The 71,629-nt window shown below is 46.5% G+C and overlaps 2 protein-coding genes across 2 annotated transcripts; both read left to right on the top strand.

Moving 5' to 3' along the window:
* The first annotated feature begins 2,478 nt into the window (after positions 1-2,478).
* On the top strand, positions 2,479-13,795 carry Avpr1b (arginine vasopressin receptor 1B). Its single transcript, XM_038349309.1, has 2 exons — positions 2,479-3,933; positions 11,698-13,795. The coding sequence occupies exons 1-2, from the start codon at positions 2,994-2,996 to the stop codon at positions 12,030-12,032; spliced, it is 1,275 nt and encodes a 424-aa protein (XP_038205237.1). The 5' UTR covers positions 2,479-2,993; the 3' UTR covers positions 12,033-13,795.
* A 24,050-nt stretch (positions 13,796-37,845) lies between these two features.
* On the top strand, positions 37,846-67,937 carry Ctse (cathepsin E). Its single transcript, XM_038349776.1, has 10 exons — positions 37,846-37,940; positions 51,544-51,732; positions 52,295-52,451; positions 53,034-53,151; positions 54,034-54,152; positions 61,605-61,804; positions 63,677-63,799; positions 65,196-65,337; positions 65,435-65,533; positions 67,773-67,937. Exons 2-10 carry the CDS (start codon positions 51,665-51,667, stop codon positions 67,935-67,937), a joined length of 1,191 nt encoding a protein of 396 aa, XP_038205704.1. The 5' UTR covers positions 37,846-37,940; positions 51,544-51,664.
* The last annotated feature ends 3,692 nt before the right edge of the window (positions 67,938-71,629 follow it).

The raw sequence follows: 71,629 nt of genomic DNA, 5'->3' as shown, positions 1-71,629 counted from the left end.
CAAACATGAGGGTGTGGCTTGTCTCTTTAAAAAGTCATCCGGAGCTGGGAGTGACGGTGCACGCTTTTAGTCCCAGCACTCAGGAGGCAGAGGCAGGAGGATTTCTGTGAGTTTGAGGCCAGCCTGGTCTACAGAGCGAGTTCCAGAACAGTCAGAGCTACATAGTGAGACCCTGTCTCAAAAAACCAGAACAAACAACATCAAGATCAATCACTGTATTCACTGTATGACCCAACAATATTAGCTATTCACCTGAGAGAAAGCTTGACGAATTAACACAGCAAATAAGAAAAATGTCTTTGGATGACTTCAATTATGAAAACCCAGTTCTAAAAAAATAAAAAACAGTTTAAAGTCAGTTAACTAGATTTATACCACCTATCAGCATAGGCAACCTCAGAAACAATAGAATTTAAAACTCAAGGTCCAGAGCCAGTGGCGGTAAAACACACCTCTAGTCCCAGCACCTGGGCAGTAGAGGCAGAGGCAGCAAGAGTTTGAGGTAGGGCCCCTGAGAAAGCTTGGTGGGTAAAGAAACCTATTGCCAGGATTGATGACCTAAGGGGCTCTCAAGGTAGAAGAAGAAAACTGGCTCTCTGAAGTTATTCTCTGAATTCCACATGTATGTACACACACACACACACACACACACACACACACACACACAGAGAGAGAGAGAGAGAGAGAGAGAGAGAGAGAGACCTAAACAGTTCAAAGTTATCTTTAACTATATAGGGAATTTCAAGTCTCAAAAACCTTGTCTCAAAGCAAAAAATATTCCACCCCCAAGAGAAACAAAACCAAGAAAGCAAGTTCAAAGATGGCACGCATGGTTTGCTGTCGTTTTTCTAGTATTTTAAAAGCAGATATCAATTTGGAAGACTCTACTCAAAGCGGTGTAGACATGAATGATTGGAGGCACTTTGTGGGACTCATGCCTGTAGTCCCAGCTTTGGGAAGCTGGGGCAGGCTGATTCTGAGTGGCAGGGCAGTCTTTTCTACACAGTGAAGTCCTGATTTGAAAAGGAAAGTGAATCTTTGGGAGCAAGAAGCCATGCCATGTGCAGAAAGAGCACACATTTGGAAACCTGGGTATACTCTCTGGACAGGATTAGATTTTTTTTAACGAAGAGTACTAGAGTGTATTTGCACAGAGGTAGGAATGATCGGGCAGAGAGAATGAAAATAATGGGCTCACAAAGAGCAAAATTCTGGAAAACGTGGAAGGTTGGGCAGCAAAGCACAAGATGAAGAATTTGTGAGATGTACAGCAGGTTTAACAACCTAGGAAAGATACAAACTGGATGTGTGGGTGGGTGGTTTAGTCAAGGAACTTGAATCAGCTTTGACTAAAAAAGCAAGTTAAGCGGACCTGCAATCAGAGCCTGCTCTTCCTGGGACTTGGATCATACATCGCAGCTCCTCATGAAATCTAACCTACCTAGTGAGTCCCAACAGTGTAAAATTTCAGAAGATAAAGTGAATTTCCCAACCTACACAGTTTGGTGCCTGCTCCACCGAGCTGTAGACTTTTTCGGGGCCAGATGGTATTTGTTTGCGATCAGTAGCCGCCTCTCAGACAGCTCACATCACATCGGTGTTGTTGAAGATAATGTATTCGCTTCTGCTGTGGTGCACGCTGGTCTGTTCTGGTTCTGCGCTGTTGATGACCATAACCTTCTAAGTAAGTGACAGAATTTCTAAGTCGTTATGCTTCTACCTCACAGGGTGGTTAACGGCACGCTTAGCTCGTGAAATGTATCCTCAGAGAGGCCAAGAGGTTCATATTTACCCTGGAGATGCAAACTCTACTTGGAATTTCTCCTGTCATCTGCTCTGATGGCGCCAGGGCTCCCAGGTCTAGCTCCTTCCCCCCCCCCCCCCCCCCCCCCCCCCCCCCATCCCCACCCCACAACCCTCTCAATCACAAATGTCTTCACTTTTTTTTTTCTTCAAAGCGCCAAGTGTCCATCCTAAGACAAATGGCTGTCACATCTGGTTCCCCAACTGTCAGTTTCTTTAGGACATGTTTCTTAGTAATCCCTGAAGATTTGTTTGGAGCCACCTATGTTTCTCTCTCTCTCTCTCTCTCTCTCTCTCTCTCTCTCTCTCTCTCTCTCACACACACACACACACACACACACACACACATGTACAAGCATACACACCCATCTCGAGCGTGCAGCTGTCTGGATAGAGTCGAGGGGCCAAGATGCCAACGTAGATGGGTTTCTTTGCTGCTCAACGGATCCCGGCAGCAGGTGAGAGCTGGCTTCTCCCTTCTACGCCCTGTTCCCTGATCCTCCTCCGCCAATCCCACCCAGCTCCTCAGCCCCTCCCCTCAGTACCCCTGTCTGAAGGGTGCCACTGAGTCTCACTCCACCCTCCTCTGCAGGAGCCAACCGGCAAGCGGCAGTTCTGGACTAAAAATCCAAACACATAAAAAACCGCTCTGGACTGCGGTGTCTGCTGGGCTCCGGTGCGGGTCAGAGCGCCGACTGCGCGCAGCTTAGCTGGGGTTTCCAGTTCCTACAGGCAACGCCCATGGTCCTGGACTGCGCTTTCGAGGACATCCACTCTCTCCACTTTCAGAAAAGTTTGGACAAAGTGAATTTGGGTTGGATTTGGGAGATGGCAGCGGCGCCCTCTGCTTCCTTCCTCTGGGCCACCTTTCAGAAGCCCCCACCTCCAACCCCCTCGATCCTTGCGGCACTGACACCCAGCTCCCAGACCCTCCTTTTCTTTCCGTGATTCCCTGACCTCGGTGGGGGTTGGGTATGTCAGTTCTGTTCCCCGCTGGTTTCATTCTCCTCCCTATTCCTATCTACTGAACTGTTTCACCCTTTTCTGAGCCTTCACCCCACCATTCTCCCCTCCTTTTCTTGCCACCTCTACAGCTTCTCTCCTACTCCATTTTATCTATCCAACTTCTTACTGCACCCACATGGTCCCTCCCTCCACCTTCCTAATCTTCTCTCCCTCAAATCCTGACCATGGATTCTGAATCTTCTTGGACTGCCACTCCCTCCCCCGGGGGCACTCTGTCTGTCCCCAATGCTACCATACCCTGGCTGGGCAGGGATGAAGAGCTAGCCAAAGTGGAGATTGGTATCCTAGCTACTGTCCTGGTTCTGGCCACTGGAGGCAACCTGGCTGTACTGCTGACGCTGGGCTGCCAGGGCCGCAAGCGTTCCCGCATGCACCTGTTTGTGCTGCATTTGGCCCTGACTGACCTGGGCGTGGCACTTTTCCAGGTACTGCCTCAGTTGCTCTGGGATATCACCTACCGCTTCCAGGGCTCTGACCTCCTCTGCCGGGCGGTCAAGTATCTGCAGGTGCTCAGCATGTTTGCTTCCACTTATATGCTGCTGGCCATGACGCTGGACCGGTACCTGGCTGTCTGTCACCCCCTTCGCAGCCTCCAGCAACCCAGCCATTCCACCTACCCTCTCATTGCTGCCCCCTGGCTGCTGGCTGCCATCCTCAGCCTCCCTCAAATTTTCATTTTTTCTCTGCGAGAGGTGATCCAGGGCTCAGGGGTGTTGGACTGCTGGGCAGATTTCTACTTTTCTTGGGGGCCACGGGCCTACATCACCTGGACCACCATGGCCATCTTTGTGCTACCTGTGGCCATGCTCACAGCCTGTTATAGCCTCATTTGCTGTGAGATCTACAAGAACCTTAAAGTGAAGACACTGGCTGGCAGGGAGGAAAGAAAGGGCTGGAGGACTTGGGACAAGTCCTCATCTTCTGCCCCTGCTGCGGCCACTAGAAGGCTGCCGTCCCGGGTCAGCAGCGTCAGCACCATCTCCAGGGCAAAGATCCGAACTGTGAAGATGACCTTTGTCATTGTGCTAGCCTACATCGCTTGCTGGGCGCCCTTCTTCAGTGTCCAGATGTGGTCTGTGTGGGATGAGGATGCCCCTAATGAAGGCAAGTATGCGGCTTATGTAAGGTGGTGAGGGAGGGCAATGGGGTTAGGATAAGGACCACAGTCCCTCCCAGGGCCAGGCAGGACACAAATGAATGGAGTAACTAAGAAAGTTGATGCTTGTTTGTCTTAGAGTATGATCTGCAGCTATAACAAATGCCTTCCTAACATTTACAGCAAAGAGGCTTATTTCTCACTGTCCTAGAAGCTGGGAAGATTGGGAGGGTTCTTCTTATAAGTGGGGACTCTGACAATTTCCGGGGAGGTGAAGGACACCTCCTGAAAGTGACCAATCTGGTTTTTCTCGTGGACATACTCTTATGGTAACATTTTTTTCTTGAAAACCCATTAGTCTATTAATCCACAAGCCCCTATAGTCTAATCCATTCCCAAAGGTCTCACCTCAAAATAGTATTGGCATGTGATTTTGAGGGCTCTGTTTCTAAGACATGAATTCTGGGGGCAGAGCTTCATACCAGTTCTACTACCTCATGTGGTCCCATCCAACCCACCAAGGCTATGTGAGTGGGTATCAATTATGTGGAATTTCTTGATTTTTAAATTTTGGTTACTTATTTAACAATTTAAAAATATGATGTGATGCTAGTGAAAGACAACCTTTGTTCCGGAACAAGGCAGAAATCAGTGTGGCCTCTGTGGGGAGGAGATGTTTTTAGATTTGCTCAGCCAACTTCTGGTCGCTACATGGCCTTTAGGGTCAGAGACTTACCAGACTTGAAAGGAAGTTTCAAATAATCTGGTCCAGGATGGCAATGTATGGGACTGTCTTCTCTCTTAGTGCACTTCCCTTCTGTGTCTGGACATAGCCCTGTGGCCTTTCTCGGTAGCCACTTCCAAAGAGTTTGGGCTGGCATACAATAGGCAGAGGATTTCAACTTCAACTCCTTCATTATGTCACTGAGGAAAGGGAGGCTCAAAGGAAGAGTCTGTGACTTGGCAAAGTAAAGGGGAGAAGCCCAGTTTTCCAGCTCTTTGTCTTTTTCTTTTAACCCATTGCTTGCCTACAACCCTGGTTCTTCACTTGGCTCTACATGTGAACCTGCATGGTGTTATGGAGTAGCTTTCTCTACAGAAGAGAGGTTTTTTTTCCTTACCTGAAAAACAAAATGAGACTCTCCAAGAAGACAGCTCTGCATGGTGACAGGAATGATGTACACAGCAACCTCCTGAGCTTCAAATTCTGCAGGTGGCTCAGGGTGACCTTGGCACTCACTGTGTAACCCAGGTTGAACTTTTGATCTTCCTGCCCCTATCTCCTGAGTGTTGGGATTGCAGATTGTAATGCCATGCTTGGTTCTGTCTCCCTTCTTGACTGTCCCCTGGACATTAGTCTGGACACAAAGGTGTTTACAAGTCTTTCTGTAAGCAACGAGCATATTAAACCCAACTTGTTATGAAGGCTCCTCCTGTTCTAGCCAAGGATAGACTAGTAGAAGGGGCTTCTTGGTAGCAAGTATGTGAACCTGCGTGGTGTCTCGGAGTGGCTTTCTCTACAGTACATCTGAACAGCCCAGAACTCAGAGAAGCCTTAAAGACACTGGTCTAAAATGCCACTGCTAGTAGGTGATGGAGCCAGGACTTGATTCAGGGGTTCTATGGGCCAGCTTCATCTGTTACATGACTTTTCTCCCAACAATTACAGTCTGGCCACTGACAACAAGGCTGGAGTAGTTATTTGCCCTTATTTGAAGGATGTGTGGGAGGATGAATTCTGTTTTCTCCATTAGGTAGTGTGGTTTTTTTTTCCTGTTTGCCTGCAGGACCCATCATTATTGTGATCCTGTCCCCAATACACTGTGTGCACAGAGAGTGATTTCCCGTGGCCGAGGGCCTCTTGGAACCAGTGCAGGGACAAAGCAGGGTCTTACAATGCACTCTCAGAGACACAAGAGCTCCATGGGCCTGAGAGTTGTGTGTACAGTACACCCCTTCCCCCATGTTCCCCTATGTTCCCTAATGTCTTCTTGCCCCTGTGGGCTAAATTCTGCCTGGACTGGGTGTGGGGGATCTTCCCACAAGGGCTGAGAAGCAGAGCTTCCATGGAGTCTGATGGTTCTCCCTGGCGCCTTCCCAGCCCCTACACTGTGCCCAGCTCAGCTGGACCAGACCAAAACCTGCTTCCTAATGCATGGAATATGTGCACCTAAGCCAAAGGCTTTGGCTTCTGTCCCTAGGACTGTGTCTTTTGTTAAATGTTCCCACCCTACACCCTCTCTATTTTTGTCTCAGGAGGGGCCCTACCTTGAGCACACCTGAGGGAGTTATTCCTGATTGTCAGAAGCTTTTGTTATGGCCGGCAGGGTAAACACGTGAGCTAGACCATGGAGGTTGGTCAGTGGTGGAAGCTCTGGTGGGGTCCGGGATCTCCACTTTAGAGACAGAAGGATGCAGCAACGGTTGGTGTCGACTGTGCCAGAAGAACTGGAGAGTCTGCTTGTGAGCTTCCTCCCAGGCCTGGCCTTGCTTTCAGAGATTCTTCAACCTCTGTGAAGAAGCTGCTAGAGGGCCAGCTTTGCCGCTGCACAGATGTGTATGGCAGGAGGCCAGGGCCTTCGGATCCGCATTCCTGCTCGTGAGAAGTGTTTCATTAAATCTCTAGGAAGACATTTGTATGTGGAAGGGATCTTAGTAGAATTTTTCACTTGTCCGTTTTGCCTGACTAAGAAACGTTTTCCCCCATGAGAGAGTAGATTCCGAGAGGCCATCTGAGAACAAGACCCAGATGCAAGCAGATGCTCTGTGCCTAGCAGCTGTCCCTGCTGGACTTGGAGATGGTGGTTGCCTAAGACCATCAGAAAACACAGATATTTTCATTACAAATAGCAACAGCAACATAACAGGAATGAAGCAACAATAAAAGTAAGTTTACAGTCGGGGGTCACCACGACATGAGGAACTGTATTAAAAGGTCCAAGCATCAGGAAGGTTGAGAACTGCTAAACTAGATGAAGACTGTTTGCCTGACAGGCAGATAAAGATGGCTGAAGTTACCCAGGGGAGAGCTGTCTTTGGAATGAAACGTTTTACCTTACCATTTCTGTGGGTCAGGAATTTACACGCCATTTTGTTGGGTCCTATGACTCAGAGTCTCTCACAGGGAAGCAGTCATGGTGCCAGCCAGGCCTAGCGTTATCTGAAGGCTCACCCGGGAGAAAATCCCCTTTCAAGTGTGCTGGTGTGTGGGCTGGCTGGCAGGCCTCAATGCATAGGCTAGCCGCATGGCATTGGTTCCTTGCTGTGAAGGCCTCTCCACAGGCCTGCTCTTAGCATGGTTTCTCCACATAGTGAAGTTTTAGAGGTTTTATCCCAAGGTCTACTGGTCTATTGCTTTGGACCCCGGAGGCAAAGGAGAATAAATATGGTGACCAGAGCATATGGCAAGAATGCTCTCTAGGAAATAGAAAGACCAAAACCACTCTTTGTTGTTATTGTTGTTGTTTTGGTTTTTCAAGACAGGGTTTCTTTGTGTAGCAGCCCTGGCGGTCCTGGAACTCACTCTGTAGACCAGGCTGGCCTCACACTCAGAGATCCACCTGTCCCTGCCTCCCAAGTGCTTGGGGTCAAAGGCGTGTGCCACCATACTCGGCTTCAAACTTACTCCTAATACTTTCCTACTATCGCTGCTCAGCATGCATCATATGAGTTTGGATTTTATTGGATTGGAGTGTTTGGTTTTTAAAATTTTTTGTTTGAGTTTATATTAAACATAATCAGGGTTGGGCTGGAGAGATGGCTCAGCGGTTAAGAGCACTGATTGCTCTCCAGAGGTCCTGAGTTCAATTCCCAGCAACCACATGGTGGCTCGAAACCATCTGTAGTGAGATCTGGTGCCCTCTTCTGGCCAGCAAGCATACAGACAGCCAGAACACTGTATACATAATAAATAAATAAATCTTTAAAAAAAAATCAGGATTGGGTATAGGTGGAGACTGCTTGTTCATTTCCGGCTGCCCAGACCCAAATAATCATGCAGAAACTATATTAATTACAACACTGCTTGGCCTATTAGCTTGGGCTTCTTATTAACTAACTCTTACATCTTAAATTAACCTATTTCTGTTAATCTGTGTAGCACCACAAGGCTGTGACCTACTGGAATAGTTCAGGCATTCCGGCATCTTTCTCCTTCCGTAGCTACACGGCGTCTCTTTGACTCCACCTACTCTCTCTCTATATCTCTATTTGGATTTCCCTCCTGGCTTTATTCTGCCCTGCCATAGGCCAAAGTAGCTTCTTTATTAACCAATGTAATAAAACATAGTCACAGCATACAGAAGGGGATCCCACATCAGTTGGGGAGGTGGCTCAGTGTTTGCATGCAAACCTGAGGATCTGAATTCGGGTCTCCAGCATCCATGTAAAAAGCCTAGTGTGGTAGGGGGATCTAGTGCTGGAACAGGAAGTGCCTGAAGGCTTGCGTTCAAGTCTAAGCTGTCCAAGTCTAGACAATAAGCAGGCTCTGACTCAATCAGATGTCCTGTCTCAAAAAATAAAAAATAGTAAGGTAGATAGTGATAGAGGCAGACACCTCACATGAACCTCTGACCTTCCCACATGCATATACAAACATGTACACCTGTATACACATATACACAAACATATATACCACACATACATTCATCAAAAATACATTAAAATAATTATGTTGTTGAATAAATTTTGACCTGGGATTATTAGAATAGAATTTGCAATAAAATCTGGAATGGCCCTATATATTCTTCTGTCATTTTATGCCACCATACTCTTACAAAGTGACAGTCTCAGCATTGACTATTATAAATTTGAAATATAATCAACTCTGGAAAACATTGAAAATGCTTTGTGTTCTTCAATATCAAATACTTGGCTAGGATCTGCTTATATGAAAATTAACAAGCACATCCGTCCTGTTGTGCATGAAAACTCGGTTTAATCTTTAATAAATGTAGAGCAAAAATGTTTCAAAATAAGTTTCTTGAACCACAGAGAGAAGGAGCTTTCTTAGGGAAGAGAGACCCAGAAAATTTGCACTGTAATTTCAGTGACAGACATTTTGAAGAGCAAAGAATATGGGGAAACCAGACTCCCCTACCGCCTCTCCCCCCGCAAAAAAGTCCACAGCAGTTACAGAGAGAAGAGAGATGCTGGGAAGACCCCCCTCTTCTTGGCAGCCATAAGTAACATTTAGTGACCCCTCCTGTTTCCGTGGCTTGGTGGCCTAAGATACTCTGTGAACTACATGATGAGGAAATTCAAAGCAGGGGCCAGGAGTTTATACCCTGAACCCAGTCAGCAGAATACCACCAGGCTGTAAGAAGCAAACTAAATCAAAAGCACGCAGTGTTCACGGTCAGTGATGTGGAAACCTAGCCAGAGCTAGAATCTGCAGAGGACATAAACCTTGGCTCCAAGCAGCACTTCAAGCATTGGGAATGGGACCCATTCAAGCCTGGTATGGGACCAGTGTTGGCGATTGTGCTCCTGAAGCGACTCCCCCAAGGATGACCAGCATCTGAGATGCAGCCAGTGAAGAGTCGCATACTGGCCAAACGAGAGTCAGTAGCCTGATCATCCAAAGAGCTCCCAAAGCTGAGAACAGCATCCAAAGCACAGAGCTCGACTCTGAAGTATCCCTGAAAAATCCCCCAGCATCTTACAATTTGTAAGGGGGCTCCAGGCTTCTGGGAGTCAGGGAAGGATTGCCAAGAGGCTTGAGACAGGAACGCGAGCGAAGAGGCCAGCCCGCATTTGTACTCTGCGCCCCCACCCAGCTCGCTCCCTTTCACATCCCGTATTTAATACCCAGTGCCAGCTTTCCAGGCCAGCTGCACCCTGCACTGCTCTTGTTCTCTCCCTACCCGCTCCTCTTTCTGTAAGCACACAGGCTGGCCAGGGTGGGAGGGCTTCTGTGTCTCCGTCCTCTGAGAGCTGGGGTGGTTCCAGGTTAGCCGCATTTCCTTACCTTTCTCTTTCCGCTCCAACTTTAGCCCAAACGACCCACCCCACCCGGACCCCACACCTTTGTCCCTCCTGCCCCCTCCTATCTACATTTCCCTCCTCTACTTTCTTCATCCACCCAGCACTCTCCTTACCGTCTTTCTTTCCTACCCATACCCTCACTAATAAATTCATGCTTACAGTACTATCAATTCTTCTTTATTATCTAAAATTATTGGTACCTAGGAAGTGATTGTTGTTTAACTACGACTATATTTTCATAGTGGGCCTATTCCTTGAGAGCGATTGTCTTTACACCATTCCACTCTCAGTGGGAGATGGCTCCTGGTGCCCTAAAGTCTAATAGAGGAAAACGATGCCTCAACCCCACTATCACGCATCTTCTCTGAACACTGTAAAGACTTCTACTGAAAGAATAAGAGTGAATTTTTAAAATCCAGCCAACGACCTAACCCCAGATGCTCAAGTCCCAACCCCAATGCATAAGAAACATGAAAAGCCAAGGAAGAATGACTCCACTGAGACCGAATTAGACAAAAATCCCATGCAAAGAATTTGAAGGAATAATTTTAATCCTAGAGAGCACAAACTCCCAAGTGAGTTTCAAGAGAACACAAAGAGCTGAAGGAAATCAATACAAGATGTGAAAGAGACCAAAATATTGAAAAAAAAATAAATTGAATATTGGAAATTAAATACTAGTAAGTCAACAGAAAAGTCTGTGGAAGGCCTCAGCCAAAGGGCAGATCATGAGAAGAACAAAGTATCAGAGTTTGGAGACCAGATGGAGGAGCTGGAACAACCAATGGCAAAGGTAAATCAGTAAGGAAGTATGAGCAAAACATTTGAGACCTAAGGGATCCCCTGACCTAATCTACAAACCATGGGCATAAAAGGAAGAGAGAAAAAGTCATGCTAAAAGGCATAGAAAACATTTCCAATAAAGCCAAAGCTTCAAAACTCACCTATCTGAGGGAGTTGCCCACCCAGGTAAAGGAAGAATTTAAGACACCAAATAAGACCAGAAAAGATCCTCTCCACATTGTATTATAGAGTACCTAGGAAGCAGCAAGAGAAAAACACCAAGTCACACAGAAAGACAAGCCCGTCAGAGCAACGGGAGGGCTTGTAGCAATAAGTTTCAAGCTCCGAAAGACAACAGTCATCTCAGCTACAGCCACCATCCTCGGAGCAGAAAGAAAACTTTTCATGATGAAAACAGACTGAAGGGACCCATGCCCTCCAGGCTACAGGAGACGCTGAAGGAATCCTTCACATCAAAGAGAAAAATACAATGACTGTGATTTAGATCAGTAAATGTTCCGTTTGTCTACCTGTACACCCAAGGAAGCATACATTTTTCTTGGGAGAGAAGGGACCACAGAGAAAGTTTCATAAGGCCGCGTTAAGTTTGTGGCTGAACCAGGCTACAGAGTGAGCCCGGATCAAAAGAAAAGGAAGGAGAGAAGGCTCAAATTAGAGATTTGTGGTCCAGAGTTTAAAGCAAAACCTTGACCTTCTGTTTGGACCTGTCCTACCTAGGCAGTGTTTACTCTTCTAAATTGAACTTGAACTAAACCTTATCACTACGGTTACAAATCAATCGAAACTGGGCCAGTGAGTCTGGGACTCAGGAGTTAAAGTTCAAGCCTGAACGGTGCTCTCTGGCTATAGAACCCCAAGTGAACCTTTTCCCCGTCTGGGACTCCATGCCTTCATCCACTCAGTGGAGACCCAGCTTCTGTCCTGCACCCCCCCCCGACCCTTGAGCTGTCATTCTAAGTCATTTTGTGCTTCTCTCTCTGCAGATTCCACCAACGTGGCTTTCACCATCTCCATGCTTCTGGGCAACCTCAGCAGCTGCTGTAACCCCTGGATCTACATGGGCTTCAACAGCCACCTGCTGCCACGTTCCCTGAGTCACCGTGTCTGCTGCAGGGGTTCCCAGCCCCGGGTGCACAGACAACTCTCCAACAGCAGCCTTGCTAGCCGCCGCACAACACTGCTGACCCACTCTGGTGGTCCCTCTACCCTCCGTCTCAGCCTTAACCTCAGCCTCCAGGCAAAGCCCAGGTCTGCCGAGTCACCAAAGGGTTTAGAGCAGAGGGATGGAGAAGCCATCGTGGAGACCAGCATCTTTTAGAGAGGACTCCCTGGAACCCGGCTCTGCACGTCTCAGGCATTGGGAATAAAGAAGAAAAGGGTTGGTGGTGGTGCTGAGCGGAGCCTAGTTTGAAGCAGGCTAAAGAGACTAGAATGGCTGTCACCTCCCTAGGTATCATGGCAGCCTCTAGTGAGCACTCACTCTCTCTCAGTTTTAGATTGCTGGAAACCAGGCTGGTCAAATTCCCCGGTTCTTTCACATTCATAAGGGCACCCACAAACATGCCCAACTGGCGGATATAGAGCTCTAGATGGCGCTATCAGCTCAGAGGCTCGCCTCATGACTTGGCTAACTGTCCCCATTCTAACCTGACTGGTACACCTCAGTGCCACCAGGAGAGGAGAGAAGAGATTATTAGAAGAAGAACAGGTGTGTGGGACTTCCAGCTATACCCATCTGTCTACAGAAATGAGGCAGTCTGATGGTGACGTGGGACCTTGTACCTGATGGTGATGATTTGGGACTGATACCAAGCAGGAACGAAGTAAATGGTAGCTCTTCTCCTGCCACTAGATGTGTGGCCTGGGGACACGTCATGGGTTCTCAGTAGTCTGGCCCACTGGTGCTGAGACAGGGAGAAAGAGGAGAGGGAGGGAGGGATAAAAATGGTCACAATAAAATCAGGAGAAGGAATAAGGCTGAGAGGCCACAGGCCTAGGATCTTCCTCCTCGTCTCCTCCTCCAGACTGTGGAATAGACTTCCTTTCTGAAACAGCTGACATGGTCCTGGCTCTAGAGATCACTGAGGTGCTAAGAGAAGTTGGAATCAAGGTTTAAGGCTCTGCTCTGCCCTGGGAAGCCCCCTGGACTTCCAGGTCTCAGCTTCCTCACCTATAGTGAGATGGCCTCTAGGGTCTTTCTCAGCTCTAGTCATCTATGACTTCGCAAGACCGGAATTGGGTAATAGCACAAACCCACAAAGGCCATTCTAGCCAGCAGGCTCTAGAATTGCTCCATTTTCATAACAATTGCGTATTCGCCTTTACTTCAGTTCTGGTAGGTCCCGCCACACCAGAGCGGGTCCCTTTGACCTCAGTTCTGTATTGCTGAATCCTCCTGAGATGGAAGAAGAGACAGCAAAGAAAGGTGAAACCTTGGGCCTGGCCCCACTTTTTCTGATTATTTCCAGGGGAGCTAAAATCTTAGAGGAACTTCCCTGCCTTCATTCTGGGTCTCAGGGACAGCCAAGATTATATAAAAAGCACCAGTCCGCATCAGGCCAGGGGGTCCTGGTCCTGGCCCAGCAGTGACTACAGTCAGTAGCAGGCTGAGCCTGGCTTGCTCAGCCAGGAGAGCCAGACGAAGTGGGAATACATGCCGTCAATCACAATAAATCTACAAGCTTTTGAGGAAAACTCTAAGGGACAGGCTTGCTCCCCCATGTCTCGGGAATCTTTGAAGAGTGACTGTGGCTCTGTAAAGACGCTACTCCTGTGACAACTTGACACAAACTATGCTCATCTTGGAGGAGGGAACCTCAGCTGAGGACTTGCCTTCAGCAGCCTGGTCTGTGGGCATTTTTTTGGCTGATGATTGACGTGGGAGGGCCTAGCTATTGTGGATGGTGCCACCCTTGGGAAAGTGGTCATGGGCTGTACAAGAAGAAAGACTGAGCTGAAGACATACATACAAGTAACATCATACAGACTGAGCAGTTTATATTGATTTATTTAGGGAATATATATGTATGTGCATTTATATATGTAACAATAATTAATGAAAAAAGAGGACATGAATTTGAAAGAGAGAAGGGATGGGTATATGAGAGAGTCTGGAGGGAGGAAAGGGAAGGGGGAAATGATATAGTTATAATCTTAAAAAAATAAAAGAAATTACTTTAAAAATTAAAAATAAGAGAGAAAACAAACCAGCAAGTGGCCTCCTCCATGACCTCTGCTTGAGTTCCTGCCTCTAGGCTCCTGCCTTGAGTTCCTGCCCTGTCTCCTCTCTCCCCCCCCCAACCCCCGTGCTAGTGAATCAGTGACCTGGGAGCTGTAAGCTGAAATAAACATTTTCCTCCCTGAGTTGCTTTTGGTCATGGTGTGTATCAGAGCCATTCCACCCTAAGAAGCCTCCTATGGATGCTATTACTGAGCAGAGCATCCAACCCTCTGGTACAGAAAACTGGAGAGCAGCATCACACATTGGGGGGAGGTGTTAAAGGTGTGCAAGGTAGGGAGTCACCCACGTTCTCTCTGTCCTGAGGCTTCTTTTGCCTGAGGGAGCCCCAGACTTCTAACTCTGCCCATCTATCCTGTGGATCTGGGCTTGGGACGCACACCACATCCAGCCAGTCAGAGCAATTGAAGACATTCCTTTCCCTGCTTATGTAATCTCTGCACCTCACTACCCAACACCCCATCTTCTGGCTGCAGTCCCTGGCTCCGCTGCCTGTAGCAGAACAGATACTAACACATTCCTTCGCCGTGTGACAGGGACTCAGAAGGAACCCCAGTGTGCATCCCAAAAATCTGGGTTTGTGTCTTGCTCTCTTTCTGCCTGTATGAACTCAGCAAGTCACCAATTTCTTCCTACAGTATTGCCTTTATTTATGAACTAGAAATGACAATGCCACTTTGTTGGGAGAGTTTTTAAAGAAGTCTCCTAATGTCACAGTAGGAAGTGACGGTCTGTCTTAGGCTGCAGCTAGATGGTGGCTTCCAAGGCCTTGGACCTGGAGAGCCTATAATTCGGTAAGAAGGAAAAGGACCCAGGACTAAGGTTGGCTAATACCCCATTTTACATACTCTTTGTCTCCAGTAGTCCCTGTGGCCTTCTCCTGTACTTTCTCTGTGAATTGCACAAGGAAAATTTACTTGTGGGTGTCTTTGGGGTTCCAGCAGTTTCTCCCATAGGAAGACTGCCTGCATCTTTTCCAGAAAGCAGGTTCTACAACAAGATCAATGTGAAGTGACCACGCACTGGGCCTGGGATCTTGGGAGCCCACTGATTGATGCTCCTGGAATGAAGGTGAATCTGGCCTAAGGCCATGAGTGACAGCCTGTGTATCCTCTGTGGGGAGTTCTCATAGACACTGTGCATCAGTGAGGAAGCCTAGGGTGAGATACAAGCTGGAGGACCGTGCAGGGAGGGAGCCTGAATCCTTCTGACCCCTAACACTGGAATAAAATGAGTAACACTGCTTCTACATTGGACACGCAGATATACAGTTCACGTCACCCTGTGCACCGTGGATCCCAAAACTTCAATCGCTTAAAATCTACAGAGGAAATCTGGGCCTGCGTCCACAGGCTGTAACCCCAGCTCTACAGGAGTCTGGAAGATTGTAAATTCAAGAACTGCCTGGGCTACAGAGCAAATGCAGGGCCAGGCTGGATGTTTTAGCAAGACCCCGCTCTGAAACCAAAGTAAAAAATAGCTGAGGCATAGCTCAGTGGCAGAGCAATCCTTTAGCAAGCCACAGGTCCTGGGGTTAACCTTCTGACCCTAGTATTGCAAAAATAAACAAAACCCAAAACTTACATAGCACTGCACATGGTGGCACGCATCTGTTATCCCAGCACTCAGGAGGCAGAGGCAGGAGGATCTCTGAGTTCAAGGCCAGCCTGGTTTACTGAGTGAGTTCCAGGACAGCCAGGGGTATATAGAGAAACCCTGTCTCGAAAAACCAACCATCCAGCCAACTTGGAAACAGCCATATGGGAACAGGACACCAGGGCAGGGCAGAGATGATATTGGTGTGACCAGTTAATTATAGGAATTCCTCAGGATGGAATTTTAAGTTATTTGGGTTTTTTTTGTTATTTGTTTTTGTTTTCTGTTTTTTGTTTTTTGAGACAGGGTTTCTCTGCAGCTTTAGAGCCTGTCCTGAGCTAGCTCTTGTAGACCAGGCCAGTCTCGAACTCACAGAGATCCGCCTGCCTCTACCTCCAGAGTGCTGGGATTAAAGGCGTGCGCCACCACCGCCCGGCTTTAAGTTATTTGGTACCGGCAACTGATTTCCCAGGTGGCTATGCTTCTGTTTTGTATGTAAACAGGTCTGATCTAAAGTGGCCAAGATGTAGCAGTTTTCTCTGGGTCCAGACTTCCGAAGTCCAGGTTGAAATTAACCAATACAACTTGTTAATATCCAGAAAAAATCCCGTGCATTTTTATTCTTTTAAATAGTGATAATGAACTTTACAAGGTAAAATTAAAACCTGATTTATTGAGCAAGCAGCATGGGAGTTGGGGTGGTGGGTGGAGAGGAAACTGCGTCTGCAACCATGGGATGGCAGTGTGGTGCTGAAGGAGCAGGTCCTGTGGCCCTGGGTTGGACTGGGCACCCTTGCCTTAACAATCAGGTTGAAGCCCCTTCTCTAGGCAAACATAACTGAGATCCAGTGAATACACGCGCACGCGCGCATGCACGCACGCTCACACACACACACACACACACACACACACACACACACACCTCTCACCTTATCCGTGTCCAGACAGCCTGAGGCAACAATGAGCCCCAGGAGCAGGCTGGAAGAGCCAACCTTGAGAGTGTTGGCCCCTCATTTGCCCAGGCTCTCTTGAGACACCAGATTCTGGGCTTCCTTCTATCTAAGGTCCTGGAGGGTGCATCTGACAGAGCCATCCGTAGGGCTGTTTGAAGGAGTTAGATACCTCAAAACAAGAACAAAACCAAAAGCATACAAGAAAAAAAAACCCAAAAACAACAAAAAAGGAAAGAAATTGAAAAAACAGTGTCTTTTTTCCTGCTGAGCTCTGATCTTGCTGAGCCCAGAAATCTGTTTGGATGCCTGCTCCTTGAGAGCAAGAATCTCGAGGCAGGGTCCTCTTGGTTGTGGTCCATATTTCCAGCTTGTAGCCACACAATCATCGACTGGCTGCTAAAGCAAATCAATGTCTCTTCACCTTATTACGACACAAGTTGGGGGAACTCTTATCCAGTGTCTCCCCCAATGGAGGATCCAAGAGGAACAGCGTGAGGGTTCCCTGAGGCAATATTCCTTGAGCAGGAGACTACACGCCCCTCCTCGAAGGGTGGTTACTTCTGCAGATGTGGGCAGCCAATCTTCTCAGTTCATGGAACCGTTGCAAACAAAAGCTCCTTGATTGCCGGTGGAGCAGCCTGTGACAGAAGGTGTGACTGAGGGCTACGGCCCTTCTCTGTCATCTACAACCTCACTTCCCTCTGTTTGAGCTACAGCCAACTGGAGCTGAAAACATGAACCAAAATATCCTGGAAAGAAACAAGACAGTTAAAACTGCACACCATTTTCAACGATGTGATGTGATCTTGTACTGTTCTGCTCCCTCCTGCCTCCAACATGAATCATCTCTTTGTCCACAAATCCCTGGCCAATCCCATGTGTTAGCCATCCATCAATCACTTAGGAGCTACTCTGGTTCTAACATTGACTATCGCAGGGTCTCACGCACCAAAGAAGAGATGCCAGCTTTATTATTCTTGTTTTATTTCATCACTGGTATCATCCATCATTGGCACCTTTAACCTGCTGAGTCATCTCACCTGCCCCATTTTGTTTTTTAATATTTTTGTGTGTGAATATACATGTATACATGTTCATGTGTGTGCATTTTTGTGGGTGTGTTGTATGTGTGCATACGTGCATGTGGAGGCTTGAGGGCAACATTGGGTGTTTTTTCTTGATTGCTCTCTAATGTCGATGTCTATATGAGTTTGTGTGGTACGTGTCCACCCATATGCAGGTACACATGAACATGTATTGTGCATGTAGAGGCCCGAGGTTGAAGTTGGGTGTCTTTTTTAATCACTGTCCACCTTATTTTGGAGAACAGGGTCTCTGGCTGACCCTGGAGTTCACCAGTTGGCTAGGATGGTTGGTCCGTGTGCCTGTACTCTGCATCCCACCGACCACTAGCACAGCAGACACATTGCCTGGCCAGCTTTTACAGGCCACATACACTGGGTATCTGAGCTCAGGGTCCTTGTGTGTGGCAAGCCCTTTACTAACTGAGCCATCTCCCTAGCCCCTCCATCCTTTATTATTACTGTCGACACGGACTTTCTTGCTCCCTGAACTGGAGCTCACTGATTGGTTAGACTGATGCCAGCAGCCCCACCCAGGGTCCTTTCCCAGGAGTTCCGCGGTTACAGGCATTCAACTACATGCTGGAATTTGCTTGTATATTCTTAACAGCTGAGGGCACCTCCCCACCCCAAATTTTCCATTTTTTTCTTCTAATGGACTTGAGGATTGAACTCAGAGCTTCACACTTAGACAGGCACCTGACTGCTGGGCTATAGCCCCAGCTTAACTTAATCAAACTTTAAACTACGTGCTTAGATTTTCTAGTGCTGTTGGCCTTTCCCCTGGTTAGAGCATTTATGTATGTTATTTACGCTTTTGTTTTTTGATATTAAGACAGGGTCTCACTGTTTGCCCACGATGGTCTTCACTTGTATCTCAACCTTAGCCCCATCAATGGACATGGCTGGCATTGGTCAGAACCTCTAAGGCAGGGGTTCTCACCTTCCTAGTTCTGTGACCCTTTAACACAGTTCCTCATATTGTGAGGACCCCAACCATAAAATTTATCTCATTAATACTTCATATCATAATTTTGCTAGTGTTTATGAAATCATATGTAATATTTTTGTAGACAGGAGTTTACCAAAGGAGTCAAGTCCCACAGGTTTAAACACTGCTGATCCAAAGTCATTGTAGATAATAAAGAAATCAGCCGGCTGTGAACAGTCTGGGGTGGGACTGTATCTAGGACCTTACAGTTAAATATTACATAACCATCAATCTCAAATAAGCCATTTTACTCAAAGTCAAGAAAAATATATTTTGTATTTATTGGGTCCAAATAAAACAAAAGAAATGGATATTAAATTTTATATTGAGTTAAATTTTGTAAAATTTTCCCCTGAACAACCAATTTATAATATTGGCGGCAGCAACTAGGATTCAAGTGGTCATTTTCTGTTATAAAAATCAACAAATTCAAACAATAAAACAAGAAGCCAGGCCTGGTGCACACACCTTTAATCCCAGAGCTCGGGAGGCAGAGGCAGGTGGATCTCTAGTAATTGAGGGCAAGCTAGGTCTACAAAGCCAGTTCAAGGACAGCTAGGACTACATGGAGAAACCTTGTCTTGAGAAACCAAAACCTGTTCAAGGTCAGCTGACGAAAGGCTTTCTAAAGGACTATTTGAAAATCTGGGAGCAAGGGCAGGCTTACTCAGTGAGATACATCTACTGAGATATATCTACTGAGAGAGACGCAACACACCCCTCAGGGCCTAAGGGACACGCAGGTCCAGAAAAGCACTAAAAATGAGAGGGAACTAGCTTTTCCCAACTCCAGGCACCTAGCCAGGACTCCTCTGGGTCCTGACCTCACTTGGATTGAATCTGATATATCTATCCTCACCTCCACCTGCTCAACCCTTAGCCAAGCCCTTGCTGATAAATAGAATAAAGGTCTTGGCCATTGTCTCATTGCCTTGACCCTGCTCTCAGGCGTAACTGCCCTCCCCTTTAACCATACCTTTAATGGGCCTCTTGAAGCTCAAATTCCACCCTAAGTTCTTGCCTACCCCACAAAAGGACAGAAGTTTCCACATATCTTGTTTCTTAGGAGTTGCCAGGGGTGTGAAATATATCAAAGTGGGTCTTTGCCTGTCAACCAATTACAGGACAATGAATTATGTGACTATGAAGGAAGCCACCAGTTTATGCCAACATCAGATCCAAAAGGCCACAGATCCCGTTCTTCTGGGCTGTGATGAATCCTGCTCTCTCCACTCAAGAGGTTGTATGAAGTCTAGATGTTTAATATTATTTGCTGGGATTTCATGTAGGGTGTGTATGCGCGCGCGTGCGTGCGTGCGTGCGTGCGTGTGTGTGTGTGTGTGTGTGTGTGTGTGTGTGTGTGTGTAGGTGAGAGAACAATTTCCAGAAGTTTGTTCTCTCTTCCACCATGTGGGTCCCAGGGATTGAGCTCAGGTCCATCAAGTTTGGTAGCAAACACCTTTACATGTTGAGCCATCTAACTAGATTTTAAATTCTAGATTTTAAAAATAAGAATTTTTCTGCTTATTTTATGTGTGAGGGTGTTTTTGCTGCATTTACATCTGATGCATGACTATAACGGGCTTCAGTGGCGACCTTACCTAAGGTGCTGTTAGGGATGCCCTGTGCATTCCTGGTTTTGCTCACACAAGCCTGCTGGGGTGGCTTAACTTTCAATTGTTTTGCATCAGGGACCCTGATCATCATCAAATGGAGAGTAAGATCACCAGGAGGAGGGGTTCCCTGGCAGGTAGGAGGTGGGCCGTCCAAGCTAATGTGTTTGTGTTGCTGTCATGTAGGGAGATAGTGGAAACAGTTCCTCTTTGCCAAATTAGGCAGAGATGGTGAGAGTGGACAGAGACTGAGACAGGTGGCAGGAGAGAAAAACAAAGAATCCCCAAAAAGAGATAGAGAGAAAGGGTGGTGGGGCGGCAGAGCTTCCAACAATGGGGAAGATCTGCATCTTCATCCAGAGACAGTCTAAACCAGTGAAAAGCAGACAGGAGTGGGCAATGGCCCGACACCCCTGTTATCCCAACTAAAGAGGCCGAGTCAGTAGGACCATGAATTTGAGATTAGATATCAACTTGGCCTACCAATGAGACCTTGTCTAAAGAAGGAGAAGAAGGGGGTAGGGTGTGGTGGGGAGAGGAAAGATGAGGAGGGGGGGGGGAGGAAAGGAGTGAAGGTGAGATACAGTAGCACACCAGGTTTGGATGCTGGACAGGGAAGTCACCAGAATAACAGCAGGCAAGTAGGAGACAGCCAGCCCCAAAGCAAATAGCACTGGCTTACAAACCTCACAACGGGTTCCAGCTAAGGTTATCAAATAGTGCTGGGTAGGTCACATTTTTTTTTTGAATCCTGGTTTTTTATTCTGTAAGTCAGGAGGGTTGAGAAGTGGTTTCTGAGGTGTTTGCTACCCATGTCAGTTCTGGTCCTGCTCCAGGAAGCTCTAGGGTATGAGATAAAAAGTTAGACCTCCCCTGCTACTCTCTCTCTCTCTCTCTCTCTCTCTCTCCCTCGTCTCTCATCTCTCTCTACTCTCTCCTCTCTCTCCTCGTCTCAGAACCTGTGAGCAGCACCCTCCATTCCCACAGGCCCTGGCGGCCCAGTTGAAGGTAAATCAGAAGGCCGAGCAAGTTGCTGCCTTTGGAAGCAATCCATAGATAGCCATGGAGAAGCAGTGAGGGGTTAAAGTTGGGGGTGAAGGGTTCCTGGAGGCCATCTGCCCTGTGGCAGCAGTTTCCACTGTGGATAGTGACACTGAATCTCCAACCCTTGAGATTAAAAAAAACCAAAGAAGATCAGGCTAGGTGTAACTCAGTTGTAGAAAGCACTTACTGTAATACACACAAGGCCTGGCTTCTGTCCCCAGCCCCTGGGGGAAAGAGAGAGAAAAGAAAGGACAGCAGGCAAAAGAAAGAAAACAAACAAAACCTCTAGTATAGAAAAACTAGAGGGTGTTGTTTCCTGTCGGCTCATTTGCAGCAGCAGTAGAAGTGGAAATGGAACCATCACCAAGGTTCATGTCCTTTCAGAAGCCCACACACCCTGCAGACCTCAGACAGGAAGAAAGGTCCCATGTAGCACAGAGGAGCCAGCTTCCGAACCCACCAATAACTGACCACCCAGCATAGGCCTGGAGGAGAGCGGTCTAAACACACACCATCACTCACTGGCTGAGCAGGATCCCACAGCTCACTTCCTCCAGGGATTGCTTCTTCCTTTAGAATGGAGAGACTCCAACCTCCAGGACAGCCCCCTTGTTTTCACGTAACTCTTCTCCGACCTCTGTGTGATGCTGCTGGTGGTGTGGGGTAGGAGAGGGGCCATTAAGCACTAAATCAGGCTGATCTACAGTGACTTCAGCTTATGACAGAGAGTGGCAGGGAAGGAAGAGGAAAGGAAGGAGGAAGGAAGGAAGGAAGGACGAGGAAGGAAAGGAAGGAAGGTAGGTTTACCATGGGCTGAATCCCTGAGGTCTACATTTGGGAGTGAAGAAGGAATGAAAGCAAGATAAAATGACCAAGCTGTAAGACAGAAAAGCAAAACTGTTTGGCCTCTGGACTCATTCCTCACTCAGGACAGGGTAGAATATGGCTTTTGAGTCAGATCTATCAAGATTTGAATCTTACTATAGTACTACTTAGCAGCCAGGTGAGAGCAATTACTTGATCCCTCTGATCTTGTGTTTTTGTTTGTAAAAGTTAGCAATAATCCCTAGCTTTAAAAAGTGGATTATGAGGGAATCTACACGAGCTACTATATACTGGTGGAAATAAACACCGTTTTCTCTTAAAGATATCATTAGTTCTCGTTTTAATTTGTGGTGTGTGCGGGTGTCCTTGCCTGCAACACACAAATTAAAACAAGAGTCAGTGCACCAGTTGAATGCATAGTGCCTGCATAGGCCAGAAAAGGGACATTGCAACTGGAACTGGAGGTGAGCCACCATGTGTGTGTGCCGGGAGTTCAAACCTGGTCCTCTGGAAGAGCATTCAGTGCTCTTAACCTCTGAGCCATCTCTCCAGTCCCTAAGCCGCATTCCTTTGATTGGCTGCCTCCATCCCCCTGTGTCCCTGCACAGGGTAACATTCTACTAACCTCTAGACTTCCATGGCCACTCTGGACCGGAAACTTTCCATGCTGCTGCTCCAGGCTCACAGGATCGCGTGTTGACTGTTCCATGTCCTCTGCATGGGATTTTAGAGGTGATGGGCATGATCACAGGCCGGAAACAGTGACGTCTTTATTTAAAGGACCCTCCTCCAGGACCCTTACACTCAGTGTTGAGCCTGTATACAGCCATCGCTGCCCAGGGGGCCCAGAGATTAGAGGAAACTGTCCCTTGATTTGAACCTCGTGATGGGAGAGCGGAGGCTTTGTGCTTTCTGGACCATGGCTTCTTCTTCACTAACATCACTGGAATTTTTTTCTTTTGGTTTGGTGCAGGGAATCAAATTTCAGCCTTACACATGCTATAACCCTAGCCACATAAAGGGTGTTTGCCCAATTGTAAGTATGCACCCTACCACGTGAGCTATACCCCAGCCCCTGTGAGAAATCTTTATCCCATCATTTCCATCATCATGTTTGAAAAAGCTCTGACTCTTTGCTGAAGCCCTGAAAGGAAGTCTGACCTCCTGCCTTTCCTTCACATCTGTCCCTTGTTTAAACATTTGGGCCGGACGCTGTTACACACTGAGGCCTGTGAATCACCATACGTGTCTAGAAAATGGCTGTGACTAACTACCTCATGTCTGGCAGCTTATCCAGGTCTTCTGCATGTTTGTTTTAGATCCCCTCAAATGTAATTACCTTGGATTTCTGGGTGGGGAAGAAAGCAAAGCCTGGGAGACAGATCACCCCCAGACAGGAGGAACAATCATCTTGTAGGAGCCAGTTTGTTCCCTGAAGCAGTAAGGATTCTTGGCAGGCCACTTTCCAAAGCCAGGTCCTGTGATAACGATCAATAGGCCACCCTTTGACCAATCTGCTTAGTCCCAGGCCGCTCACACCCTGACCCAATTCTTCTAGGTAAAGCTGAATGAAGCACTCACTCTGTCAGGGCCTGGAAAGGAATCGAAATGTTTGTTTTCCAGTTGCCCCAAATGATCATTTGGGTTAAAAGTTATTCTTGTCATTCACCATTACTTTTGCTTGTTTTCTTTGAGATCAGGAGACTGAATCCCACAGGTTGGAATCCACCTCCCCAGCTGGACCCTTGACCTAAGACACGGGTTACATTTCGTAGAAACTTCTATGCTGACATAGCATATTTATTTATTTATTTATTTTGACATGGTGTATTTTATACCATCATATATTTTGTACAAAGCAAGAGTCACTTTGACACTGGGTCTCATTCTTCTCTGTCGTTCAACCTGTGCCCAGTAAGCTCATGACATATCTGTGTGTCCTGGGTCAGTAAGTGAGTAAATTCAAGGAACCCAGGTTGGCAGGGTAGCATCTGCCAAGACTGAGGACCTGAGCTTGGCCCGTGGGACTTATATGATGAACAGAAGAATGGATCCTACAAGCTGTCCTTTGACCTCCACAAGTACACTGTTGCTTGTGCTCACACACGCACACATTTAAAGTGCTTCCTTACACACTCCCGGAATGTGTACACATCTCTCGACTCCCTACCTATGTGCAAACACAGGTCTGAGATGAGAAGGCAGTTGGTTCTCCAAGGGGCTTTGCAGGCTCCTGCCTGGAGGTCATTAGGGTCCTTGGGGCTCTCCCCCCACACCCGTCTAGCGCTGTGTGTGTTGTGCTTTAAACTGACAGATTTCAGCCCCAGCTCCAGGAGGCAGAAACGAGACCAGATGGTGGTAAACAAGAACTAAGCCCCGTGATACCAACAGGAAGCTACTTTGGTGGTTCACATCCTATGGAGGGGTTTCCTGCCCCTTCACTCATCTCAGCAGTGGGTTCAGAAGACAGCAGCCCCTCTTCTCAGCCTCTGGCCCCCACGCACAGCATCCCCAAAATCTGTGGATAGCAAAGCCACTCACGGCAGGAAGGTCCATTTTCCCCTCCTTTTCCTAAATGGGTATTAGTGTATTTTATAGAATTAAGGGATTTTTGAAATGTGGTACCATTCACTATTTAGTCTCCATAATCAGCTCTTGTCTACACTTCACATTTCCCATCAATCAATCAATAAACATCTACATTGTAACAAATGGGCATTTTAATTACACAATTCAGATCACGGCACTTTCAGTTCAAAAATTACCAGGGAGCCACACGTACGTCAGCCCTAACTCCTGGTGCCATTTGAGGTTAGTGCTAGACTTTCATTCACCTTCGTCAGAGACATTTCTCTAAGTAGGAAGAACTAATGCAGAAACAGTACTAACCAAATTACCAAGAATAAGAGATAATGGAGTGTCCTGCTTCTATGCCACACCCTCAGCGGCTGAAGGGACATCTGAGAGAAGGAGGTGGAAAAGACTCAAAGCCTGAGAATGGGAGGTGCGCAGTGCAAGGACGAGAAGAGGGTGCGCAGCGCAAGGACGGGGATGGGGGGTGGGGGGAGGTGCTCAATAGCAAGGACAATCCTCTGAACGTGTTGCTTGCACTCATGAGCTCACCACAACGGTGGGTTATCTGCGGAGACCCATAGAAAATTGGGTCCATCATGGTAGGGGAGGGGGCCGTGAGGGTCCCACACATTTCTGAGGGCCTATTGGGCCGTAAAGCTCCCTGGGGGGAAGAAGTTTCATCTTCTTAGTGGTATAGCCACCGATAAGGTCGGTTGCCCGCGCTCCAGCAAGTAATCTCCTACCCATGATCCTGCAACTAAACCCAGTGGATCACACATAATAATGAGACATGAAAGTGGGGGTGGGGGCTTGGGGATTAAGGGGTTAAGTGGAAGAGGGAACAAGGATGAGGGCAGGGAATGGGGGACGCGACATTAGTAAAATCCTGTTACATACATGTATAAAAACTGTCAAAGATAAACTTCTTAAGTTTAATAAAGTAGTGGCCCACACTTTAATCCCAGCACTTGGGAGCCGGAGCAGACAGATCTCTGTGAGTTTGAGGTCAGCCTGGTCCAGAGAGCGAGTCCCAGGACAACTAGGGCTTGAAAAACTGAAAGAAAATGTAAAGCAGAAAGAGAAGATGCTCCAGACAGGCATGCAGGGCCATACAGGTAGATTCTTGATGGAGATGGATCCCTTTCCGGTGGGGATTTCTCTGCATTGTTTTTAGATATTGACAAATGGAAGATACGATTTAAAAAAAAAAAAAAGATTTTTCTCCACACAATGAGATGAAGCATGGGAAAGTATTTGTTAATGAATAAAATAGATCAAGTAATAAAATAGATAGTGTTCATTTAAAAACCAGAGCACCTGGGGGCGAAGCTCAGTGGTAGACCCCTCGCCCAGCAAGTGCCAGGCCCTGGGCCTGGTCCCCAGCGCCACACAATACATGAGTCAGCACAGTGAGGAATACAAAGTGGCTGCAGAGACGCAGTCTTGTGGATGTGTTCCAGAACCAACTGCCATGCCATCCTGTGGTGGGCCCAAAGCCACGGAGTTGGGCTAGAGACAGCTCTGTGGTTAAACAGCACTTGTTCTTACAGAGTACTCGGGTTCATTTCCTAACACCCACATAGTGGCTCACACAGACGAGCCAAGGCCTCTTCGGACATCTTTGGGCAGCAGGCAGGCACATGGTGCACACACACACACACACACACACACACACACACACACACACAGGGAAAACAATCACACACATAAAATCAGTAAATCTAAAAGTTTTTAAGTTGTTACTGAATGGTTTTTAATAAGCAGAAACTGTGTGTAACTAACAATGGCCCCCTTTATCTGTTGTTGGTAAAAATAGCCCCTCCACATTTAGCCCACCAGCTGACCAATGGGGAGTAGCCGCTTGTAGCCTAACTGGCTGTAACCAGTTTTCATAATCCTTACATTTTCACAGCTTCTCAATTCCCAGAGTATTTTCAAATAACATCATCAGACGGCGCCTACCGGTAAGATAGAAAGGGCACTTCACATCGCCCTTTCACGGAGGAGAGAATGTCAAGGATTGTGTGCAGAAAGTGGGGACCCAACACTGATGGCTGGAGGACTGTGGTGAGCCAAGGACTCAAGGACCCCGCTCTCCACCCAAGCGTTAAAGGAGTTCATCGTAGAGGAAAAGCGATAACAAAATAAAGGCGATCTGCTTTCTCTGCAGCTCTTTGCAAAAGAAAGAAGAAGAAGAAGAAGAAGAAAAGAAAGAAGAAGAAGAGAAGAAGAGAAGAAGAAGAAGAAGAAGAAGAAGAAAGAAAGAAGAAGAAGAAGAAAAAGAAGAAGAAGAAAGAAGAAGAAGAAAGAAGAACAACAACAACAACAACAACAACAACAACAACAACAACAACAACAACAAAAAGAACCAAAACAGGGACTCTCTGTGTAGCCCATACTGGCTTTGAACTACTGATCCCCCTCTTGTGTTAGCACCCCCATCGCCAGGATTACAGGCGACTGTGGCCAGCAGTAGTCTGCTCTTTTTGATCACCGTGTGCATGTTACGATAGATGGTATAAGTGATCAAGTATTTCTCTCCCCTGAACACAAAAAGCTGGCCTTTTCTATTCTCTAGTAGAACACACATAGACACAGACACACACAGAGAGAGACAGACACACCCCTCACAAATGCTAGCAACACTCTACTACTAAGCCCCACCCCCAACCCACATAAAAGGTCAGACATGGCGGTGTGCATCTGCATGCCAGTGTCTGGGAGCAGGCTAAGGAAACAGAAGCTTGGCATTCATCGGCCAGCGTGTCTAGACAATTGGTCACTTCTGGGCTCAGTGTCAGAACTGTCTCCCCAGACAAGGTGGAGAGCAATAGAGGGAACACAACCTTGAACACCTACACACGAACACACACACATGAAGTTCTAAAAGGACAAGGTGGTCTCATTTCTGGGCACACAGAGATTTCTCTTAGGATTCTGCAAATCATCTTACACTCTAAGTCCCTGTCCTGGCTATGACGTCAATAATTTATCCCTGGGGATGCCCAGACTCTTGCAGAATTAAGCTTTGCCAAGAGAAACAGCTCCTGCCACATGCTCTCGGCCAACTGAACAGAATTTTCCAAGAACCTTCTCAAAAAACTGCCCCAGTCACTCATTCGGCAAAACGTACTAGATTTCTCCTCTCAGAGGTGAGTCATTGTTGTCGGTAGAGCCAGAGACTCAGATCCCTCCCTTGATAGGTGGGGGTTGTGGATGCCGGGGAACCAACTGACAGAAATTACTGTACTATCGAGGAGCTCGTCACCATCCCTTGTCCTATAGGCTCTAGTTAAAAACATCCAGCCTTCTCCCATCCTGAAAAGGGGCAGTTTCTTGTTTTAAAATCATAGAGGTTACTTCTGTGTTGCAAGGTCCCAGCCACAAATGTAAGAACAAGTCAGTCCTTCATGCTACCCGAGGCCTAGAACTTCAGGGCGAAAACTGGGACAATCCCATGCACACCAGGAGAAACTGGTCACCCATCTAGTTGCTCAGACTTCCGAGTCATTATCAAGTACCCCCCCATGGTTAACATCGCCTTAGAACAATGGTTCTCAATATTTTGGTCAAGAGCCCCTTGGGTCGCCCATAAGACATCCTACATATCAGATATTTACACTATGATTCATAGCAGTAGCAAAGTTACAGTTATGCAGCTGCAATGAATAATTCTGTTTGGGGGTCACCACAACATTGAGGAACTGCACTAAAGGATCTCAGCATTCGAAAGGTTGGGAACCACTGACCTAGAGTCCTGGCTTGGGGCTTGAGGACCTCTAATTGTCTACAGAGCCAACACAGAGAAGGCTTTCCACAAGAACCTGGGAAGACCTCGTGACAGGCGTCACTCAGCTGCAGGACTGTGGACATACCCCCTCATCCTGCCAACTGGCTCTGATAAACAGTGCTTTATAGTAACCCTGCTCACCACTCATTCAACTCCAGTAAGCATGGCCCCACCCAGGTATGACAGCAAGAGTCTCCTGGCAATGCAAGTTCCAGCTGGGGTGAGGGACGATGGTGGGAAAACAACCCTGGTTGAGGTCTGCTGTCTCTGGCCCTCTAGGACTACAATACACAAATCAAGGCAGGTTAAAAAAACATCCATGAAGCCAGGTGTGGTAGCCCACAGCTTTAACCCCAGCATTCAGGGAGGCAGAGGGATGGGGACTCTGGAGTTTGAGGTAGGCTGGCCGAACATAACAAATTCCAAGTTCCAGAGCAACCAGAGTTACATAGAGAGATCCTGTCTCAAACAAAACAAAACAAAGCAAAACAAAAGACACTTGGTTTCACATCAGGGACAGCTACCTTGCTCACCCACAGGCAAGCCAACGACCACTTTGTACCCTTCTTAGGTTTAGCTGGTCTTTGAGGTCCTTCCTGAGTTACAACCCCTAGCCCTACCTCTACCTGTGGGTTCAAAGCCACTTCTGACCCTAAGAGATGCCACAGACAACGAGGTGGGGGAACAAAGAATCTGTGGAATACAACACAGGTATAAACAAGGCACATTGCTAAAGAGGCATCTTGCAATAAGGAAAACCTGTTTCATTTCATAACACAGATTTTTGCTGAGGTCAAGCTGCTCAGTAAGACTTGAAAGCAATTGGCTTGATTCTCTACACTGCAGGTTCTTTGGGCGCTCCAGTGCACTCTCGGACTTCTGATGATTCCCAGAGGCGGCGTATTCTCACAATGACTTTCGACTCTGGTTCAGCCACCTGCTGGATCTCTCCCTTGTTCACGATGCACTGACCGCTCCCCACCCTCATTTCTGCACTGTGCTGAGCAAGCTACGGAAACCGGTCCCTTTCTCCCAACACCCCACAAGGTGATTGTGTAGGCTGGCTTTCCTGCAGGCTTGTGGTGGGGAACATCTATAGCTCCACAGTTTTGAGCCAGGTGTGGTGACACACACCTGTCATCTAGAACTCAGGAGGCTGAAGTGGGAATTGCTGTGAGTTCAAGGTCAACCTGGGCTTACGCAGAAAGATCCTGTCCCTGGCCGAGGAGACAACTCAGTTATAAACTGCTAGCCATTCAAACATGAAGGGCCTGAGTTTGAACTGCACATACCTGATCTCCTAGGGTTCCCATGGAAGGTGGGGGATCATAAAGTCAGCCAGCAGCACACGCCTGACTTCCTAGGGTTCCCGTGGAAGGTGGGAAACAGAGACAGGAGAAACCCTCAGAAACCTCAGGTCAGCTAGCCTGGTACACAGCAGCAATCTCACAGCGCATGCGGACAACCACACTCACGTACATCACACACACACACAACACACACACACACACAAAGAAAAAAAAACATCGTCTCAAAAAGAAAATGTTTAACTCTGTTTCCTGTCAAACTCGTCCTCTCTCTCCCAGCTCCCTTGACCTCATCCCCAATCCGATGATCTTATTATACCAAACCACTCATGACCCTCCTTTCTTGACCTCAGACCTACGTTTACCTTTCAAAGTCTGGCTAACAAGCCATCATGCAATAGATCATCCAAACTAAGACATTAAGAGTGGCAGTGGTCTAATAACTCCACAGGGCTGATGGGAAGCCAGCTAGATCACATGACTTGCCTTCCACCCTGCGGCAGCCTAGAGCCATCTGTTCCATGCTTGCTAGTTCAACACAGGGAGGGCATGGAGGCTTGGATGCACCTGCTTCCTGCATCCTCCCCTCTGTAATCTATAGGTGGAATGGAGTCAATAAACACTGTGAGCCCCAATACCCTCCTTAGAAGACAGTGCAGTCTCCTTCATCGCTGGTTTTGTTGTTGAAATGGTTAAATTCAAGACTGTCCAGCCTCAGCATTCAGGGATTTCAAACTCACAGCACCATGCCCACCTGGGCATTTGTTTTAAACCAGAGTTTTTCTGCGTTATTCTTTGCTGTGGGACAATGGTCTTGTACTCTGTAAAGATTTGTTGCTTGTGCTGGTTTAATCAAATGCTGATTGGCCAGTAGCTAAGCAGGAAGTATAGGCGGGGCGACCAGAGCAGGAGAATTCTGGGAAGAGGAAAGGCTCAGTGTACAGTTATCACCCAGATGCAGAGGAAGCAAGAGGAGAATGCCTCGCTGATAAAAAGGTACCACGCCACATGGCTAACACAGACAAGAATTATGGGTTAATGCAAGATGTAAAAGTTAGTTAATAAGAAGCCTGAGCTAATAGGCCAATCAGTTTATAATTAATGTAGGTCTCTGTGTGTTTCTTTGGGACTGAATGGCTGCGGGACTAGATGGGAGAGAAACCTCTGTCAAAAATTCTACTTCCCTCTTGTTACTTCCCAACATTATTTGATGATAGGTCTAATTTAATCTCTCTCTGCCCATTAAGAGCTCTCATGAGTAGGACACGTTGCAGAGAACTCTACAGGAAGAGAAGCTGGCTGCTTTACTACTTCAACAGGTTGGGATGGTGTCAGGGGTTACCACCAAAGAAAGTCCCTACAAATGAGGGGAATGTCTTATTCAGACAAGTGAGAGCCACAGGAGCATGTAGAGTGATACAACTGAGATATTGTGCCCTGGCCTGTGCCACCCACGGCCTGGGCCATCAACAGCCTGTGCTGCCCATAGTCTGTGCCACTCATGGCCTGTGCCACCCACAGCCTGGGCCACCCATGGCTTGTGCCACCCACTGCCTGTGCTGCCCATGGCTTGTGCCACCCCACTGCCTGTGCAGCCCACGCCTGTGCCATCCACGGCCTGTGCCACCCACGGCCTGTGCCACCCACAGCCTGTGCCACCCACGGCCTGTGTCACCCACGGCCTGTGCCACCCACGGCCTGTGCCATCCACGGCCTGTGCCACCCATGGCCTGTGCCACCCACTGCCTGTTCTACTAACGGTCTGTGCCACCCACTGCCTGTGCCACCCACAGCCTGTGCCACCCACTGCCTGTGCCGCCCATGGTCTGTACCACCCACTGCCTGTGCTGCCCATAGTCTGTGCCACTCATGGCCTGTGCCACCCACAGCCTGTGCCACCCATGGCCTGTGCCACCCATGGCCTGTGCCACTCATGGCCTGTGCCACCCACAGCCTGTGCCACCAATGGCCTGTGACACCCATGGTTTATTCTACTCACTGTCTGTGCCACCCATAGCCTGTGCCACCCATGTTCTGTGCTACTCATGGCCTGTGCCACCCACAGCCTGTGCCACCCATGGCCTGTGCCACCCATGACCTATACCTGTCCATAGCCTGTACTTTGGGAAACACTGCTTAGGCTACTGACTCACAGACTCAGGTGCTGAGTCAGTGAGAATCTTCAGAAATCTCTGGAATGACCAATGGTGCTGAATATAGCCAGATGATGATCTTCCTGGCTTCCTGCATAGAGGAATGTAATTCTAAGTGGCCCCTTTTCCCTATTTTCCCTGGCCTAGAAGGCTGGGTCCTTGGCTGAAATCAAATAAAACATCAAGAAGCCCCAACACTGACAGCTGGGTCTCTGCTTTCTACATCCTTGTTGTAGCCTCTCATTATCCCTACCTGGCCCCGTGACCAGGCCAAATCAAAGGAGCTGGCATGGTCAGTGCCCAGCACCAGGCAGAACAGGGTTGGGAAAGGGTATTCCTATGTGTTAGTCCTAGGGAGCACATAAGCTTGTCCTCCAACCAAGGCTGCTTTTGGAGAAGTCGACGGCCACTCTGGCTTTTTAAATCCTTGAGTGGCTTCCCCAAATCCCTCTTCTTAGTCCTGAGAGCTGAGGGTTGGGGGCTAGGCTCTCTCCTTCCAGGGATTCCTGCAGCTCAGTGACTGATTCCAGCATACACCTCCACCTCTATCTCCTGTCTAGTCTACTCTGCATCAAGTGAGACATGCAAACCCTTCTACTCCTGAGGGTTTAACTTCTGTCCATCCCAGCATGTGGACATCAGTACCATTCTCCCTCCATTCTTAACCCTCTGATCTATATTCAACACAGTACCCAGAACAGTTATTTCAAAATTTAAGGCACGGCCTGCTCTAAACTCTCCAAAAACCCATGTACGATGCCTTCCACATAATTGCTCTGTGCTATATAACCTCTACACAGCCCTTGCTTTCTTTGATCGGGTCAAGTCCACCTCTATCTCTGGGCTTTTGTACTTTCATCTCCTACTGCCCAATTTACATCCCCATTATCCTTCAGTCCCACATTCAGTCTCTTTGGGTCAAGAGTCAGTGAAGTCTTCCATGGCCACCTGATACCAAATACCCACGCACTCCCGCTGAGCTTCCTCTGTCTGAGGCATGCCCCCATTTGACCTCTAGGGTAGTCATTTGTTTGTTCATTCTAAAAACTCTATGACAGTGATGGTTTTCAGGCTCACTGCTTCACTCCAATAACTAAGAAAATGAAAACACTTAATACAAGCTTTGAATGAAGGAACACAGAAGTGAGCCAATTGCAAAGTTCCATGCAACAAACAACTGCTCACGGGAGCTGACCCTAATCATGACTGATGGCATGGGCTCACCTCTCGCTATGTGTGCCTTCTCCTGCTCCTTTCTCGGGGGTTCTGCAAGTCCCTCAATAAAAGGCAGTTCTCTTGTTCCTGCATATACCCCCGTACTTCCAGGCATCTAGCATCTTGTCCAGGAAGTCTGTTAAGCAGATGTACAAGGTAGTCAGCCATTCACAGGCCTGGGTAGCTCATGAATGAAGTCCCATGTGCTGTCAGTTCTTGACAGGACAAACTAGTTGGGCTCTGAGTAATATAAGCCCCCAACCTTCATGTGCACATCCTCAACTCTTGCCTCGGGAGAGCAAGAGTGAGAGAGCCCTATTTATTGGAGGATTAATTTATGCCAGACATAATCATTGCCTCATTTAATCTTCAAAAATAGACATGAGATAGGGATGGGGAACCTCTGTCAGGCAATGATCTGTAAGAGTTGGGACCAGGGTAGGGCGTGACCTTTTGAGAACCTGGAGAAAAACGCCAGGCATCCCAGGGTTTTCTCTCTCTCTCTGTGGTTTCCGCACTACACAGCTGAGCTTGGACTTCTTGTTCCTGTTTCGTGAGTTTTTCCTTTATAATAAAAAGAAATATAATTGGTTTATCTTGGAGTTAGCCTGGTCTTTAACCCGCATTATTTAAACAAGATAGGAAGAGGAACCCAGCCCCACTTACAGTGAATAAGTCAGTTCTGAGGAATCCAATGTACTCACGGTCATGGACAGAGTCTGTCTGTGTCTCTCCGACTCCATGTTACGTTCTGACCATTCACTCCCAAGCACTACCATCCTCTCCAGTGGTGGCCAGATGTGACAGATTATCCAGAACAAGACCACCATGATAGTACAGATGTTCAGAAGTACTGCCAAGGAGCCTGACAGGGGTCAGGGCCACTGAAGGTTCAGGAATGAGTGGCAGGTGAGTATGCCCATCAAGGGAAGAAAGAGAAAATCATTCATACCATGAAAGAGCTTTCTTTCTCACTGGATGAAGGTGTCTAACCATCCCCCTTCAGCCACTATCTGACTCTAGGTTCTCAGAAGAAATCGCACAACATGTGTCTGCACAAGGGAGAAGTGAGAGGTGGGCATGGCCTGAGAAAGGTTCTCAAGCCAGGATCTGAGTTCATGTGCTTTCAATTTCTAACCCTAACGCGTGCTTACCCTGGCGCTTAGGTGTTTCATGCTTCTTCCCCATAAAATAGAGCTGTGTGACCCCACTCTGCACACAGATAGCACCCATCCATCCTGCGTGACCCCACTCTGCACACAGATAGCACCCATCCGACCTGTGTGACCCCACTCTGCACACAGATAGCACCCATCAGTCCTGTGTGACCCCACTCTGCACACAAACAGCACCCATCAGTCCTGTGTGACCCCACTCTGCCCAAAGCACCCATCTGTCCTGGGATAGTGTGGCATATACCCTCCAAGGCTCATACTTTGAAAGGGTGGCCCTCATGTGGCAGCACTATTACAAGATCATTGGACCACAAGAGCCCAGACCTTATCAATGGCTTAATCCACCAAGTGTTCATGGCTGAATGAACAACTAGGTGGTGGGGCTTAGTTAGTGGAAGTGGGTTCTTGAAGGTGTGTCTTTGAGGAGCACACCTTGTGCCAGACACCCATGCTGGCTTTCTCTCTGCTTCCCGAACACTACGAGGCAAACAGTTTCCCTCCGCCATGATGTTTCTGCCTTGTCATGGCCTAAAAGTGATGGAACCAACCAGCCATGATAAATAACCCATGCTCCCCAAAACCGTTTTCTTTGGATGTCTGTCACAGTGACCAGAACTGGACTGATATCCCCAGGGAGAAGGCTACTCAGACACTTGAAGGCAACAACTGCAGGAAATAATCGGATCACTAAGGAAATACAGCTTTCTAGGGCACCAAAACCAGATGATTTCAAAGTTCTCAAGCTGTGCCTGGTCCCTGGAAGGCCCAGGGGTTCTTCCAGAGGGTGGACTAAGTCAAAGCATTTCCATATGGGTACCAAGATGCCTGCTACTGCCTCACAATTTTGCCAACAGCACAGTGGAGTTTTCAAAGGTTTCACTGAGTATTTCTCAGGAGACTGTGCAGGAGTGGATCTGAGAACCCAGTGCTCTTCTGTCAATTATATTATTCTATCAAGATTATTCTAGTATTATTCTCTCAATAATACAGAGTATGTCTGTGAGAGCATTTTCAGAGAAGACTAAGTGAGGAGGGATTTCTCCCCGTGGGAGTGGATGGCCTCCCCTTGTAAGCTGAGAACCTGCCTGGAGGAAACCTAGGCATGCAGACATTCCCTCTCTGCTTCCTGACTGCAGTGATGGGAGAGACTCTGCTCCCCCATGCCCGCCCTGCCATGATGAACTGATACTTCTGGAACTATGGGTTGAGATAAACCCATCTTCCCTGAACTCGTTTGTGTCAGGCAATTGGCCACAGAAATAAAAAGAAGAAGAAGAAGAAGAAGAAGAAGAAGAAGAAGAAGAAGAAGAAGAAGAAGAAGAAGAAGAAGAAGAAGGAGAAGAAATTTGTGGTAGTTTGAATGTAATTGGCCCCCATAACTCCATAATCTCACAGGGAGTGGCAATATTGAAAGATGTGGCTTTGTGGGAGTGGTGGGTATGGCCTTGTTGGAGGAAGTGTGTCACTGTGGGGGCGGGCTTCAAATACTCAGGATACCACCCAATGAGTCGGTTGACTTCCTGTTGCCTGCACTCTCAGCTCCAGCCCCAGGCTGCCATGCTCCCCTTCGTTATCATAATGGACTCTCAATTAAATTTTCTCCTTGAAGAGTTTCAGTGGTCATGGTGTCTCTTCACAGCAGCAGTAAACCCTAACACAAAATTCTATTAGTCAAAAACAAAATTCTATCCAAATAATGACAAAAATCATTTAAACACACAGGGGGCAAACAACATTTGGAAGCTAGGTTAAAGGTCTATGCAGGAATAAAGAACAAGGGAACCAAAAATGCTCAAAACTAGACCGTGAAAACTGAGTGGAGGAGGAACCACATCTTTGATGATCAAGTGCAACCAACCAAGGAAATTACCAAATATAATTCTGAAACCAAAGGGGCAAAATTCAATATGGCAAACTTGTTTTAGTGTATGCTATGTCTCCAGCAGCATGAAGCAGACTACATGAACAAGAGGAAATTAGACACGACACCTACAACTGTCCCATATCCGTTCCTACCCTAGTCTACTGGGGCCATCTCCACTGGACCTTAGGAGATATGACAAAAGATTAAAGGGCGGTGTTAAAAAGATGAGCTCCAAAGAAAGGACTATTGAATCGGAGAAGCACAGCCATCTCTTCTCACCAGGGTTTGATACAAAGTCCAGGCTGGCCTGGAACTCACAATCCTCCTTCAGTCTTCCAGGTACTAGGGCAGTTGTTTCTTGGCTGACACAAGGAGGAAGCTGCCTTTCTGCCAAAGCACAAAGCCACCTTTGTGTGGTCCAGGTAAGAGGGTGCCGGGCACAAAGGCACGCTAACAGGTCCTGTAGGTCCCTTCTGCATCAGTGAGCATCTGAAATCACCAGCAGGAGATGAGCCTCAGGGTACATGAGCGTGAAGGGAGGGCTGGGACCTAGGATCACAAGAAAAAAGGGATAGAACCTGGGAAGGGATAATCGATGAAGTAGATTTCAAGAGTCCTGTGTGGTCTAAGCTCTTGTTGATTCATCTCCCCACCACCTAGGCCAGTGCCGGGACACAGTGGGTCCGTAAATGCTTGATGAATGCAAGAAGGATAAGACGCTGTTACCTCAGGTTGGCGGCAGATGTGCTGCTATACCCAAGCAGGGATTAGAAGCAGGATGGAGACGCTGTGGCACACCTTCTCTGCTTCCTCTGAACTAGATACCCTCACCATTTCTGGGACTTGAAAGTCTTTCTGGTTGTCACCACAAAATGTCACTTCTCCAGATAGATTTCCTGTGTCCCCTTGAGGTTTGTCATGGAGTTATTTATCGACTGAAGTTGCCTTTAGGATGGATCACTTTGGGATTTTCAGTTTGTGTGGTAGTTTATTCCCAAACAGTCAGCAATTGCCTTGACATGTGGTGTTTAAGAACATCTGGCTTTAAATTTGGAGCATGGGGACCATGGGAGAGGGTTGAAGGGGAGGGGAGAGGCAGGGAGGAGAGCAGAGAAAAACGCATAGCTCAATAAAATCAATTTTAAAAAAAGAAACTTAGTACTTGAAAAAATATGATAACCAGAATGAAATGTTCAGAAAAAAATAGAACATCTGGCTGTCAGACCCGTGAACAACTGCAAGAGTCCACTAGTGACCCTGTAAGACCAGCACCTGGGCCACAGGTGGACAGGGGTTGTGTGCAGAAATAATGTTCTCTACTGACTGAATGTATTCATTATTTGATTATTTTAATTTTTATGGAAACAAACTCTTGTGTTTCCCAGGCTAGCCTCAAGTCAGTACTTAGCTGAGGCTGGCCTTAAATTTCTGACAAGTCTGTGTCTATCACGTGCGGGGATTACAGACCCACACTACCATGCCCAGCTTCCTTTAGTTGACTTTCAATCCTGCTTCTCATTTATTTCAGAAACCAGGCACATTTCCTATAAGTGCCAAAACACTGTACGCCTGTCTCACAGCCTCATTTGCTCCTCAGAACTGGAGGGGCCTCGTCTGACTCCAGAAGCGTCGGCAGGGTTATCTCCATTTGCAGCCGACGTGGCCAAGAGATAAGAGTTGCTTAAGGTCTGAGTTAGCAAACGACAAGACCGGTGTTTCCACACAGATCTCGGTCTCCGAGCTGACCATCACTTTCTACAAGAAAACTGTATTCTTGGCATTTTTGTTTTTCTGGTAACGTCATAGGTAAGTGGCTTATTTCTGGTAAAATTTTCTGGTAAATGACAACGTGATGCTTTATTCAACAAAATCCACTTATTATGATGATTTTCTGAAGGGAAAATAAGGCTAGCATTTGCTTGTTTCGCAAGTTAAAGTGGAATGACTTTGCAGGTGCTCCCCACAGAGGAACTTTTGAAGGTTTTGTTTGTTTGCTTGCTTGTCTCACTATGGAGGTCAAGCTGGGCTTGAACTTCCTTCTGTCCTCTTACCTAGTGCAGGGATTCCAGGTTTATACCACCATGCCCCGCTATGTTTATGTAAATGTTTTTAAATCCCCTATTAGTATTTGTGTACTGATGAAATTTGAGGTTTAACATTATAAGTCATTAGTCTGAATGGTACCTCTAAGTTCCCAGTTTAAGTCTGTAAGAGTTTTATTATGGTACAACTCATTTTTATTGTAATTATGTCCAAGTATCATATATATATATATATATATATATATATCTGCATTTCATTAGTAAATTAGAGTGCATTGCATATAAACTGCTAATTGATTCACAGCTGTTATTAGTACATTGCTAAAAGAAATTTCTTCAGGACAAAAATAACTGTGGAACCAGGAGTGCTGTACTCGGGATTCAGAGACAGGTGCTCTCTGTGAGTTCAAGGCCAACCTGGTCTATAGACTGATTTCCAGGGCAGTCAGGACACACAGTGAGGGACTATCTCAAAAAAAAAAACCCTACTGGTTTCATAGCTTATTACTTATTTTTATTACAAATTCTAATATAAGCTATTGTATATATTATATGTATAGGTTAATATGGAGTTTCTTTCAAGATATTGAAAAGGGAAAAAAAGTGTTAGCCCCAAAACAGAAAATGAAAACCTGTCTAGAGAAAAAAAGTGAAAGAAAACTATTTGAATTATTGACAGGAGAGAACATATTAACAGGAATGGTCTCATTTATGGATATTATAAAAGATTCATAGTATTATAGCAGAACATTTGCCCAGAAAATAAATACAAACACTAAATAACCCCACATTTTGGCTGAAAAAAATCAGCAGCTTATACCAAATTTGTTGACCGAAATCACTTTTAATACTAAAAGAAATGCTAAATGCCACTGAGGTTTGTCTCCTATGTCAGAGGAACAGTTAATTCCCTTAGCTGTATTTTCAAAACAGAAATCTGTCAGTACATAACATTAAAAATTAGCCAGGCAGGTGATGCATGCCTTTAATCCCAGCACTTGGAGGCAGAGGCAGGTGGATCTCTGAGTTTGAGGCCAGCAGCCTGGTCTACAGAGTGAGTTCCAGCACAGCTAGGACTACTCAGAGAAACCCTGTCCCAAAAATCAAAACCAATCAAACAAAATCGTTTCCATATTAAAATATATAGCTGGAGAAGGATTATACAGATATTTACTAGATTATCAGTCAAAAATCCAAACCTAGGCTATAATCATTTGAGGAAATAAGGACACAAGGCTGAAAAAAATTATAACTATCAAGTTAGATTTCAACATCCTAAGGCTGTCAGAACAATATATCAAAAAGTTCTGGTGACATTAGTGAATTCTACCATGTTAGCTAGAATGGCCTGACTTTGGCTGAGCCTTGAAAACAGGGCAGGCAAATAAAACATTGAAGCTATAAGGACAGAAGAATCTATCTGAAACCTTTGTGACTTTAAAAAGTCAGCGGCACGGGGACCATTCTCCTAGAAAGCATCAACATTGTTAAGCGTAGATTCTTGAACATAAACCAAGGCTATACTATTGAAAATGTATACTTAATAAACATATTTTCTCTGCTCTAATTTGTCATGATATTTAAAGTCAAATCTATGACAACATAAACATCATGGCTTTTGTGTTTTGGCTCTTGTCAATGTGGCTTTTTGTTCTGTTCTGTATTAAGGATTGAGCCAGGTCCTTCTGTATGCATGCTAGGCCAGTGTTTACCCCGAGCCATATTCCTACTACATCAATTTTACCATAAGCAGAACTTAAATGTTGATATACAGAATGTGCAGAAAAATATCAAGAATAAGAAACTTAGAAAAATAAAATTTTACCTAGTAGATAAAAGTGTTGTTCCTGAAGTATATATCGCTTGTGCTGAACAAATGCTAGACCTTTGACATCGCTAGAAACCTCTCCAAGATAGAAAGCACAAGAAAAAGAAAACTCATTTTGACTGGGAGTCATACGCTCCAAAAGTCAGTATCAGATTTTCCGCTCTATATTAGTGGCAACATTATCCTTTCAAAGAAAGGTTTGTGATACTTAAGAATTACGGCCTTTTCACTATTCAGGATTGCATGCATAATTTGAAAAGGTGTGGTCAACATGAACTTCTGTAACCTTTAGAAACACATGATTGACGCTGCGGCGTGAGGCAAGACGTGGGATCACGAAACATTGGTGCAGGAACCAAATCTGAGTCGGTAGATGTCTCAACAAGGGCGGGGTCCTGCATTGGAGCCCCAACACTCACCTAAAACTGAGCACGGTGACCCATATTTCTAGTCCAACACTTAGTGGGGGTAGATTCTGGAGGGGGGCAGGTGATGCTGGGAGTTGTTGGTCAGTCAGTCTTGATTCTGCTTCATTAGGAGACCCTGTCTCAGGGGACTATGGCGGTGATGGAGCAGGACACATACTCCTCCAGTCTCTACATGTGTACATCGCCACATGGACCTGCACACATGCACCTGCACACCACACACACCAAGTAGAAGTAAATAAACATGAATAAGTGGAGCATGTAGAGGAAGTCACTCAATGTCACCTCCAGCCTCTACACACAAACACGCTAGCATACATACACTCACACATGCATGCACATGTACATATACTTCCACACACAAACACAGAGTAACTAAAGTTGGTCAGTCCCTTCTTGAATCTAATTGGCTCACATAGTGCCACAGCTATCTACAGAAAAGCATGCTGGGCACAGCCCTGCCGCTATTGTTGCTGCCGGCATGTACTGACCGGGGTGGTGTCAGTCAGCAGTGGGAATTGTACTTCTGACATCTGAAATTCAAAAGCCGCCCATCTGGGATGCCAGCAGCAGTTCCCATAGAAATAAGATGCCAGAAAAAGCAAGCATCAAAACTGCCTCAGAAAATTTTCTTTTCCCTGGGAATGATTTTATGACTGAAGCCAGCTCATATCCAGAGATATACAGCGTCTGTTGTTTGGGGTTCAATTATTTCACATATAATTCACATGGGATCAACTTGCATTTGCTATGTTCTTGTTGTGCAAACACATGTCAGGATATAAATACTCTCCACTGAATCTATATGCAAAGTGTGTGTCTGTGTGTTCCTCCTCTCCTTCCACTGAGTGTCTATTCTGGTGGGCGGCGATGGGGGACGGGTGGATAAACATCAGAAGTGAATAATTATCTGTAAGTAGTAATTTGCAAATTCTTTATTTTTCTATTTTATTTTGTTTTGTTTGAGACAGAGTCCCACTAGGTAGCTCGGGCTAGTCTCAAACTTCCCATTCTCCTGCCGTAGCCTCCAGAGTGCTAAGGCTATAGGCGTCTACCACCTCACCTAGAACATCTTTCTTTGGTGGGGTGGGATGATCTTTGCAATGAATACATCTTCAACTAAAAGAGAGACAAAAGAGGAGAGGCAGGAAGAGGTAGATGAGAGGAAGCTATAGAAGGCACTTTCACGCCCCCACCCCACCCCCAGGTTTGTCAGGCCTCTCAGAGGCTAATGGTGAGGTTCACAGTCCTGGAGTAAAGCTGACATATAGACGAGGGAGGGCAGGGGCAGAGGAACGGGCCGCGGACTCAGCTGTGTCTGTGAAAGAATTCTCCTGACAATAAAACGCCACCCTACATTCCTTTTCAGTCCCGAGACTATCTCCCTTCTGTGGCCACAAAATTCATTTATCTTCCTGCGCTGACCTTTTCTGGTAATGTCTTCTGCCTTATAGATTGCTAAAGTGGCTTAGCAAAAAAAAAAAAAAAATCTCCCCTGATAAATGATGAAGGGTTAGACCATCTCTGCTTTCCCAGATTCCTATTTGTATAACGTCACTTTCATCCAGGTCACGCAACAATCTGAGACTTCTCAGAGTCACCTTGTGTTCAGCTTCCTTCGAAATCCAAAGTCGAGCACATAAAACACAAAATGTGTGGGCTCTGTAAAGTAAGAGGGGAAACAGGTTAAGCATCTTTGAGGGATTGGGGAGGATCTGCCCTAGAGCAGCTCAGTCCCAGGTCCTCCACCCAAGGTCTAACCTACCTTCTTATCACCCATTTTTCTCTATCGACGGTAAAATCTGCCGTCCCGAAGGCAGATTTTAGCTTCGGGAGACACCAAGAAGCCCCGAGAAAAGTTCAGGTCAGCAAAAAGCTGGCTCCTTAGTACATCCTGGCTAGTCAGCATTTATTGAGTGCTTTGCTGCATGCTCGCTGTTTTGAAAGACTCCAGGTCTCCATACAGATTGACATAAACTTCTCTTAGCAATTTCCAAAAATTCCACAGTGTAATACAAATTTTAGTTGGTCTTAATAATAAAATCTCAAGCCTGGCAGTGATGCCTTTAATCCCAGCACTCGGGAGACAGATACAGGTGGATTGAGGTGGATATGAGTTCAAGGCCAGCCGGGTCTACAGAGCGCGGTCCAGGACAGGCACCAAAGCTACACAGAGAAACCCTGTCTAGAAAAAAACTCAATCAAACAAACAAGCAAAAATAATAAAAACTCAGAGTCAGATATTAGGGGGTGAAAGCTGAGAGATCAGAGAAGCAGAGTGGCCAGTCTCTAGAGAATTTTCACCTCTACCAATGCTCAGACCAAAAGACCGATCCTATCCTCAGACTGTGTCCTCAGACTGTGTCTTCAGACTTACTGCTTAGACTGTACAGCTCCTCAGACTGCCTTTAGCCCCGGTCTCCTCCCGTCTTATATTCTCTCTGCCCAGCCATATCACTCCTGTCTCCACCTCCCTAGTGCTGGGATTAAAGGCATGGGATCCCAAGTGCTGGATCACCTTTGTGTGCGCTCTGTTTCTCTTTAAGACAGATTCAATCTTGTGTAGCCCAGGATGGCCCTGAACTCACAAAGATTCGTCTGCCTCTGTGTGTGCCACCACCGCCTGGCCTCTATGGCTAACTAGTGAATTAGCTCAGCCCTCTGATCTTCAGGTAACCTTTATTTGTTAAGATATAAACAAAATACCCCACAGCCACAGTGTACCTGGGACTGTCCTGACACCCAGGTTAAGAGCATTTTTATTCTTGTTTTCATAGCTTGTAGTGTCTTGGAAGTTGGGAGTTACCAATAACAAGTTTGAGCAAAACACAAATAAAACTATCTTTGACTTGCTGCCTTTACTCAAACTGTTACCTTTGAGGTTAGGTTAGGTACTTCACATGATTTTCTTAAATATATATGTGTGTGTGTGTGTGTGTGTGTGTGTGTGTGTGTCACACACACACACACACACACACACACACACACACACACATATATATATATATATATATATAGAGAGAGAGAGAGAGAGAGAGAGAGAGAGAGAGAGAATGTCCTGCCCCATGCTTGTGAAAGTCAGAAGAAGGCACTGGCCCTTGGAACTGGAGTTCCAGGTAGTTGTAAGCACATAGGTGCTGGGAGCTGAACTTGAGTCCTCTACGCTTTCGGATGCCGATCAGCTCTTCAGCCTCAACCGTATGGTCTAAACAAGGCTCTCAACTGACTTTGGGACTGAATAGTAGGCTGGCACTGGCTACTATTAGAAGCACTACAAATCAGAGTCTTACACACAGTGATTCTGTTCCCTCCCTGCCCCACCTCAGAGTACCAGAACCAAATGTCAAAGGGAGCTACATAAAACATGTGTTTCCTGATCCAGTTTTATTTTTATTATTTATTTACTTGTTTTTTTTAAATAAGGTCACACTACAAAGCCCTGGCCATCCTGGAACTCAGACGTAGACCGGGTACATTTGTTTTAAGCCTCCAAGCCCAAAAGATCAGTAGTGAATTAATTTGTGTCTCATCCTGGTTGAATAGAATCATCTTTATTTGACATCAAACTCATTGAGAAGAAATAATGACTTGGGGGTATTTAAATTTATCCTCCAGAGAGCTGGAACAAGAAATTCTAACACATTTGGAAAATTAATCTTCATGGGCCTTCACAGTAGCCACCAGCAGACACTTAACAAAGAAATATGGGTATGGTCTGCTCGGGGGAATAGGTGTAGGGTAGGCGTATGATAGCCTTTGACCTAGTGGCCTGGACTGAGAAATACCCTGCAGGCTTGGTGTGCTTTGTAGAGGGACCAGGCTATCAGAGCCGTAAAGAAGGGCTCTGAGGGCTGCCCAGCTTTGATGAGCAGCTTCCAGGCAAGCTCAGTAAGCTGGCTGCTGAAGGACAAGGGACTCCGTGCCAATCTTGCCAGGGCTCTCTGGTTAGTGTTGTTATCCAGTTGTCAAGAACAGCCCAGCAAGGATCTACCCTTGAAGCCTCCTCCTGAGTGAGCAGCCACCATAAGCCCCCAGTCCTTGAAAATGAACTTGAGGTTTTCTGCCCACCATGCAGCATCGACCATGCTGTCAGAATGTGGTGCCCAGTGCATTCTATGACATTAGGAACATGAGGAAACAGTAGATTTTCAAACTTGGTCTCTTATTCTCTTTCTCGGTATTAGGGATTGAACCTAGGGCTCTGGGCATAACTGGCAAGCACTCAGCCACTGAGCCAGATTCCTAGGCCTCTTTCCCATTTTCTGTTTGGATACAGGGTCTGATTGAGTCACCAGTAGGCATTGATCTTTTCATATTCCTGTCTCGGCTCTTCAAGCAGATGGATTACCACCTTGCAACACAAGGTTGTTGTTTCTTATAAAATGTAGTGTGTGTGTGTGTGTGTGTGTGATGGGGCAGTGCACACTCATGCCGCAGTGCTTGTGTGGAGGTCAGAGGGTAATGTGAGGGAGTCAGTTCTTTCCTTATACTATGTGGGACCCGGGAATTGAACTTAGATTCCCAGGCTAAGCAGCAACCACTTTTACCTATTCAGCTACCTCATAAGCCTACCACATTGGTTTTGTTGCTGTTTAACAAATTCTTATTTAGAAAAACTTCCTCTAACTCTAGTGGTAAGAAAATAATGTCTAAGCTTCCAAAATAACCAAATGCGACCTCCCCCAGTAGTAGGGCCATGACTTGGAAAGAGTTTCTTTGTCTTTCAGAGGTGGAAAGTTCTTTGTCCCAGGCTGCTTAGGAAGTCAGGGGTGATGCCAGGACTAGAAGATGACCCACCTCTCTCAGACCCTAACTGCTTCCCACACAGTCTCAAAGTCTGCAATACTTTTAGGGTCTCCTTCCCATCCCAGACACAGTCACAGTAGGATGGACCAATGGGGGACGGCAGTGCAGACTCAAAGGCAAAAATGAAGCCATGTGCTATAGTAAGAGGAAAACTTAGAGTTGAGTTTGTTCCCTGTACCGCTCACAAAGTGGTATGGCTATGGGGATTTTTGTACCTCGACTTCTTCATTTGGAAAAGTAGAGGAAACAATGCCTACTGTACAGGGCTATTATGAAAACATATCTAACTATCATAACTTCACACAGACACTGTGGTATCCTAGACATTCTACCAAAGATAATTCCCCTCCCAAATACTAGAATTACATGGGCTGGCAAGATCACTCAACAGGTAAAGGCACTTGCTACCAAGCCTGATTAATGACTTGAGTTTCATCTTTGGTACCCACATAGTGGAAGGAGAAAACCATCTCCCTCAAGTTGTTCTCAGACCTCCACCAACATGCAATGGTATGCGCGCGCGCGCGCGCGCGCACACACACACACACACACACACACACAAATTAATTAATTAAAAGAATAACAACAAGCTATCCAGGTGACCAAGTGAGTACTCCAGGTTACTACTGGGGCCTTCCTTTATGGGGTGTAGAAGGGGGAGTCTGGTTACTAAGGAGTGTGCCACAGATAATTTTGATTGACAACTTCACTTACATAAAGCCTTTGCTCATTGTTCTGTCTCTTTCCATAATGCATCTGATTTTAATTGTATGCATGTCCAATTATGCATAAATACAAGAAGGTAAATAATGTTTCCCTGAAAGTTCATTCAGAGGGCCCTTCTCCCGCGTGAACCTCAAATCGGTCCAGACAGATCAGTCTCTGTCATTCATACACTGGAATACTCTAGAATGAAAACAAACTTATTCCATTGTTCTGAGTGGGGTGTACTTGCAGTTTAATGCAGGTGGGGGGTCCTAAGGTGCATTATTAGAAGAAGAATGTGCATATAGTTCAAGCCAAGCTGAGTTCCAAGTTGTTAAGCTATTCCCTATGCTTTTCTGCCTCAGGACTCGTGGGGAAGTACTACTTTTTAATGTATTTTTTCATCTTTTATTTTATATAAATGGTAACCTACTCACATTCTGCTTCACTTTTTCAACTGAGCAATGTATCCAAGAGGTTTCCTCATAGAGCCATTTCATTATGGCCCCAAAGCATTTCATTCAGAGATACTATCACTGAACCATCTCTTACTACCCGAAATTTCTAAGCTCTCGATCATAAACGCTTCTGTGTACACAGCCTTGAACTTGTAGTGCTTTTGCGGAGCAGTGCTGGACATCAGTAAGACAAACTGTAGGTGCCCTCCCCAGTCCTAGTCTCCTTCATCCTTTCAAGTCCACAGCACATCCTTTGGGCTCTAGATACAAAGCAGTTCTCTGCACCTTGCTTCTGGCCTGGTCTGTCACGTGCACCCCATGCCTAGCTACTGTCGTCTCTCACGTGACATACCCATGACGGCACTTGTCTGAGTCACTGTTCTATTGCTGTGAAGAGACACCGTGACCAAGTCAACTTAGAAACGAAAATCATTTAGTTGGAGGCTTGCTTACAGTTTCAGAGAGTGAGTTCATGACCACCATGATGGGAAGCATGGTGGCAGACAGGCAGGCAGGCATGGTGCTGAGGCAGTAGCTGAGAATTCACACCTTGATCCACAGGCCTCAGACAGAGAGAGCAAGGCTGGACCTAGTGTAGGCTATTGTCTTTAAGAGTTCATGTGTTCATGTGTTGCCTCATCACAAATGACCGATTTGACTTTTTAGGGGAAAGTCACCCCCCCCCCCCAGTGACATACCTCCTCCACAAGACCACTGTTTCCAGAAATTTCTCTCCCACTGCCAGTTCCCAAATAACCACTCTGAGGCTTAATATTAATTACAAACTCTTTGGCCAATGACTCAGGCTCCTTACTGGCTAGCTCTCTATATAAATTAACCCACTTCTAGTAATCTGCATATCGCCATGTGCCCTGTGGCTTACCGGCAATGCTCTGGCAACTTACTCCTCCAGCAGCTGCTGGCATCTCTCTCAACCCCGCCCTTCTTTATTTGACTTTCTGCTTGGATTTCCCGTCTGGCTATATTCTGCCCTGCCATAGGCCATGGCAGCTTCATGATTAACCAATGGCAATAAAACATTCACAGCATACAGAGGGGCATCCCACGTCAGTCCACACCTAACCCTTCCTGAACAATCCATCAGCTAGGGACCAGACATTTAGATACATGATCCGTGGGGGCCATTCTCCTTCAAACTATCACAGTGTTTAAGTCTAGTCAGACACCCCTGAGGTTCCTCCATGTGAATTATGCCTACTGAGACAAAGATCTCTTGGGGACTTGGTGCTCCTTTTTCTGGAATTATATAGAGACTGTGCACCCCAGTCTGTGAATAAATACCTGAAGCCTGCTAAGACCTCCATTTGAAGGTTTTTCCACAGGGTTGTTGAATCTAATCAGATATGTGACTCAGTGTCTTGGAATAAACATAATCTTAACTATTTTTTTTTGTATTTGATTTCCTCCTACGGACTGCTCCCCCTTTCTGTTTGATCTGGCTGGCCTGAAACTTCCGATGTAGACCAGGTTGGTCTCAAACTCATAGTGGACCGCTGGTCTCTGCCTCCCCAGCATGGATATTATGCAGGTGTGCCCCTCCATGCCCCCTCCCACAGACTTTCTCTTTTATAGTTGAAGAATCTGAAACTCGAAACATACCCATGGTATCACCAGCCCTGTGGTAGGACTCAAACCCTGCTTTGCCTGCATTCGAGCATATAAACTTGTATCAGTCACTGTGCATGGTGCCTGCGCCCTCTGCTGGCAATGCTGTACAGTTACTGGTGTAGAAGCCAACTGGTGGTGGCTGTAAAAATAGCTCAGATTGATGGAGTTGACATGGTGAAATTCTGGGGGTATCAGAGTCTTCCAGTTTCCAGTGGCATGAGAATAGGAGGCTTTTTTTTAAAAAAAAAAAAAAAGCAAAGATAACCAAGCTGTGTGGAAAAATAAGAGGTGCAAAGTTCTTTCTGCATTGAGCAGATGTTTTGATGGAATAGAAGCTTTATTTTTCATAATTTAGTCAGAGAGGAGTGCAGGTGTAATTTTGAAGACAAGACAGAAAAACAGAAAAACATACAAAGAACAAACAAACGTCTATGAATATGCACTGAGAACATTTATTGCCACACCATGAGCCTTTTATTCTTCCAAGCCTAGACAACCGTCTGCCATGGCAGAAGCAAGCCCCTCCCCTCTTTAGCCGCTCCACTACCCTCTTTCAGGAAGAAGCTCTAGACCATAAGACCCTGTAGATGATCCAGTGCAGCGTCCTGGTTAGGAATCTCAGCTTTAAAGTCAGGCAAGCCTGGGTTTGGATCCTAGTTACAGCGCTACATAGGAGCCACCATGTGTCTCTGCCTCCTTATATGAGACATGGCTTTAAATATTCTCGAAGGATCCGGTGTGAGGTGTGAAGAAACACGCCGAAGCCCTTTAATACAGTGTCTGAGACACAGCTACGCCCTCCCCAGTGTCCCTTCTGTTAACACTCAGCCCAGCCTCTTCATCTTGTAGACGAGGGAATGAGGGTCGAGAGAAGCGATTTCTATGGCCAGATGGCCCAGTTACGGCAAAACCAAGGGGATCCAGGCGTCACTGCCCAGTCTCTCCTTGCCTGGCCACGTGTGGCACAGTAGATTTTTCTTCATTCCTCAACTCTGAGCAGAAAGAGGTTGGGACGTTTTCCCAATGAGTTGTCAGGGTCATTTTGAGCTGATGCTATTGCCAGAGCCAGGGACCGCGTATCCTGGAGTGTGGCTGCCTGCCCTCAAGAGCCGGTTCTTAACCCACACTGGCCGTGTACCTTTTGCTGGGAGCTAACTTCCACACAGCGCTGTGCAGTTGGCCACTGTCATTATTTTATCTTCTGCAATCTGAAGATGTAGAAAAAGAAGCTAATTAGGGAGTGTCATCACCGACAGTTTCCCACGTTCTGGAAAGTGTCAAACCTTTGCATCCAACCAGGCTCCTCCCCACATCCCTGGAGAGTCTTCTTTTCAAGGCCCCTGCCTTAGACAGGGTTACTATTGCTGTGAAGAGACACCATGACCACAGCAGCTCTTATAGAGAAAACATTTCATTGCGGTGGCTCACTTCCAGTTTCGGGAGGCGGGGGTTACTCTATTACCATCAGGATAGGGAGCAAGGCGGTGTGCAGGCAGACGTGGTCTTGGAGTTGAGAGTGCGACATCTCGCGGGCAACAGGAAGTTAACTGACTCACACTAAGGGAATCTGAGCAAAAGAGACCTCAAAGTCCACCCCCACAGTGACATGCTTCCTCCAACAGGGCCACACCTCCTAATAGTGTCGCTCCCTCTGGGGGCCATTTTCTTTCAAGCCACCACAGCCCCTTTGCAAGCGCTGAGAGAACAGATTGCTGCCTGTGCTCTGGCCTCAGCCCTCATGCAGCTCTTCCTCTGCCTTTCCCCCAGAGATCACACACATAGACACCCATACGTCCAGGGGCTTTTGTTCCCAGAGAGCGTTCACACCATCCATAGCATAGGTCCACAGTGACTTTCCATTTCAGCCTGGGAGGAGCCAGTGACACACAGCTAGGAGAACGGCATGCAATTCCTGGTGTATCCAGAGAAAGGTCTCCGTTAGACATGGGCCAGCCTTACCCTCTACGTTTGGTAACCAGATGGAGAGAGATCTGGAGATGGAAAAGGAGGGTGGGTTCAGTTATGCTGGCATCAATAGCTCGGTGATAGCATACAGAAGGAGCCCTCAACTAGTAGTCAAGAGCCCTGGCTCTGCCCTAATGAACTGTGCTCTCTGGGACCATGTTCTCTTTCGCTGTGCAAGTGAGTCAGCCTTGAGGACCTGGGAGAAATCTCCCAGAGCAAGGCTTTTGCAGTGTCCAGGTCCTGCCCGTAGGATGGATGGAGCTGTTTTCAGTGCACCTAACTCCAAAACCCCAGAAGACGACACTGAGGTGTCTGGTCAGGCAACTGTGGGCAATCATGACAGAGCTTAGTTCTGGGAGGAGAGGCCCGGACTCCTAGCCCTCCAGCATGCTGCTCTTTGGGGAACAGACAGGCCCCTCTTCCTGTGAGAGGCCAGAGGACAGGCTCCCAGGAAATGAGTAAATGCCAGAGAGACACGTTTGCTTTAGGGTCGTGGGCCAGTTGATTCTGTTTCTGTTCTCGTCCCTCCTCTTTTTTGGATGTCTCTTCAACGTTTTGGAAAGCGGAAAGGCAAGGCCCTGGTACTTTGCCAGAACATTGGGTGGTAAGAGCAGAGCTAACCTGACCCAGGCACCCTAACCCCTGCTTCCTGACCAGTGCTCCCTGGAGAAGCCAGCACCTGTGACGGTAGTGAGGGCCATCCTGTCCAGCTCAGAGCCCATCTGCTGGAAGTCCAGTTACAGAGGCTTTTTCTTCCCGCCACCCCTAGGAAAGCTGGTCCTACATTCTAGAGAGGGGCACCCACAGGAGTAGCTGACAGTAAGAAAATTTGAGTTTTCAGCCTCAAGGATCACAAGAAAATAGATGTTGCTTAAGCCACTGGGTTGTGACACATTGCTATAGCAGCCCTGGTGTGCCAGCACAGGCTTTATCCAGACCCTGCCCCTCCATGGCTTCCTCTGCACTCCCTTCTAATACAGACCACGGCCCCAGACTCATCACATGCCTGGAATCAAAAAAATCAAACCCCATAAATCCGAAGCCAAACTTTTCCATTTCGGGGCTTTTGGGGAGTACTAGTTTCGCTCTGAGAAGGACGACTTGCCCAGGAGCCTCTAAAGAAACAAAGAGAAAACAAGAAATATAGGGGGGAAAGCCTGGCTAGTATTCTGAGATACAGTCAGGCCCACATAGGGCATTTCAGTTTCTGCCCTTTAGGGGTCTTCAACTTGAACACTCACACTTGTAGTAGCAGCTCGACAGGGTGGGACCCTCGTTCTGCAACATTTGCATCCTTAGACAATTAACACAGGATTGCTTAAAGCCAGTGTGCGGTGTTCAAAGACCCTGGGAGAAGTTGAGACAGGAATTCCCCTCATTTTCAGAGGGTACACACACACACACACACACACACACACACACACACACACACGTATGTTTTACTCTTAGCTCCCAAAGCAAAAAGAGGCCGAGAAGGGACGTCCTATTACACACACTGTTTGCTCTGGGCATGGCTATTGACTCCAGACCTTATCATTGGGTCCTCAGACTGGGCAGGGCAGGTCTGGGCACCAGGAAGAGCTGGTGCCCCTGCCCTGTGCTCCAGAAGAAAAGAAAAGAAGAGGGAAGAGAGACGCAGAGCGAGAGGGAGACTGCTGCCTGGACCACAATGAGATCCCTCCTTGTGCTCCTGCCGGTGCTCCTGGACCTGGAACTGCTCCACGGGGCTCTGCACAGGTAAGGCACTGCCCCCAGCACTGAGTCCAGTTTAGGCATCCCGCAACCCAGGTCAGGGTTGTCCTGGGGGAGGAAGGCTAATGAGGAAATAAAAAGAAGAAATTGGGGTCTTATGGGAATCCCTAGTGTTCCCCAGGCAATGCCAGGCCTCTCCTTCCAGTGGAGGTGCCTGCCTCAGTTCAAGGGGCTCCCCTCTGTTGCTTGAAAGAATGCCCCAGAGCTGTGGTTTGTAACCCCAAGCCTTCAAATTCTTTCTCAAGGGGGATTGAACACTACTATCCACAGAGTCTTCCCATCCCTTTATGTCAGCCCTTTCTGGGGTCAGATATAACTGCAGACTGTGGCCTAGCTCCCGTTCCCTGGAAGATCTCAAAGGGCTAGCGCACAGGAGGGAGGGCCACTTCTACACAGGTTCTGAGTCCACAAAACAGAGGCCTTCTTCTGGCCACACCCTGGCCTTGAAGGTCCCTTCCTGGGTCATGCTGCAGTTGGACTCTGAACTGATACATGGAAATCGGAGGTGGTAGCAGAACTGCCCCCTCATACCGCCCTTTTTCCCCAGGGTGCCCCTGAGAAGGCATCAGTCCGTCCGGAAGAAGCTGCGGGCCCAAGGCCTGCTCTCAGACTTCTGGAAGTCCCAGAACTTGGACATGATCCAGTTCAGCGAGTCTTGTAAAATGGACCAGAGTACCAATGAGCCCCTCATCAACTACCTGGATGTAAGATGTCTTGGGTTGAAGCCTGGGGACACAGGGAGTAGGGAAGAAGGCTGGGCCCCTAGCAGGGACCAGTGCTGCCTAGGTGACGTCAAGTGCTCAGGCATGGATGACTCAGATGGGTAGTCCCCTAGTCTCCGTGAACTCTGTAAAGTAGGCCTCAGTGTGGCCCAGCGCCTATGGCTTTCTTTAAGAGGAAAGAGATAAGGATGACAGGTGCCCAAGGGGAAAGCCCCTACTGTGTGCTCAGCTGGGCGTTAACTAGTTACAACTTTGGATAAAGAAAGTACTTGATTCCCTGCACCCCCAGTTTCCTGATCCCTAAATTGGAGGCATTCCTGTCTCCCCTGCCTTGCTCACAATGACATCAGGAAACTCAGGATAACAAGGAAAGGGAACCAAGTTTCCTAAGCTATCCTCTGTGCCCTCCCTCACAACCCCTGCTCTGTTCCTTCCATCCTGTGTCCCCAGCCTAGCCTCTTCAAGCTTGGGCATACTGTGTAGTTTGTGGTACTCTGGGCTATAGTCACAAACAACCCTTTTCCTCCCTTCCCCTCATCCTCTCTTTTTCTCCCTTCCCTGTAGATGGAGTACTTCGGCACTATCTCCATTGGCTCTCCACCACAGAACTTCACGGTCATCTTTGACACTGGCTCCTCCAACCTCTGGGTCCCTTCTGTTTACTGCACCAGCCCAGCATGCAGTAAGTGGGCTGTAACGGTGGGAAACACTTCTTGGAAGCTAAGGTGGTATTTCAAGGGGTGGAAAGATTCAGTTCCCTCCACTGGTCCTTCCTGCCATGCCAACTTCCTCCTCTCCCCTTTCTTCATTTGGCATGGCTGGGCCAGAGGCAGAGATGAAAGGTAACTACTAGTCAAGATAACTTTCATACTAGTTAGAATTAATGGGGGGAAAATTAGCCACTAGAAGAGAAATCTTTGACTTGGTGACTCACTTCCTTTGGAACACCCAAAGGAACACGGGAGAAGGTTCCTTTGGTCTGTACCTGAACAGGTAGGTCGGTTGAGTTCTAAGGAAGACTGTACACCTACTTCAAGGCCTGATGGCCTGGCTCCCATGCAGGTGTGGCTGGTGGCCTACAGTGGCTTGGGTGTGTCCATTTGGCCAGAGGTAACGTAGGGGTAAGGGAGACATTGGGAACAGAAGCCCTACACAGAGAAGGCTCGTTCAGTGTGGGACACATCCCAAGGGTGGAAGCTCTTTGGAACCCGAGACTAGACATCTGCAAAGCAAAGAGTTGGGAATAATTCCCTAGAGCGATTATTGGTCACCCCAAGCTTCCTCTGCCTGGCCCCACAGTAATGTTTGAGACTGTTGCTGGCGCCAGGTAAATAGGGCTTATCTTGTGTCTATGAGGTCACCGTGAGAAACCAGATTTGCCCAGGGACAAATATTTGGTCCCTGGTTGGGACACACCTGGTTGGGGTAGAGAGGACACAGTAGCTCACTAGTAAAAGACCATGGTGTGCCTTTCCAAGAGTGCCCAGCTTCCACTTATTGTAGGGAGCCACTCTGCCTCTCTGGGGCAGGGATCGAAGCAGTGAGCAGAATTCTTGTTTTCCAGAGACACACCCGGTCTTCCACCCGTCCCAGTCCAGCACATACGAGGAGGTAGGGAATCGTTTCTCCATCCAATATGGTACTGGGAGCCTGACAGGAATCATCGGAGCTGACCAAGTCTCTGTGAGTGCCAATCTTCCATCATTACTCTCTTGCCCAGGAACTAGGCACAGGGTAGCGGCATATGGTTCAGAGGTCTCAGGGACACCATTTCAGATCTGCCTCAGGAAGAGATAGACAAGATTGGCTTCTAGGGCGAGGGAGCAATCCTTCCCACCCGAGATGGGACAGTGGGTCAGTCTTTCCAGTGCTGAGCTCTAGAGAGAGAGTAGCATGAGGTTGCCTTCAGGAAACAAGGGTCAGGGCACAGGACCTGCTGTCAGGGCTGGGTCACCAGTGCCTGAGCACTAAGGAGATGAGGAAAGTTTGTCATCTTGAAAGAAAAAAAAGAAGTGCAAACCAGTGAGCAAGCCTGGGCTCCATCTGTGAAACAGGAAGGTATGAGACAGATATCCAACCACAGAGAAGTATGCAGATGTCAATCAAAGTCCCAAGGTCTAGCAGCCACTCCTTGAACAAATTCCCACCCCACTCCCCACCCCCACCACCACCAGACCAAAAGTCCTACAGGTCCCTGATCCGTGGGAATCAGAGAACCAGGGGAGTCCTGTCCCTGCCTGGATACTTTATGCAAGTGTGTGGGCTTAGGTCTTGGAAGAAACAGAGTCTGGTCAACCCCAGTGGTCGTCACCCCAGTTCTAGCATGATCCCAAGGTCAGTGGAGCCCATCAACATCCCTTCAACAACTTGAGCATGGGACATACAATTAAGTAGGAAAACGTGAAAAATAAACTATCAGGAGACTCTTTTTCCACTGCCACCCCCCCCCCCCCATTAAACCTTGTAGATGGAGCAGCGGAGCTAGCTTTACCCAAAATAATTACACAGAAACTGTATTCATTTAAACACTGCCTGGCCCATTTGTTTCAGCCTCTTATTATCTAATTCTCACATCTTGTTTTAACCCATATTTAGTAATCTGTGTAGCACCACGAGGTGGTCGCTTACCAGGAGAGATCTTAACCTGCGTCTGTCTTGGAGAGGAGAAGCACGGCCACTGCCTATGGCGACTGCCTGAAGCATCTGCCTCACTGCCTTCTACCCAGCATTCTGTTCTGTTTACTCCGCCTACCTAATTTTCTGTCCTATTAAAGGGCCGAGGCAGTTTCTTTATTAACCAATGAAATTAATACATAGACACTCCTCCATCAAAACCTGGTGAAAATCTCTCTGAACTCTTATGAATTGTGTGGGCTTTAGATATTTCACTGAGTGGGTTATCAAATAAGATAAAGCAGAATGAATGTATTACTAGCCTTAATTATTTTCTTTAGGATACTAAGTCTCCTTAAAATATATTTAAGAGGACTGGAGAAATGGTTCTGTGGTTAGGAGCACTGGTTGTTCTTCCAGAAGACCAGGGTTCAATTCCCAGAACTCATGTGACAGTTCACAACTGTCTGTAACTCCAGTTCTGGGGGACCCACCACCCCTACACAGACACACATGCAGGCAAATCATCAACATACATAAAGTTAAATTAAATCACTAAATTTTTAAAAATGTTTAAATAAAGCCAGATGTGGTGGCACACATGTTTCTAGGGCTTGGGAGGCAGAGGCAGATGGATCTCTGAATCTGAGGCCAAACTCGTCTCCATACAGAGTTTAAGGCCAGTCAGGGCTAGTGAAACCCTGTCTCAAAAAAAAATTTTTTTAAAAAGTGTCAGTAACATCTTATCAGAAAATGCTTTTTATGTAAAGTATTATATAGATAAACCAGAACTCTCTATTAGAGTTATGTGTGCAGATATAAATGTTTATTATATGTAGATGTTGCAGTATAAATAAACACTTAGAAGGCTACATTCCAAACTGATCACTGTAATAACTCTGGAAAGCAGGGGAGGGACTGAGGTTCCAGGAGGCAGGTTCTAGCATACACACAACACAGAACAGGGAGCAGCCAAGCCCACAGCAGCCCTAGCTCCAGAGGCCCCTCCTTGTGTGGACTTCCAGCTCTGTCCGTTCCTGCTTCAGTGCAGGCCTTCACTGGAGCTGGACGTTTCTTTGGGCCGACAATCAGCTCCCACATAGAGACATGGAGACTTACTATTAATTATGAATGCTTGGCCATAGCTTATGCTTGTCCCACTAGTTCTTTTTTTTTCTTTTTTTTTCTTTTTTTCTTTTTTTTTTTTCTTTTTTTGGTTTTTCGAGACAGGGTTTCTTTGCAGCTTTTTTTTTAGAGCCTGTCCTGGAACTAGCTCTTGTAGACCAGGCTGGCCTCAAACTCACAGAGATCCGCCTGCCTCTGCCTCCCGAGTGCTGGGATTAAAGGCGTGCGCCACCACTGCCCGGCTCCCCACTAGTTCTTATAACTTAATTTAACCTATTTCTCTTCCTCTACATTTTGCCTCAAGGCTTTTACCTTCCTTTCATTCTGTATGTCCTACTTTCCTGCTTTCTCCATGTCTGGCTGGCGTCTCCCTGTCGTCTCCTTTTCCTTCTTCCTCAAGCCTAAATTCCTCCTCCTACTCACTCTCCCTGGCTGGAAGTTCTGCCTATACCTCCTCCCTCTCTATCGACCATTAAGCTTTTTATTAGACCAATCAGATGCCTTAGACAGGCAAGGTAAAACAGCAATACATCTTTCCATAATTAAACAAATGCAACATATCTTTACATAATTAAATAAATATTCTGTAGCATAAACAAATGCAACACATCTTTGCATAGTTAAACAAATATTCTGCAACGTTTCATTGAGCATAAAGGCTTGGGCAGCAAAGGGATAGAGTGGGCCCACAGGTTCCAGTTGGTGTCTCTCCCACATGACACATCTTCCCTCTGCTGCCACATCTGTAGCCCTCAGGCTGCAAGCCTAGGCTAGAAACCACTTCCTAAGTACACTCTCCGACTGGCTTCTGCAAGTATGTAAAGCCAAATATCAAAAACCATATACATTTGTAAAATATAAGTATACATATTAATGCAGTGAATGTCGTTCTTAAAGGGACAGTTACAGCCTGAAACGCATATATGAGAAAAACCACTGATCTAAGCTGTTGTTTTGAGTCACAAACCCTAAGAAGAACAAGTCACTAATAAACGGGAGCAAACCAAGCCCAAAGTAAAGGGAAGGAAAGAAAATAGAGAAGGACAGGACATCCTTGAAATAGGAAATCCACTCTGGAAACAAGATCAACAATGGCACAAATTAACTGCAAAGGGCAACCAGACTGGCAGCCCTTGGCATGACTAATCCAGAAAAATGAAAGAAACCTAGCAACATTAGAAATGAAAGGGAATACTATTAAAGATCTTGTCACCCTCAAAACAAGATATCAAAATTGTCTTATATTGATAAGCCTTATAATCCTTTTAAATTATTTAAATTATCAAAACTGATGCAATGAATAGAAAATATTAAATGTTTACTCTGCTATTAAAACAAAACAAAAAATCCTCCCCACAAAGAAAACTCTGGGCCCATTTTCCAGAGAATTGATAGAGTTACTTTATAATTCATCTAATGAAACCAGAACAACTTAATAACAAAACTTGAAAACATTATTATAATCCCTAGAACATGCCAGACATCGTGGTACAGGCCTTTAAACCCTGAGCTCAGGAGGCAGAGGCTGCCTGGTCTCTGTGAGTGTCAATTCAGTCTTGCCTACATAGAGAGTTGTAGGACAGCCAAGGTTACATATTGAGACCCTGTCTCAATCTACCAGTCAGTCAATCAGAAAACTAGAACTAAAGGCTAGGGATACAGATCAGTGGGCAGAGTGCTCGCCTGGCATACACAAAGCCCAGAATTTTATCCCCAGGGCCGCCTAAACTGGACAAGATGACACACACGTGTGTAATCCCAGCACTCAGGAGCCAGAGACAAAGGGAAAGTTAAGATTTCCTCTGTTACATAGTAAGTTTTATGCTAGTCCGGGATATATGAGATCCTGTTTCAAAGCAAACAGACAAAACAAAATGAATTAGGGTTTTACCCTTTCTCCATGGATGTCCACGTTCTTGTGTTCTGCAGTTGGACAGGTCTGAGACAGCTCTCACTATGAGCCAAGTCTAACTGGAACTCGTCATCCTCTGGCTGAGTGCTGAGTTGTTACCTGTTGAGTGTTGAGAGTTCAGGCAAATGCCACCGTGCCCAAATAGACGCCAAAGTCCTAAACAAAAGAAATGAACAAATTAAATTTTGTGAGGGTCCTAAATCCCAACCTACAGTCATTTCCTCCTAGGAATTTGCCATCAGAGAGAATAAGAACAAAAAAATCAATACAAACATCTGGATGGGCAAAATTCAAGATGTAGACATAACTTAAAAATAAACTCTTAGAAAATCATGAATATAAAGTAACTTCCTTAGTCTCTTAAAGAATGCCCACAAGCCAGTCATGGGGATGCGTGTGGGAGGCTGGAGAGGAAGACCGCAAGCTTGAGGGTAACTTGAGCTCCTCGGGAGCCAACAGCAGAGCTTGTAGTCAGTACTGAGTTTCTGAGGGGTTTGGAGATTCTCCCTGAGATTTAGAACGAGACAGCTGTAGTCATAGCACTCCCTGTGTTCAGCACCGAGCTGAAGACCATCGCCAGCTCAGCAAGACAAGAAAAAAGAGAGTAAGGGCTTAAGGTTTGGAAGGACGAAAGATCACTGTCACATCAGCACATAAAACGATTCTTAGCTTGTTTTTAATTTTATTTATTTGTTTTTATTTCTTTTATTTTTGATATTATAATGTAATTACATAATTTCTTTCTTCTTTTTTCTTTCTCCAAACCCTCCCATATACCCTCCCAGCTCTCTTTCAAATTCATGACCTCCTTTTTCCTTAAATGTTGTTACATACATATGTATGTAATGAACATATTCCTAGATACATAATAACAATCTGCTCTATCTGTATAATGTTACTTGTTTTGAGGGATGACCATTTGGTATTGAATAACCAAATGGGTATGCTCTTTCCTGGGAAAGACTATTTCTCCCGTTCTCAACCTTCCTCTGCTGCCTGTAGTTCTTTGCCTAGGGTTGAGGTCCCACTCATGAGAGCATATCTTTAGAGGTCATCCTTGTTCAACCCATGTTTACACAATTGTATTGGTGAGGTTTTATGGGTGTAGCTTCTGACCTTCTTAAGAGACACAGTCTCACCGCAAACTCCCCCTACCTTTGGCTCTTACAGTCTGGCCCCTCTTCACAATGACCCTTGAGCCTTATGTGTGGGAGTTGTATTGTTGTATTGGAATTGGGTCCCACTCTTTTGAATTTTGATTGGTTGTGACATCTCTGTCTGTCTCAAAGAGAAGTTTCCTTGATGAGAGTCGAGGATTACAATTATCAGGGGGATATAAGGACAAATACCTAGAATGTAGTTAGGGTTTTTTGCTTTGGTAAGGCGGCAGTTGTAGGTTCTCCTCTAAGACCCATTCCTTCCCTAGGACTGAGGAGTTGGCTAGGATTTCAATACCAGAACTCTCTCTGTAGGCCAGAATGGCCTCAAACTCACAGAGATCCACCTCCCTTCTGAGTGCTGGGATTAAAGGTGTGTGCCATCACAAATAGCAACATGACAAAGTTCTACATTAGGAATCTAAAAATATCTTCAGTATATTGAGATGAACAAGGAAATCTACCAATATTTCTAGAATAAGTAAACATACAAAAATCATTTGGGTCTCTATGTCACAGTGAAGACAAATGAAAAACAGGTCTTAAAAACCGTATTTATGATTCCATCAAAAACAGCTTACCTTTAACAAATATGAGAAATCTCTATCCTAAAAAATACATCATTACTGTATAAAATTAAAGCATTTATGTAAATTGAAAGAAGAGCCATGCCTGTAGAAAGACTCACTTTGATAAAGAAGTCAAAATCTCCAAGATGATTTATAGACCCAGTATCAATCAGATAAAAACAGTAATGATTTGTGTTAAAAACTGATAAGTTGGTTCTAACATGTAGATGAATGTAATGGTACATACCAAAATAATTTTGATTAATAAAAACACTTCCGAGGTATTATAAAGCCACAATTCAGACTGCCGTATTGGTATAGGCTAAGAAAAAAGAGACAAATGTACCAGGATGTATGAAAAATCCAGAACCCCCCCCCGCCAATAACCTCACTCATATTTAGCATCTTATTGTGTATGTAGAGGATAACACTGTTCTTAAAAAATGATAGGGTACTTAGCTATCTACACAGAAAAAATGATCTTTTAGCTTTGCCATATGCTGTCAGGCTTTAGGTAGATTATAGATCTATAGATTTTTGCAAGATGTAAAAGAATAAGGAGCGTAGAAGAAAACTTGGGAAAATGTCTCCATGACTGTGAAAAAGAAAATCCCTAAAGCATGCTATAAAAACCTAATAATGAAGCAAAAATTAATAAAATTACCTACATTCAAGTTTATACCTTGTTCATCAAAAACAGCAAATGGCATCACTGATGGGGAAAACCTTGTGGTTTCCAGCAGAGGGCTTGGCTCCAAAATATACCATCAAGCTGGGCAGTGGTGGCGCACGCCTTTAATCCCAGCACTCGGGAGGCAGAGGCAGGCGGATCTCTGTGAGTTCAAGGCCAGCCTGGTCTACAAGAGCTAGTTCCAGGACAGGCTCTAAAAAAAAAAAAGCTGCAGAGAAACCCTGTCTCGAAAAAAAAAAAAGAAAAAAGAAAAAAGAAACAAAATATACCATCAAACAACAGAAGCAGGCATTCCTAAGAGAAGTTAACTAAAAAGTCGATTAATTGTCATAAAATGCAGTTAAAATCTCAGTGTAACCCTCTGTGTATCTACTATAAAACCAACATGGAAGCGGCGGGCTGTGGAAAGTCTTAGTGAGGGTGTGGTCTAATTGGGACTCTCAGAGTACCAGTAATGGAAACATTGGTACCACAGTTTTGGAAGACTCCAGGACCTTTGCTCAGAGAGAATACTTATAAACCCTGAAAGGTTTGCTCCAATGGAAATACATACATGTGTTCACCAAAGGAAGTGCACACGAAGCACCATTAGTGATAATCAAACACAGGAAGCAGCCCAGATGTCCACCCATGGCATATGGCATGGTAACATATTCATACCTGGAATGCTTTAAGCTTACGTAAATGGAATTTTCTTCTATGATGCTTAAAGGCATAAACAAAACCAGTGTTGCTTTGAAGAAGAGTCACTCTGGAGGAGGGATACAGTGATTAGCAGGGTACAGGAACGGCATGGCTGGGTCTTTGCAATGTTCTGCCTGGTCTAGGGAGGATTACATGGGTATGTGTAGTATATGGACTGTTATTAAAATAGACACTCACATTTTCTGCATTTTTTATATTTTGATTCTTAAAGTCACAATAGAAATTATATTAGTGGGATTATAGTCAAAACGTTTGTGCCTATTTGCCGAGGAAAGCTGAGAAAGGATGAATTAGCTTGAATTGGAATGGGGACCCAGGAATCTGAGCCCCTCATCCGTGAACGTTGTGCCGTTCTCCCTTCAGGTGGAAGGACTGACTGTGGAGGGCCAGCAGTTCGGAGAAAGCGTCAAGGAGCCCGGGCAGACCTTTGTGAATGCCGAGTTTGATGGGATTCTGGGCCTAGGATACCCCTCATTGGCTGCTGGAGGGGTGACCCCAGTGTTTGACAACATGATGGCCCAGAACCTCGTGGATCTGCCTATATTTTCTGTCTACTTGAGCAGGTGAGGCCAGTCAACTCCTCTCCCCCCTAGATCAGGTCAGTGATGACCACGGGCAGATAACCTGTGCACGAGACTTCACAGGCCTAAGACCCATGACTCTCTCGAATCTCTTGTTTGACCTATGATATATGATCTTGAGCAAAACACTTAGGCTCTCTGGATTTTGAGGAAATGTGATTTGCCTCATAAAGAAGCTATGACAAGAACGAAGTGAACTGCCACCATGAATTCAATCTGTGGACCCTTGAGATTGGCTAATTATTTATATGGTCAATAAATACCAAGGTCCCGTTGCATGCCACATGCGTAGACATCAAAGCACATGAAACAAGGACCATCTCCGTGGTTGGGAGACAGGGGGAGAATTAACCAGTAAGATGATACTAAAAATAAGTTGTACTTTAAAGGCTAGAAAAGTGTGGTATAACCACACAGAAGAATATGGCTTGGCCTTGGAAAAGATACAGTATGGAGATAGTCTTTCTCTTTCCTACCAAGTTCAATCTCCCACACCTCACAAAATTTTTCTGACGTGTGCTAGAACATGGATTAAGCTTCAAGACTCAGGCTAAACAAAATAAGCCAGTCACCAAAAGGACAGCTAAGGATTCCACTCACAACAGGCGCCCAGAATTGAATTCATAGACAGAAAGTACAGTGGTGGTCGTCATGAGTCGGGAGGATGGGAAAGGAGTCTCCTTTAAAGAGACTCAGTTCTGCATGGTGAAAATGTTCGGGAACTTGACTTCATGGCAATGAAAATCTGAACTACACACTCAAAACCGGCTAAGATGGTTAATTTAGAACTACGTTGCCACAAGTTCTGAAAATCCATACACTACAGCTGGGAAGAGCAAGACGCTCACTGTCCCTGTACCCTTTCCTGGGAAGCTCACCTCACTTTCCTCCCTAAGAGAGAGACTTCTCTTTTCCACTCTGACCTTGCCTGAGCTCACCATGCTCCAATGTAAATCCCCTTTCTCTGTCCCCTTCCACAAGAAGAGTCCTGCATTTGCTCTCTTGGGCTGTGTTGTGTCTCCAGAGTGACTGAGGTTGAGACCAGGTTCGGATAGGACTTTGATCAAGGCACACTGTCAGGGCTCCTGTCTCTCCTTGCATTGTTTTGTGTCCCGGGGCCTCAATTTTCTCAAGCAAATACAAGGTTGATTTGAGAATTCCACAAGATAAGGTGGTGGGAGTTGTAGAACCCAGGATTCGTGCATGACAAGCATGCCAAGCAAGTGTTCAACCGCTTAGTTACATCCCCAGCTCCCACTAAACATAAAATTCCTGCAGATATATGCTCCTTCCCCACACCACCCTGTCCTTCAGTGTCCCAGGCTTTGTGTCTTTCCTCTGTGTCCTCTCCCTCCTAGAAATGCTCTTCTTCCCCAAAGCCTACTAAATCCCAGCATATAAACTGAGAAATAACTACCAAAGAAAATGAACCAATAGTCAAGTTCTAATAAGACATACTGCTTTCAAGTTACCCTCGCCACCTTAACAAAGAGCAGTGAGCATTATGGGAACTCCTGACAGCACAGCATTCCTAGCAGGGAAGATACTCCCAGAAAGGGTATTTTGGGGGTACCCTCAAGTTGCATCCTCAGTGTCTGCACACCCAGGATGGTCCTGACCTTGGATCTGAAGTTCTGATGCTCCCTACCTCCTCAACTTTTTATCCAAGAAGCAGGGAATATTCACAGAGCATTGGACAGAGTTGTTCTCTTTGGTCCCCAAAGGCTCAGGCTGCCTAGGAGTTTCTGCTACCTGGGTACCAGTGTGAGACATGCAACAGAGGGCCCTCGCTGACCATCCTGCTCAGTGTTTCCAGTGGCCCTTCTTTGACCATTTGTCTATCTCTCTATGCAGTGACCCACAAGGTGGCTCAGGCAGTGAGCTGACTTTCGGAGGCTATGACCCCTCTCATTTCTCTGGGAGCCTCAACTGGATTCCAGTCACCAAGCAAGGTTACTGGCAGATTTCCCTGGATGGGTGAGTATCATCCATGTAGTAGCCATGGTTGAACAGAAAAACTCACGACAGCCACGACTCAAACTGTATGAACTGAGTGACACTCCCAGGCGCTAGAGTAGATGCTGGGAACCTGACATCTAGACTGGAGGTGTGGAAACATACAGGAAGGACTGGAGAAGTGGCTTCCTTCTGTATACATTTAGCAGGGCTCCTCCTAACTCACAGCAGTTAACTGCCCTGTTCATGCAGCCTTAATGCATGAGGCAAGGGCTGAGAGACATGGGGATTGCAAGGGTGATTCGGACTCAGGTTTTTGCTTTCTTGAAGCCTGCATGAAGATGAGATGTGGTCCCAAATTGCCACCACACAAAGTGGATGTGGTCAGTGCTCCAAGAGTCACTAGGATGGTCGGCCAGCAAACAGAGTGAGACTTCTCTGTCTGAAGACTGTGCAGGGGGTGTGGAGGCAGGGGCTCTGAAATGGAACCTTGAAATCCACGCATGAACATAGAGCTAATGGGAAAGTAGGGTTACACCCCTGTTACATGACCAGCTCCGTGCTAGGTGAGGTAGGAGCTCAGGGCAGAGCAATCTAGTTTCTGCTCCTAAGACGCTCTGGATAAAAAGTAAAAGAGATCCAGTGCTCACTGTCAATGGACGCTTTTCAGACGGTAGATATTTACCTATTCATGCTCATCACATCAGTTTAAGGAATCTGTTGTTTTTTTGATTTGTGTTGTTTTTTGAAACAGGACCTTGCAATGTAGCACCAGCTGGCCTGGAATGCTCAGGATCTTGTCACCCCAGCCTCCTACATGCTAGAGTTACTTGCAGTTGTCCCCACCATGCCCAGATTCTGATCTGCATTTCTGAATAAAAACAGAGTACAGTAGAAAAATACAAGAATGTATTTCAGCGTGTGTGTGTGTGTGTGTGTGTGTGTGTGTGTGTGTGTGTGTGTGGTTTGGTCAAGAAGTAAGTATATCTCCTACTGTGAATCTCAGTCAAAAAAAAACAAGTTGAGTCGGGTATAATGGATCATGCCTATAATTCCAGTACTCATGAGACTGAGACAGGAGGATTGCTATGAGCTTGGAAGTAGTCTGGACAGAGTGAAACCCTGTCTTTAAAAAGAAGCAATCTGGCTAGGAATGGTGGCACATGCCTTTAATTCCAGCAAATGGGAGGCAGAGTCAAGTGAATCTCTGTGAATTCTGGTCTACAGAGTGAGTTTCAGAACAGCCAAGGCTACACAGAGAGACCCTGCCTCATCCAAACAAATATGCTAATTGGAAAACATTCTTGTGGTAGAAAAGACCAAAGCAGACGCCATTATTGTGTCCCGATGTGGTAAAGGGCCCCCCCACTCAAGGAGCAGGTGCTAACTATGGGACCATGGGGCCCCTTGTCCTCAGAATCCAGGTGGGAGACACAGTGATGTTCTGCTCTGAGGGCTGCCAAGCCATTGTGGACACAGGGACCTCCCTCATCACTGGCCCCTCCCACAATATCAAAGAGCTTCAAGAGGCCATTGGGGCCTCACCCATGGATGGAGAAGTAAGTGTCTACCCAGGGTGGGGTTGGTGTTGGAGCAGGAGAGCCCGTCCTTCTCTGGGGAGAGAGCTGTGTCTGAGTTGATCCTTCTCTGTTTTAGTATGCTGTGAATTGTGCCACCCTCAACACGATGCCAAATGTCGCCTTCCTCATCAACGGGGTTTCATATACCCTCAGTCCAGATGCCTACATCCTGCCGGTAAGGGCCGTTTCCTTATTCTGTGAGTCACAGTGTCCTCCCCACGTGCCTGTCACTTCCCCCTTCACGTCGACTCCAAGTTCCCTCCCACCTAGTGCAGTTCTGATGTGGCATTTTCTCTGAGAGGGACGAAGCTGCCTGTGGTAGAAACTCCTGGGCTTGCTTCTAGTTCTCAGTTCTGCCTTGGAGCAGCATCTATTTAGGTAGAAGACATTTAAGGAAGATTTTCGATGTTGCCATGAGGAATTGATCAACAAACATATCAATCCTCTGCACCACCCTTGTGCAACTGGAGATGTTATTATCCTGATTTATAGAGGAAGGATACCGAGGTTCTCAGAGCTAAATAAATGGCTCAGGAATGTCTGCTGGGTCTGGAGAGATGGCTCAGCAGTTAAGAGCACATGCTTCTCCCCCAGAGGACCACAGTTGGCTTGCTGGCACCCAGTTTGTGTGACTCCCAAACCACATGTAACTTCAGCTCCAAGAAACCCAAGGCCCTCTTCTGATCCTGTGTGTGCACAGATACATACTACACACAGATACATAAATAGTAAAAAAAAATTTAAGGAGTGATTTTTTTTTTTTGAAAAAAGATATGAGCTGTTTTGGGAGGGGCAACATTCTGATTAGCTTCCTTCCTCAAGCCAAAATGTGTCTTTTATTGCAATGACTCCCAATTCTGCGGGTAAGGTAGAGACGAAAAGCTGGACGTTTTTAGAAACCTATAGTCACTTCACAGCCCCTGGACCTGGTTTTTGATGTTGCACTTCTTGGGAAACTTTAATGTGCTGATCTTTAACCAGAATCACTCATGCCACCAATGACTGTGCCAACATAAAGGTGCTAAAGCAGCATGACTTTCCCTTTATACTCCAAAGCATAGCTTTGTGGTAAGCTTCCTAGGCTCTTGGGGCATTCTTGAAAGCTCTTGGGAGAGCCTCTGCAGACAGCATGCTGAGAACAAACCGCACGGTGCGACTGAGCCCTGCTCACCAGTTTCCATCCTCATAGCCGTGTTACTGTGTTTCTTTTGGATGCCAGCACTTAGTGGATGGGATGTAGTCTGTGGCAATGGCTTTCTTAGTCTCAGCCAATAGAATGCAGTTCTGGGGCAGTAGCTTTCCTAATCTTAGTGGATGGGATGCAGTTCCATGGCAGTGGCTTTCCTAGTCTTAGTGGATGGAATGCAGTTCCGTGGCAGTGGCTTTCTTAGTCTCAGGGCATGAGATGTGGTTCCGTGGCAGTGGCTTTCCTAATCTTAGTGGATGGGATGCAGTTCCGTGGCAGTGGCTTTCTTAGTCTTAGCAGATGGGGTGTAGTTCTGCAGTAGTGGCTTTCAAGGACTTGACATTAATCCTCCAGGTAGACCCCTCTAGATCCTGGGAGATGTCTAGCACCTACACTCCCCTACTTTTACCCAGCAAGAGGCTTTGCTTAAACCCATACCCAACATGGTACTAGGGTCCTTTCCTGCCAGATTTCAATCAGGGCCATCTGAGTACATCAAGGATGCTGAAATGAGTTGGAATTTGATCCTCGTCCTCTCACAGAGTTTTGACTCACCCTACCTCATCAGAAACTTTGAGTTTCAGATGGCTGTTGGGAAAACCACGCTTGCCTGGGAGAAACCAAATCTTTGCTAAATTGAAAAATAAGATCGGGGGCCAGGAGTGGTGGTGCATGCCTACAAGCCCAGCACTCAGGAGACAGAGGCGGGCTAGTGGGTTCTGGAAAACATGACTTACAAAGGCTCCCTTCATAGAAAAACGGGTGTGTGCTTGCCTTTTGTCTAAGAAAAGCCACTCAAATGCTTCTTCCTCAGATGCCAAGAAGGAAGTGGTGATGGCTAGTCATGGAGTTGTTTCTCTCCCTTATAAAAATCAAGTTGAGTTCTCCTTGGAACCAAAGAAAACTGGATTTAAACCAATGTGTTTTATGCCAAACCTTTTCGCAATAGGTCTCTGTGTTTCCAGTTATGAACTGATCAGGGTACGGCCGTAAAGACACACAGTTCTCAGAACTGCAGCACACAGATGAGTGAACCGAGCAAACACGCACTGTACTGAGCAAGCTGGAACATGGGCATGAAATGATTGACGAACCCACCAACCACAGCGGTGGCACTCACCCGCCGTCTCAGGCCATTTGGTGCCAGCCAGCCCCACCACTCAGCATAGCTCCCAGGACTGTGTTCATCTTCCCCTTTCTGCTACTAATTGCTTCTTTTGGACCCTAGGACTTAGTGGATGGAATGCAGTTCTGCGGCAGCGGCTTTCAAGGACTTGACATTCCGCCACCAGCTGGGCCCCTCTGGATCCTGGGGGATGTCTTCATTCGACAGTTCTATGCAGTCTTTGATCGTGGAAATAACCAAGTGGGGCTGGCCCCCACGGTCCCTTAAATGGGGATGTATGTCTATGTATGGATACCTGATACCCCTTTAGCCTGTTAGATCTCTTTATACCTATACAAGTCAGTTCCCACAGGATGCAGCCATCCCAGAGTATTCAGACTAGAGAAAGCTTGAGAGCACACACCCAGCTTCTCTGACACTGCACACACACACACACACACACACACACACACACACACACACACCACCTCCACCACCACCGTGATGAAAAAATGAAGTTCTGTCTGTAATCTTCATTGCTTTTTGTCAACTTTCTATTATGGAACTCTCCAAAGATATATACAAGGAGATGTGATGGCAAAGTAAACCCTGTGCACCGCTACCCCACTTCACAGCCCGTCCACACGTGGTCGGGCCTCTACCCCACTTCACAGCCCGTCCACACGTGGTCGGGCCTCTACCCCACTTCACAGCCCGTCCACACGTGGTCGGGCCTCTACCCCACTTCACAACCCCTCCACACGTGGTCGGGCCTCTACCCCACTTCACAGCCAGTCCACACATGGCCAGCACCTCTGTCTTCTCTCCCTTTGGCTCCACACATCTAAATTCTAAGCACCGTATCATTTTATCTAATGTCTAATATCCTTAAAAGTTAAATTTAAATGTCTCTCACTCGCTCATAAATGTGTCCCTTTTTTTTACAGTTGATTTATTTGTATCAGGATTCAAACCAGATCCATAACTGGGAGAAAAACATAAATTGCATTCAATTGAAATGTCTCTTAAGTCTCTTTTCTTCTACAGAATTTTCCATTTTCAGAATCTTGTTAATTACAACCAGGGCATGATGGTACATGCCTATAATTCAGCACTCTGGAAGCTGAGGCAGGAGGATCACTTCAAGTTCAAGGCTTTCTGGGCTACATAGCAATCTCCAGGCCAGCCAGGACCAGATGGCAAGACTAGGTCTCATAAAAAGACCAAAAATAAGATTTTGACTGGTTAAAATCTAGGGCTATCATTTGACATGGGTCTCTGTGCCCACCGTTCCTATGAGATGGTAGTTAGATCTGGAGGCCTTAACTCACGGCGAACTGTTACATAGACGGCACTGGGTACTTCCCATCAGACAGGTTAAAGCCATGTTAAGTTGGATGAGTGAATTTACAGTTGTCGGCCTCCATCTAATACAAAACCCTCTCTTTCAGCAGCCACTGATGGTCATCAGGGAACCCTCATGATGGTTAGTGTTTCCCCATTTTTTTTTTCATAAAAATCCCCTTCCTTCATCACCCTTCTGCTCACTGTGAGGTATACCTCCTATACAAAAGATGACAATTGCCTAGGCTCCCCCCCACACTTCAATTGTCAAAATAATGAGAGGGTGCTAGAGCAGAGAGTAATGGATTTAAATCTACCCTTTCTAGCATATTACATTTATTTAAATAATCCATTTTCAATGACCTTTTAGGTTACTTCCTGTGAGTTTCCCCAGCCCATCTGATACACTTCCACCCTATCAGGCAGCCTCAACCATTGTCCCAAAGAGTTCCTTGAAGCATGCCTATAAGTTTACTGTCAATGAATGAACATATGTGGTAGGCTGTCAAACAGAAGAGGAGGTAGGGACACTCCCCAAAGTCTGTCCTGAAGGACTTGCCAGGGAGAAACTGAGCTGGAAGCCATCTTCATTCTGGGGTTGAAATTATATAATTTCCTCTGGGCATATTAACAGGGATAGTTATTGGCATGCAATGTTTTTCTTTCTACACAAAAGAAATAATGGTCCACATAGTCTCTAAATTGCTGCTTTCATTTCAAAATATAAAAGCTCAAGCAGGAATATGGAAGTTCAAGGCCAGGATACACTGCACATCAAGACGCTGTTTAAAAGAAAAATGAAAGGGCAGGAGGAAGAAGGGAAAATATGTGTGTGGTTCTTGATACCACAGATAATTCTCCATTCCAACATGTATCTACTGTCTGTTTATCCCATCTTCTTCCCATCTCATTTGGCTCTTTGTGATTTGGTTCAACCCAAAACAATCAGTGCTTGATTTGTGTCAGGCACTAAATGTGATATTTTAAGACCTGCAGGGTCACTAGGACAGGCCCACACTGTCATTTATAGGTAAGAGGAGTCAAGGGACACACCCCAAGCTGTGATTCCCACTGGCATCCCACCTCTCATCATGCCCGTGCCCATACTTTTTGTTTTCCCTTGATAGAGTTTATTCATTTCATTTGCTTTATTAACTCACAGCCTTTGAAGTTTAGTCAGAACAGCTTGATGTTCTAAACAAGCTACCAAAGTGTGAGAGTAGGCGGGCTAACAATGTAAACTCTGAGCCAGACAAGCCAAGACGAGCTTGCTCACCTGCGAAATGGTCATGGTAAGGGGAAGTGCACCGTGAAGTCACATGAGGACACTGTGCCTGTAGCAGTTTGAAGAATGGCCCCCATAGACTCATATATTTAAGTATTTGGTTCCCAGTTGGTGGAACTGTTTGGGAAGGATTGGGGTGTGGCCTTGTTGGAGAAGGTGTATCACTGAGCTGAGGTTCAAGGTGTCCATATTCTTCCTAGTTAGCCCTCCCTCTCTCCCTTTCCCTCTCCCTCTTTCCCTCTCTTTCTCTCTGCCTCATTCTTATAGATCAGAGGTAAGCTCTCAGCTATCGCTCCAGCACCATGTCTGCCTGACTGTTGCCATGCTCCCCACCATGACGGTCATGGACTCTGACCCTCTGAAACTGAAAGACCCCAATAAACTCTTTCTTCCATAAGTTCCTCGGTCATGGGGTTTTGTTAAAGCAACAAAAAATACTAAGACAGAGCCCATTCGGCATGTAGAAGCACCAGCTAGCTTGTAGGACTTGGTCCTTAGGGTACAGGCCTTCACCTATCAGGAAAACACGCAGAAAAAGCAGAGGTCCCTGAGACAAAAGACTTTATAACTTGTCCTCTCAGCCAAAGCATCCCTGAGCCACGTGGAGGCCAGCTTGGGAACAGCATCCTTGCAGGTGTTCTCCTTGGGGTCAATTCACCCTATAGTTCACTAGAATGTGATGACCTCAGGCTGCACATCCAGTAGACTGAGAAGAGTGGAAGAGGTCCGGAGGGTGGACATGATGCATAAGCCACACTATTGGCTCTGCCAAATGACCAAATGAAGTGGTGACTGTCTTCACAGCAGTCCCACCAGCACTGCCACAGGAGTACTGCTGCCACCTAGCCTTTTGTTCCATCCTTCTGAGCACTGCCTTTTCCCAGGGGTGTTTCAAGAACATCCTACTCTGATACCACCACAGCCCTGTGCCCACATCACACCAGTGCCCCTGCGCCCATGTCGCACTGTGTCCCTGTGCCCACATCATACCAGTGCCCTGTGCCCACGTCACACCAGTGCCCCTGTGCCCCTGTGCCCATGTCACACCAGTGCCCCTGTGCCCACGTCACATCAGTGCCCTGTGCTCATGTCACACCAGTGCCCCTGTGCCCACATCAAGCCAGTGCCTGACTGAACTTCCCAAAAGTCATGAGACTCCCATCCTTCCCTCATTTCCACTTCCCTGTAGTCCCTCCTGGGTACCAAAAGACACTCAAGCTAGGAGGATTTTCATGACTGTCAAAGACCTTGCCTTTGTTAGAACTCCCTGCTCCATGCTTATGAGCCTCCGGAACCTGTTGAATACACACACACACACACACACACACACACACACACACACACCTGTGTC

Source organism: Arvicola amphibius, chromosome 12, assembly GCF_903992535.2.
Source record: "Arvicola amphibius chromosome 12, mArvAmp1.2, whole genome shotgun sequence".
In the NCBI taxonomy this organism is placed as follows: Eukaryota; Metazoa; Chordata; class Mammalia; order Rodentia; family Cricetidae; genus Arvicola; species Arvicola amphibius.
Note: the sequence above shows the minus strand (reverse complement) of the source record. Positions and strands in the feature narration are given on the sequence as shown.

Bases quoted from the DNA above. Each gene is read 5' to 3' on its own strand.
- Ctse (XM_038349776.1), top strand. From the start codon at position 51,665: ATGAGATCCCTCCTTGTGCTCCTGCCGGTGCTCCTGGACCTGGAACTG. The intron at 52,452-53,033 runs GTAAGATGTCTT...CCTTCCCTGTAG, and splicing joins CCCTCATCAACTACCTGGAT to ATGGAGTACTTCGGCACTAT. The intron at 63,800-65,195 runs GTGAGTATCATC...CCTTGTCCTCAG, and splicing joins TGGCAGATTTCCCTGGATGG to AATCCAGGTGGGAGACACAG.
- Avpr1b (XM_038349309.1), top strand. From the start codon at position 2,994: ATGGATTCTGAATCTTCTTGGACTGCCACTCCCTCCCCCGGGGGCACT. The intron at 3,934-11,697 runs GCAAGTATGCGG...CTCTCTCTGCAG, and splicing joins TGAGGATGCCCCTAATGAAG to ATTCCACCAACGTGGCTTTC.